Source organism: Pinus tabuliformis, chromosome Q (assembly GCF_031772625.1).
Source record: "Pinus tabuliformis cultivar Carrire ecotype Pingquan chromosome Q, CPIR1, whole genome shotgun sequence".
NCBI classification, from domain to species: Eukaryota; Viridiplantae; Streptophyta; class Pinopsida; order Pinales; family Pinaceae; genus Pinus; species Pinus tabuliformis.
This window is the reverse complement of record NC_142296.1, coordinates 1,247,821,276-1,247,893,364: the sequence shown is the minus strand read 5'-3', so window position 1 is coordinate 1,247,893,364 and position 72,089 is coordinate 1,247,821,276. Positions and strand designations below refer to the sequence as shown.

Below are 72,089 nucleotides of genomic sequence, written 5' to 3'. Positions count from 1 at the left end.
TTCTTTAGGAAAGTCCCCATTTGAAACCTGTTTGGATATTTTCTACCTTCACCTTTGAACATTACATATGGGAAGTAAGGAGGAGTGAGGGAAGATCTTATAGGAGACACTTTGAGGGATGAAAACTTTATAGAGAAGATCAGGAAGATTCATCTACAGGTACAAGATACACAGCAAAAGTCGTAGGAGAAATAAAATTACAGGCATGATCAACATAAGACGGGTAAATCATTCAAGGTGGTAATTCAAGTATGGTTATAGTTGAATAAGGAGACGCCATAGGGTCCTAGTAAGGAAATCAACGCTCAGATGTATGGTCCCTTTGAGATACTGGAAAAGGTGTGTGAAAATACGTATTGACTCATTTTACGACCATATATACGCATTTACTTCGTTGTGAATGTAGAGAATTTGAAACTCTATGAGCCATCCGTGCTAGATTAGGAAGAGGCACAAGTCTTACCTTCTATGGAGGTGTTGTAGCAGCTACAACCATCCTCCAAAATTTTTCCTTAGCTTCATTTTGTAGCCTCCCTACCAACCATCCTTAGTAGCATGTCTTGCATTGTCCAAGTACATATGCCTCAGTTGAGTTTTAGTGGCTTACTAACCTCTTCTTGCCAACTTTTTGGTCTCGCTCCCGCAAGCTGAAATTATGGAGCTTGGTCATTTTCTGGTTGTTATGTTCACCTGGAAATTTGTGCAATTATGGAAGGGAATGATCCTTCCTCTCCAAAACTACGCAATCCATCTAAGATGCCTACTACTCTCTAGATATAAGTAGAACAGATAGGTAACCTTCCCTCTAGAAACTGTGCATAGTAGCCCATCACTAGGCTTTCTCCAACAAATTACAGAATTCTGACTAACGACTAAGGCTGCAGTCCAAAAATTGTGCAAAGCCTCAGGGATAGCCAAACTTTCTTAGCCTAGAAATTGTGTAAAAGTCACTCCAAGACTTGCAGGTCATTGCATGTGCTCCTAGGTTGACCAGTTCCCCCCAGAACTAAGAAATTTTGATTTGCATGCATGGGATGCTTTTCCCATAAGAGCAAAAAGAAAAAAATAAAAAACCTCCCTAGATTTTAGGGATCCAGTTTTAGTAGGTGGAGGCTACATGAAAAATCATTTTTAGAAACCTCTTGCCAAGTGTTGCTTTTTCCTAGATTTGTGGCATGCGCGTCAATAAACCTTGATCTTATCAAAACTATTTATTCAATGCTTTAGAGCTAATTCCTCACATCAATCTTGGAGCTCTGGCATCCCACATTACACCTAGGAGAATTCAGCACACTCATCTTAGCTTTTTTGGTTAAGTCCACTTCTCATGTCTTTTGTTGCTTTTTTTTCGCTTTTTGTATTTTGGTTTGTGTGAGTGTTGTTGTCTTGGTTTTGTTGAATTCTTGTTGTCATTTTAATGCATGTTAGCTTGTAGAAGCATTGCTTCAAGTTTTTCATTGCATCTCACTATTTTCGCGTGCATGACATTGTTTCCGCACTAACAGTCGATGTTGTGGTGACCCGCTCCACACACATACTTGTTTTCCCATTTTCTGAATCCTACACTCACTGTTTGCATGCATGATCATTTCACTCTTGTCTGCACTTAGCTTCGCCATATATTCAACCTTTTCATGTTTTTAGTCACCCGTTGGTGGGTCTGGTATACCGTGGCTCAGAACTTGCCTTGCTCGGCTTGCACTGCGCATTTGTGAGAGTGAAGGCTCTTCCATCCTCCTAGAATAGGTGAAAATATGGCCCAACATTGGCCTCTAGGCTTTCTCTGCACAATTATGAGAGGTAGTGCTCTAATAGCACCCAGAATTCCACAAATCCATTTTCTGGGTTGCAGGCATTGCTGACTGAAACTGCGCATTGCCCAGTTTTAGTCCTTAGCAGGCTAGGCTAGACTGTGAACTACACAGTTTTAGTAGTCAGTCATCTTGGTGATAGTTTGTGCTGTTCTTTGCACAATTTTGGTAGTCATTCTCCTAGCCTCTCGGAGAAAATTGCGCAATCTTTATAGTCAATCACCCAGGTGTGTTGCATGACAATCCTCAAGTTGTTTTGGTTTTTGACTGACATTGTGCTTGCCATGACTGTTTCTTTGTCTCCAAGTATCACAGGTGTTCATCCGTATCTTAGCAATAAAGGTATAATGGCCTCCAAGAGAGCAGGGTCAAAGGACACGTTGAGAGTGCAACTAGAGATGTAATTGAGGAAGTGTCTATGAGCTTTCCTATCTATGAAGACACCAAGTGTTCATAGACAAGGAGATCAAGATGAAATGCCATGACATCAATGACACCTTTTCAGGCACATTTGAGGAGAACATGAAAGACCGCAGGGTCTATGTCAGCATACAAAAGTTTGACTTGTACCGGATTGCACGCAGGTATCTCGCATTTCCATGTGCAGACATGATCCACTGGATTGTCTTGCATACTGATCCAAAGACAATGGTTTTGAACAGTGAGAGTGGAACACAAGTTTATAACTTTGGGTTGAAGAAATTTCAAGAGATGTAGCACTTGCCCTAGCCAGTGATCAAGATGGATACACCCTTCACCAAACCCAACAACAGTACAAAATCAAGATACATATTGAAGAGTTGGGTGAAAGAGCCATCCAATTTTAGGATGACACCCAACCAAGTGTACAAGACAAGGATATTACGGAAGTCATATCATCTCTTGGTCATCTTTGCATGTCGCTTATATTGCCAAGAGAGCATAGAAACCTTCCCACAGAGATGGGTGATTGTGTTGGATCAATTGGCCTGAAATGTTCTCAGATTGAAGGAACAGGTGAAAGAAGCTTGGCATCTACCTAAGGGTCGGCAAGCAAATCTATACATGTCCACTTACATACTTGATGTAGTATTTGCCCGTCAACAATTTCCAGGCTTGGGTTGGGCATGGACACCTTCAGAAATCTCTATGCACACTTATTGCAAGTTCTTCTCTGAATGTAGCTTCTATGGAGTTATCATACAGTTATCAAACAAGTTCATCACCCTAGTATACAAGATGATCTTTAAGCATGATCCACCTTAGATGTCGCAGGGAGTGATGGAGACATTGGTTGACATAGCAGATTGGTATGCCTCACCCCTTGGCACCTTCATCGAGATGTACAACGCCGAGAAGGTTCTGCATGTTTTACCAAATTTTTCCATGGATAGGCTCGTCATGCAAGAAGTATCATATCACATTTTGACAAGGTTGTTAGCAAGACAACAGAGGAAGAAGAAGTCACCTTGACCTGCTCTTCCTTTGCAGATCGAGTTGTATGAGATCTAGAATCTCAAGCATGCTAAGGTCGAGATTGAGGAATTCAAGATATTCATATTTAGCACCAATAGTTTCAATCCGTATGACCCGCATTGCTTAGTGAAGGACCATTGTGCGATAGTGCAACATCCTTGGATCTACGGGGCGTGTCATTGGCCTGAGGAAGACCCATGAAGATACAACTATCACTTATCATGGCTCAATGAATTGGTCAGCATTGTCGTAGAGTGGTTAGGAAAGCATAATTCAGTAGTATCTCAGAGAGAAGCATCGTCTGTAGTAGCAAAGGGTAGTAGACCTACATATGACAATGTCAAGAGGAAGGTTGTTGACAGTGCAGAAGTAGAGAAAAGCTGCAAGTTCAAAGAAGATCCAATTGTGTTGAGACCATCTTTGGATATTGAGGCTAAAAGGCAACAACACAACAAAAGGATCGCACAAAGGCAGAGTGAGAAACAAAAGCTGGAGGAAGCAGAATAGGAGTTACAGGAGTTGAAGAAGTAACTCATGAAGAACACGAGTTGCTCATAAGAGAGAAGGAAGCCCATCAAGGATAGGAACAAAAAGAGGTGCAACATGCACATGTTGATGAAACTATGCCCATAAAGGTTATCGACTCATTTGAGAAGCTGTCACAGAGTAGACAGGGTGAGCAGTCACAGGAGAAAGAATTTTCCCAAGAGATTGAACAAATGTTAGAGTAGATGGACACAGACATGGTTCAGCCAAAGTCAGATCAAGATATTAAACTCATGCCTCAGAACCATGAGGTCACTCCACCATATTCACTAGATCTGTAAGCAGAGCAAGTGCGTAGTGATCAAGGAGACACTGAAATCTTTGAAGACAATTTAAAGGTGGAGATGCACAACATATCTTTCGACGAGTCATAACAAAAAGTTGTGCAGTCACGCAGAGTTCTTACTCTAGATGTTCATGTATCTCCTTTGCAGTTTGAAGAGCGAGTGATCATGTCCGATGCACACAGACATCCATCCGCATTAGCCAATGCAACCATAGAATATGTCGAAGCGACTAACTCGAGTGTTAGATTCTTGATAGATTAGAATGAGCGCATGGTTAAGGAGTTACAAGCGTCCAAGTAGGGAGGAGAGTAGGCTACAACATTCGCTAGAGAAGAGTTGAGGAGAGAGATACTAGATAAATTATTGTCTCTTTAGAAAATCATGCAGAAGTTGTACTTTAGATTCATCACCGTGCATTTATAAGTCAGTTGTCCATCTCAATGGTTTGTAGCAGCGCTGTGCTAGGAGAGCATGCATCTTGTCAGATTTTCATACTGCTGTCAATCATATGCAAATATGGACAATGAGGTAAGAAGGATCACCATTACACTTGTGAAAGATGATGAAGCCAAACGTGGTAGAGTTGAAGGCATGCATCCGGAGTCATATCTAGAACTATGACAAGGTCTCGTAGTTCATCACCAATTTGTAGGCTTCACATGCATGATTGTTCAGAAGAATGGATGTCATTGTGTGCATGCATGCGATCCCATTCATTAGCAAACTTACCGAGACGAAGTTAAAGAACCAAGTCGGATTGGAGGTGGACAAGTACTTTCATTAGCTGATGAGCATAACCACCAATGCAGACTTGCAGATGACCACAGACACTATGCACCAGTATGTTGCTAGTCCCACTGCACTCAAGACTATGATGTACATGTTATCTGACGAGTTGGATGGAGATGGCAAATCAATGTACCCAGATGCAACGAAGGCAAGAGTTCGCTTTCATAAGGATGTCACCAGAGAGTATGTGGACACCATAATAGACTACCAAGCTTGTATCAGTTTGCCACCATCAATCATCGCAAGGATGTCAAAGAGTTAGCCTTACCATAGTTGTCTGAGTCTTGGTGATGTCTTTCATGTCTAACTCAAGCCCATTTTTGTCTCACATGAGTACATGTGTAGATCGTAATGTAAAAATGTTGTAAAAGTGAAAGGCCAAGTGTCAATAGTAAAATGTGATAGTCATGTAGTAGTTGAAGAGTCATCAGGGTAGGTGAAGAGTCATAAAGGGGAATGTCAAGGGTCACCCCACCATTTTCTTTTTGTAAAACCTCATAACTCACTGTATAGTATTTTAGGATCCACGCTTCCTATAGGTATAACTTAGAGAAAGATTGGAGTGTATTGTAACAAGCCTTGGCTTCTTCACAGTGCATAGCTAATACATCTCTTTGGAGGAGCAAGCAGAAGTGACTGTAATGTTCCACTATCAGGGCTAGTGGAAGTCATGGTTGTATGTATGATTGGATATTTCACTCTTTTAATATACCAGATCCAACGTATTTCATGCATATGTTGTTATTGTAGTTTAGATATCCTAGTTACTTTAATGATGTATGTAGTTGTTATTATGTGTGTATGTATGGATTATTTCGTATGTATTTGTATGAATCTTATCAAAGTGTGTTGTTGATATAACCCATCACTTTGGATCATCGGCTATCCTGGTTTCCATCTCGTGATGTCCTCATGCTCGTGTGTTTTGTTTCAAGTTGCGTGCTATCACAAGATTCTAAGGGGCTTACTCACTTCCCCTTCCGTGTGTTAGAGCCTTTCATGCCCCTTCCTTGACTTGCTGCAAGGTCACACCCTTGATATCAACAAGGACATCTTACTTACCTTTGCGCGCAATGGTAGTCAAGGTGATATTGTACTACCCACTGTTCAGACTCCTACACCAAACAATGTGAGGTCTAGCTGGGACTTCTTATTGGGGAGATCCCCTAAGATGTTGGTAGGTCCAACACTTTCAACAGGAGTATTTGGCACTAGATGCTCAAGCAGAGTTAATAGAAGATAAAATTTTGCAAAATAGGTACAGAATTAAAAGACAATGGAAACACTACCATTAGTAGATTGGGTTGAAGGGACAACTTCTAGGCAAAGCCAAATGGTAAACCAGAGAGAAGTTAGAGGAAAAATTTCTTGACCTCATTCAGTAGATTATTTTAGAGACCAAAAGCCTCCCAAAATGGGGATGTGTGATATGGATTGGATCACCATATTTTTTTCATCCATCTTGATGCTTTCAGAGTGGAAAAAGTGGAGGAATCATCTCATGAGACCATTTTTACCAATGTGACTTAGTTTGGCAAAACACGATCTAAAGACTTCACGAAGCATTTTGAGGAAACAAATGGTGTTTTTTAGGATACAAATTTTCCTCTTTAGTGATGCACCTCTTCATGCCATTATACACACAAAGACATTTCCAATACCAGAAGAATCACGTCAATCAGAGTCTGTATACGAAAGTTATGTTGCTTCAGAAATTGAACTTCTTGTTTCCACGACCATAACTTGAGAGGATGTCATGCAAACCCCTATTATTCATGAAAAATGGTACAGAAACATGAATATTATGTAGAAGACTCTAGAAGTGTCTATATTGTAACTATTGTTGAGAGTTGAGGTAGTCAAACCTAACCACTAGTAGGCTATCACGCTATGTTATAACTAAACCACTAGGAGGAAAAAGGAATTCCATTATATCAAGTGCATTTTTTCCATAGATGAGAAAAATATCCAAGAGAGATGGGAGGTAGATCACATAGAAAGGATTTGTGCACCGTAGCAACCCTCATACCATAAGCCATAGTTATTTGTGCTTGTAGTTGTATTTTCATTCAAAGAAAGAGAACGGAGCAAGCTCACCTTCCAGCTGAGTTTTTCTCTTGAAAGGATTTCCCAGAGCATATCTCTTGTCAAATGTGTGTGTGAGATTTTATTTTGTTGTTCTATATTTTTCTGCATAATTTTAATACACATGCATGCACTATTAACAGTAAATATATAGATCTAGGAATCTAATAAAACTGTAATAGTGTAGAATTTCATATTTTAAATATAATATTATCATATTTGTTGTGATGAGATATCCAATGGAATATCCACAACAATTTATAGATCAATTTGAAATTAATGGGTTAGCAATTGAACAAAAAATAGTGTTGTCACATAAAAAACAATGCCTAGAACATGGAATAATTCAACACATAAGAAAAAAATGGGTAGAAATAATAAATAACACTAACATGTAAAAAGTAACATTGACATATTACAAGATGAATGTGCATTTAAAATTCAATTTAGTTCAGACAATCAAATAATAACCATATATTCTAAATGGAGTTCTAAGTTCAAACTTAATAATTTAAGAGAAAACTTATGTTTCAATCTTCTATGAGGTATAAGGGTTGTGCTTTATTCAAATTCATGCAAAATTCATACATGGGCTCTTTTGTTTTTTTGGATCATATAATAAGCTCCATATCATAGTCAAGATGAATCGGTTCTCTTTACTGAATGTCATGAAGGCTTTCAAAGTAAATAAAAACTTCAATTTATTCTTACATCGAAATAGCTCCATTTGACATCTATGGCACCAAACAAGCTATCTATCTATTTTTTTGTAGTACCAATTTAGATGTTCTTTCTCACATTCTCCTATTCTATGGGACAATGAAAATGAGCCAACAATCTAATCAAGTAAAATTGATTTTGCATGTAGTTTTTCTTGTATCAATTTATATGGCTCAACTCATATTTCTCAACAAATATTTCTACCCTAACAAGGGTTTGAATTTTCTTTAACTTTCTAGAATTTTTAGTGTAGTAAATCCTTAATGCAACATCCTTGATTTATGTACCAAACAACCACAGTGATCCATATTCATTAATCCTCTTCAATTTAAATAGTTTCTCCAATTTAGGTTGTATTTTGAATGTCAATGTCTTTGACTTATGTCATTAATGTTTCATTTCTACTAGATTTTATAGCTTAAACATTGAAGCAACTTGTAAAAATATAATTATTCATATTTTTACAAAATCATACATAGAAACATCCATTGTAACTTTTAATTTCATGAATATAATAGATGATCTAATAACTTCCCTCTTCTTAATCATGTTTGAAAACCCCATAAATCATAAATCTACTCCTCATGTAATGCATTTAGTTCATCATACTAGTACACAATTTTAGTGAATCGTTTCCTTATACAAATCTATATCTTTCATCAAGTATTAAGAAAATAAATTGCTTTTATCAATAAAATGTCAATTTGTATATCAAATATATTAAACTTTATTTGCTAAAGGTTTAACGGGTCGGCCAAAAAAAAAAATTTCATGTGATTCTTAAATTCTCATGTGATTTTTACCGAAAGACTTTGTTTAATTCATTATGGATCACAAAAGCTTGAACACAGAAACCCACACTTATTCTTGTTAAAAAAAATTGATATTATTTATATTTTCATATTTGAATTCGATACATAAATAAACTGTTCTAATATCTTTATTAATTAATTTATTTTAGTATCAACATTATAAAAAGATATATATATATATATATATATATATATATATATATATATATATATATATATAATATTTTAGTATATATATATATATATACTAAAATAAAATATTTCAATGTAAAAGAGAAAAAGTAATTGAAAGTAAAAATTACAATCATCTCTTTCAAAGGCATCTTAGGACATCCAAACATATGACAAGAATATACTAGTGTTTATGCATGAAAATTGGGTGATTAAAATACCTGCTTGACATAAAGGAGTGGAGTTAGAAACTACTTTTTCTTGAGTGTTACATAGTAGCTGAGTGAAGTTCGAAATTACCTTTTCTTGAGTGTTATATAGTAGCTAATCCTTGTTGCTTAGTTGAAATATAGTTAAATTAAACTAAAATATTGAATTCAAGCTAATATTAATACTTAGAATGCGGTCAAATTTGTTTTTACTATTGGTAAACTGAGATATTTTGTTAATTGTGATCATACATTGTTTTGCAACTTTAACCATTTTTGTTGCTAATTTCATTTATTGAAATATGGATTTATGCACATTTACTCTTGTCCACCATTATATTTTATTAATATAATATTTTTTAATGAAATGAAATCTAAATTAATAAATATATAAATAAATAAATAAGTGTATGAATAAAAGTGTACATATAAAATTAATTCAAATATAAAATAATAAATTGTATATAAATAAATAAGTGTATCTGAACTCATTAAAAAAAGTGTATATATATCTTTGGCGTATAGATGAAATATATTTTTGAATGTATAAATGGATGCAAAACCCTAAAACACTCCCATGACACTTGAATTATGTAGATTAAACAATTTTAACTCAAGTTTTTAAAAATATTTGTAGGATTTTGATTAAAATTAACCAGAAAAATGGTCGTGAAAAATGTCATTTTGTCAATAAATTAGACTACACCTATATCTTTTATATTTTAATAATAAATTAAGATGAATAAATAAATACACGGAATATATATATTATAAATTAAAATTAAATATTTCTTTCCATAGTAAAATTAGAAGTTAGACTACACCTATATCTTTTATATTTTAATAATAAATTAAGATGAATAAATAAATACATGGAATATATATATTATAAATTAAAATTAAATATTTCTTTCCATAGTAAAATTAGTGAGATAAAAGGTTGAATACAACATTTTATCTTTGCTGGACCAAGATATATAATTTGGAAAGCCCAAGTACTTATGTTAAGAATTGGGTGAATAATTTTAACTAAGTCGTAAACCCATAGTGTAACCACAATCACATACATAAATAATTAAAATATGTAAACATAATATAAAACATAGTTATAAACTTGAAGATTGGTGGGATGGAACGCAGAAAGTAGCAATGCAGAAGCAGAGGTAAAACATGACCAATGGTTGAATCTAGTACGTAGAATGTACATTATCTCGTCTTTAGAAGAAGTTGTTAGTTCAGATCATACATAACACACAAAAAAATTATCCTCAGAGACTTAGACGACAATAGCAAAGAATAATTTCAGAGAGAGACAAATGGAGAAACAACAAGATTACTGAATCAAAAACAACGGAATAGATAAAACAATCATTGGAGAACAGAAATCACTTTGCATTACGTAACAGGTCTGGACCTTGGCTTGCTTTTCTTGGCCAAAGAAATTACAAATTTATAGAGGTTGAAGAAGGATTTAGAATCCTGCATGTGATTTAGATGGAGATCTAGAAACTAATGGTAGTGTAGAAGGATCTAGAATCCTGCATGAATTTGGCTTCACACTTAACATTCTCCCACTTGAAGCCAAATAAGAGTCATGAATCGAATCACACCGAGTCATACCATGCCTCTACATAACTCATGTTTATTTCGTGGTAGAATCTTATTGAGCATATCAGCAGGGTTCCTATCTGTATGGATCTTTTCCAAGGATAATTGTTCTTTCTCCAACACATGTCAGATCCAATGGTGCCTTCAGTCAATGTGCTTGGTTTTTTAATCAAATGTTAGGTTTTTCACCAAGTGAATGGCACTCTAACTATCACAATATAACACATACTTGTCCTGATGTATTCCTATATCTCCTAGGAATTATTGCATCCACAACATCTCTTTACAGGATTTTGTTGCAGCTATGTACTCTACTTTTGTTGTAGAGAGGGCTACTATTCTTGGTATCCTTGACACCCAATATACTGCTGCACCTACAAATGTATACAAATAACTTGTTGTTGACTTTTTGGCGTCCATATCTCCAGCCATATCTACATATGTAAATTCTTCAAGCACAGTCTCATCATGACCAAAACATAAACAATAATGACTAGTACCCTATACCTCAAAATCCATTTTACTGCTTGCTAATGTTTTTTGCCTGGATTGGTAAGGAACCTACTCACTACTCCCACTGAATATGCAATATCTAGTCATGTGCATAGCATGGCATACATCAAATTGCCAACTTCTGAAGCATAACGAATATTGCTCATCTCTTTTTTCTCCCTGTAATCACTAGGACATAATTCAGTACTCAGCTTGAAGTGGGCTGCAAGGGGTGTACCAACTGGCTTGGAATCCTTCATATTAAACATGTCAAGCACCTTCTTGATATATTTTTCTTGTGATAGCCACAACCTTTTGTTTTTTCTGTCACGCATAATCTACATGCCCAATATCTGTTGTGCTGGTCCCAAATATTCCATTGCAAATTTGCTAGCCAAATATTTCTTCAACCTATTGATCTTATTCTTATCATGCCCAACAATCAACATGTCATCCACATATAACAATAATATGATATACTTTCCTTGATCATACCTCTTGATATAGACACAATGGTCAGCTTCCAACCTCTAAAAACCATGTTCCAACATGAATGAATCAAATTTCTTGTCCCATTGTGAAGGTGCTATTTCAACCCATTGAGACTCTTCCTCAACCTACAAACAAGGCCTTCTTTGCCTTTTTTTATGAAGCCTTCTGGCTGATCCATATAAATTTCTTCCTCCAATTCACCATGAAGGAAAGCAGTTTTTACATCTAACTGTTCACATTCTAAGTCTAAAGCAGCAAGTAGACCAAGAATGGCTCTAATGAATGACATTTTAACAACAAGTGAGAAAATTTCAGTGAAGTCAATACCTTCTTTTTGGGAAAAACCTTTCACCACCAGCCTTGCTTTATGCCTCTCCTTCTTTTTGTCACCTTCATGCTTAATCATGTAAACCCATTTGTTTTGTAGAGCCTTTCTACCTTTTGGGAGCTTTACCAACTCCCAAGTTTTATTTCCAACAAAGAGTTCATTTCTTCTTCCATTTCTTTCTTCCATTCTTCACTGTGCTCGACTTTACAGGCTTCTTGAAAACAATTAGGCTCACCTTCATCAATCAACAAAATATATTTTGAAGGAGGATACCTTTGTAAAGGCTTATGAGGCCTAGAAGATCTGCGAACCAACTGCAGCGGTGCATTATCAGGATGAATCTCCTGTAAAGGTTCCTACAAGATTCCTTCTTCTTGTTGTTCATAATTTTCCACTTGTTGTTCTTCATGCTCCTGAAATTTGTTGTTCATTTTCTTGTATTGGTGGTATGTTTTCCTGCTGCTCATCAAACCTATCAATAACCTTCTTGACCTCCAACTCACCTAGAGTCCTCTTGAACATTTCTGACTCATTAAATATAACATCCTTGCTTCTAATAATTTTATGTTTGACTGGATCCCATAGACGATAACCAAAACCTTCATCTGCATAGCCCAAAAAAATGCATTTCATAGATTTATCATCTATCTTAGTTCTATTTTCTTTGGGAATATGTACGAATGCTTCACATCCAAAGATTTTCAAGTGAGAATAATTCAAATTCTTACTTTTCCAAACTTCTTCAGGGATATCGCCATCCAAGGCTGTAGTTGGAGATCTATTTATGAGGTAGTAAGTGGTCTTGACTGATTCAACCCAAAAAAAATTCTCCAAACCGGAATTGGACAACATACTTTTCATCTTTTTCATAATGGTGCGATTCATCCTTTCTGTGACACCATTCTGTTGAGGAGTACCAGGCATAGTCTTCTCATGCTTTATGAAAGACCTATTACAATATTCTTTAAATGCATTTGGGCAATATTCTCCACAATTATTTGTTCTTAAATAGTTGAGAAATTTGTTAGTTGCTCTTTCAACGACAACATGAAATTTTTGAAATATTCCAAACACTTCAATTTTAGTTTTCATAGGATATGCCCAAACCTTCCTAGATGCATCATCTTTAAATGTTACAAAATATGATGTTCCTCCTAATGATTTTATGTTAACAGGCCCAAATACATGTGAGTGTACCAATTCTAACACAATTTTATTTTTGTCATGGCCACCTATAAGGAATGAAACCCTTCTTTGTCTACCATATATATAATGCTCACAAAGATCAATATTGTAGGATTTCAAACATGGCAATAAATTTTCACCAAAAAGGATTTTTAAGCCCTTCTCGCTCACGTGACCCAAACGCTTATGCCACAGATCTGCTGAATTTCCTTATTTTGTGACAACAACCAAATCTGATTTTCCTATCAGTGTCTTCAATGTGTATAATGTTCCTATCTTGGGTCCTTTGGCCACGACCAATGCTCCTTTGCTAATTTTTCAGCCTCCTTTTCCAAAGCTTGTGGAATAGCCTTCATCATCCAGTCGTCCCATAGATATTAAACTCATGTGCATTTCTAGTACATGCTTGACATGTTTCAACAATATATCTTATCCATATTTCATCTTGATCTGGACATCTCCCACTTCAACAATATTGCAAAAATGATTATTCCCCAAATGCACTCTACCATAATCACCGGGATTATATGAAACAAAACTATCTTTGCATGGGGTTACATGCTGAGATTTCCCAGAGTCAAGGATCCAATCAAATATACTACTAGATGTATATACACATGCATCCTCTACTGAAACATTAAACAACACGTCACCATTTGTTTCTATAGTAGTAGTCTCACCTTCATTTGTGTTGGATGACTTGTGATTTGTATTAGATGGTCTCTGATCCTTTTGTCCTTTCTTCCAAAATTGACATTCTTTCTTCATGTGCCCGGGTTTGCCACAATGAAAGCAGATGATCCTTCCTTTCCTTGATTTTGATTGGCCTCTCGATCTTGATTGCCCTTGAGGGCCTCGATCCATTCTCCTACCACGATCAGCTAGAGCTAGAGCTTCTCCTCCCTGGTTTTCCGCAATTGACTTGCGTCGCAGTTCCTCATTCATTAAACTGCTACTGACATCATCAAACTTCAGGGTCCCTACAGTGGTTCAAGTGCTCATAGCTAAAATTAAATTTTCCCAGCTGTCTGGCATAGAACGCATTGGCAAAATAGCTCTAATTTCATCATCTAAAATGATTTTAACAGAGGCAAGATAATTAGTAATAATATTAAATGCATTCAAGTGCTCAGCAATTGAAGCACCCTCCTTCATTTTGAGATTATAAAGATTCTTCATCAGGAACACTTTGTTTTATGCCGTGTTCTTCTCATATAGATCATGGAGCTTCTTCCGTCATCCTTTAGCCATATTTTCTCCGGACACATTGAAATACACATTCTTTGCTAGATATTGGCGGATTGTTGCAATCACCTTTCTATCTAGCGTATTCCATTCTTCATTTGTCATCGATGAGGGTTTCTTTGTTGTGCCCTCAATCGACAAATACTGATTCTTCAAAATCAATATATTCTCCATCTTTTATTTCCATAGGGCAAAATTAGCCCCGCTCAGCTTCTCATATCTGTAACTGTTGTCTCCATTTTCAATATATTGATGCCCAAAAACAAAAACTCCACTTAAAAATAAAACTTTAATTATTACTCTTTAAAATTTAGTAATAATGACCTTCCTCCTTTTAAAATACCCTTTTCAAAATTCCTCCTCCTTTTTAAAATATACTTTTCAAAATTCCAACATATAATTATATAAATATAAAAAACATATATAAAGTTTTACCCTTTTCACATTTTGCACATACATATGTTGGTTTGTATACGTGCAAGCTTGATGAAAAAAAAAAATTACGAACTCCACGTAAAGCACTTACGCACTCCACGTTTTAGGCTTCATGGCACGTTTCACCATATGCCCATGGCATTTTTATTCCTTTCAACAACTGCCTTAACGTTCCTCAACTAGTTCCTCAGCTATTTCCTGAATAGATCCTTTTTCTGGACTCTCTTCCTTGCAGCGATTTCCGATTTCTTGGACAGATCCTTCAACAACTTTAGAGGTAACAGCCAACATTTTAACAAACACTGCCAGAGTAAGGCGATGGCACTAAGTGGCTTGCACGGTGGATATTCAAACTTGGCTCCGATCCCAGTTGTTAGTTCAGAGCATACATAACTCACAACAGATTTATACTCAAAGACTTAGATGATAATAGCAAAGAATAATTTTAGAGACAGAAAAATTGAGAAACAACAAGATTACTCAATCAGAAATAGCGAAGTAGATAAAACAATCACTGGAGAACAGAAATCACTTTGCATTACCTAACAGGCTTGGACCTCGGCTTTCTTTCCTTGGCTAGAGAAATTACAAATTTATAGTTGCTGAAGAAGGATCTAGAATCTTGCATGTGATTTAGATGGAGATCTAGAAACTAATGGCGGTGTATAAAGATCTAGAATCATATATGAATTTGGCTTCACACTTAACAACAGTTTGTATACGTGAGGCCAGTAAATGCGAGTTGGAAAAACAAGGCACATGGGCATTGATACTTGCTTACATTAAGTACTTAGTATTCCTTACTTTATTTGTCATTTCATATATCACTGAACAAGGATGGCACTGCAAATATGCCTCGGTAGGTTGAATGGAGTTGTGCATGCTCCAAAAGCCAGCTCCAATGAAATATAACATAAATTCAATGATATTCACGCCTGCTCATAGTATAAAAAAATGGGAGGGCTAGTCCCTTTAGAAGCTTGATTAGGCCCAGAGTACAATATTTACATTATATACAACTGTCAATCACATCAATCACATTTTTTATAGAAGCAAGATAGTACAAATATCTGTTGTGGAGCAGCGGAGCAAGCATTAGCAACATATAGCTACAGTAGCAGCCGTTAACGTGCAGCGAGGCGAATAGAACCTGGGTGAGGAGGTGGCAAGCCGTCCATCCTGACCGCGGGGTATAAGCCCAGGTGCATCTGCTCATAGTATGTCTTCATAGAGGTTTTTAATGACGTATTGGGTAAAAATATTTACAAATAATAAACAACCAATTATACGATAAATAAATGAAAATAAATTATTTGAAAAAATAGAAAAATTATTTTTTTGAGTTATCTTTACAAATTTGTAAAATATTTCACCAAGTTCCCTGAATTAATAGATGGTGAGTGTCTCAGCCATTGCGTAATACCTCCGTGACAGCAGGGATAATAACATTAATGATTATAAATACAAGTTAACGCTTTCTCGAAGAAAGTGTTTAAGTTTATTGTATCGGTTGGCGTTTTAAATATTGAAAAGTTGAATAAAATTAAATATTTGTTATAATTTAATTTTTTAAATATTAATATCTAATTTTTAAATAGTTAAGAATATGTATTTTTAAGATATTATAAAATATATATTTTTATAAATTTTAATAATTAAATCATTTTAAAATTACATTATTTATTTTATTAATAAAAAACCTTTTATTAGTTTAATGTTGTAATTTTATATTAATTTTAAAATTAAATTATAAATATTGCTCATTGAAATATCGAATAACATTTTGTGTTTGGATTATGTTTTATAATTGTTTGCTTAGCTAAGAGTTCATCTTCTTATGTAAAGAAATAGTAATTATTTGTTTAGCTAAGGGTTCGTCTTCTTATGTAAAGAAAGAGGGTAATAATGTAAGACTCAAAGGCATCTCACATGAGTGAAATCTTGCTCCCTTAAAGACCACTTGTAGGGAATTATAAGTGGTGTGGTTTTTCCTAAATACACATAATGAATCAACCTACATGAAAGAATAGTAGTCAATAATAACTATATCCACTATCATTTTTTTTTGTTTAACAGAAATGAGTGTTTTGATTATATAAAAAATATGCCCCTCGGAGCAACAAGTATATTAGGAGTTAGATTGCTTTTTCCTCACAAAATTCTAACAAGGTTAAAAACTAACCTCCTCCCATTAAGAATAAGGGGGGAAGAAGTCTAAAACTAAGTCTTCAAATGACTTTTCTTAGTGCTTGATTGGAGCAGGAATATATTCTAACAAATTGCAAGCACAAGAAAATGCAAAAACATAAAATTTCTATAAATTTTTGGAAGATAGCCCACTGTTGGGCACAGGGGGCACAAAGGCAAGCTCAAGACCAAATTATTTCTTCTATGATGTTTCCTACTTATTATTATTTGTGGAGATTTTTTTTTATTTTTTTTTTAAGCACACGTGAGTAAGATTGCTTCGAGCAACCTTACTAGCTTCTTTGTCCTTCAATGCAGGAGTAATTGTGGAGAAAAATTTTCAACCACAGGGGTTTCCTTTGGAGAGTCCTCATCTAGGCCATCTTTATCTTTCAAAGTAGGTGAGAACTTTGAAATAGGAGAAGGGACTTGATCTTGTGTTGACTAATCTAGTTGGACCTCAAGAATCTTTCCTTTTGCCTCAAGGAGATTAGGACTTCAAAACTATTGTTAAAAAGGGTTGATGCGAAGATTCATCCTTAGATGAGTGTTGCTTCTTATATTTTTTTTTACTAGAATGATTTTTTGATTATTTTCTTCTTGTGCTTCTTTAAGAGGAGGTGATGAAATTGGAGAGGTAAAAGCTTTTTCATAAATTTTAGCAAAGTGTCCATATACATGACACCAATAACACTTAAAAATAAATTATTCATAATCTAGAGCTTGGAGGCAAAACTAATCATCGAAATTTAGTGGAATCACATCAAAGAAGCCTTTTGTGAAATCCATTTCCACACAGCTGGCATATGAAAGATTCTTCCCATGTGCCATGTGATAAAAATGGCAATGTTTGTATTAATAAAATAAAACCCACTGGTCAGCTCTATGAAAGAGAGTCTGAACCAGGAGGGTCTAGCTATGCAGAACACTCTACATTGTTCATGCACATTACACATTAAATAGAAAACATGGTTTTAGGGAAGTTAGAATAGCATTCTAAGAAATAAAAACTAATTCCTATCCTGAGGTTACGTGAACCAACTCAACCTATTCAAGGATATTCTCCATGATCTTCAACACTGCCCCTTAATGGAGAATGGGTTCACAAATATGCCTAACAACTCCCTAAACATTTGAAACTTAACTTTTCCAAGAGGCTTAGTGAAAATGTCTGCAACATTATCACATGAATTACAATATTCCAAATGGATTTCTTTAGATTACACTTTCTCCCTGACAAAGTGGAATTGTGAGTCAATATGTTTAGTGTTTTTGTGAAACACCGGATTATTGGCAAGTTTGATTGAACTCTGATTGTCACATTTGATTGTTGTTGTGTCTTTCTATTCTTCCCCAACATCCCGGAGAAGTCTTCGGAACCAAACTGCCTCACACATTGCTACACACATGGCTTGATACTCTTCTTCTGCTGAGGACAAGGAGACTCTATTCTGCTTCTTGCTGCCCCATGTGATCACCCTAGATCCAAGGATGAATGCATAAATTGTTATATATCTACGATCATCTACTTTTCTAGCCTAATCTGAATCTGCAAATCCTACCAATCTAAGATCAGAAGAGTCAATGTAAATAATACTGTAATCTACATTACCTTGTAGATACCTCAAAACACTTTTCCCTGCATTCCAATGACTTTCAAGTGGCTTAGACATAAATTGACTTAGCACACTCACTGCATAAGCCAAATCAGGTCTAGTGGTGGTTAGATAGATTAGACTCCCAACCAGTGATCTGTAAAGTGTTGCATCTACCGCTTTTGAGCCATCCTCACACTGCGATTTGATGTTCAGCTGCAATGGTACCGGTGTAGGCTTACACTGATCCATCCTAAACTTAACAGGCCTTTGACATACTTTGCTTGGGACAAAAATGTTTGACCTGAATCTCTCTAGATCTCAAGACCTAAACAGTATCTGAGTTCACCGAGGTGCTTCATCTCAAACACCTATGACATCTGTTGCTTGATTTCATTGGTTAGATATGTAGCATCACCTGTAATTATCAAATCATATACATATAATGAAATCAACACTACACACCCTTGTTCATTTTTCATGGCGTAAAGATTAGGGTCATTTTTACTTCTATTATAGCCAGCTTGTAGAAAAAATGAATCAATCTTCTCATACCAAGACCTGGGAGCTTTTTTTAGTCCATAAAGTGTTTTGTTCAATCTACAGACTAAATGATGTTTTCCTTTCTGGAAAAGCCCTTCCGGTTGCTCTAGATAAACCTCTTCTTTTAGTTCTCCATTCAAAAATGCAGACTTTACATCTAGTTGGTGCATCATCCAATGTTTCTTAGTAGCTAAAGTGATTAAAATTCTGATAATATTCAATTTAGCTACAGGGGCAAAGGTTTCTTCATAGTCTATCCCTTCTTTTTGTGAGTACCCCTTTGCTATCAACCTAGCATTTAGTTTTTCTATAGTTCCGTCTGCATTAACCTTCGGTTTATATAACCATTTACAACCTATGGTATATTTTCCTCTATGAAGTTCAACCAATTCCCAAATGTTATTTCTGATTATTGAATCATATTCCTGTTCCATAGCTGTTTTCCATTCACTACATTCATTTTCTTCTTTACAACTAGATGGTTCAACCACATTCATCATACTAGTTATAAAAGCATTTTCCCTATATCTTGCAGGCATTTGAGCTTTCCTACTTCATCTCTTGAGTGCTGGTGCTGGGGTGGTGGCTTCAAACCTTATTTGACCATCATTTATTTCTTCCTGCTATTGTTGCTATTGTTGTCGTTGATGTTGCTGCTATTGTTGCTACTGTTCATCCTTTGCCTTTGTCTGTTGCTGGCCCTGATTGTTCTTTGCTTCTTCTTGCACAAAGTATGGAATGTCCCATTCCTCATAATGCTCATCATGTTCTTCATGATCATGCTCATGGAATTTAACATCTCTACTAACAAAGATCTTGTGAGTAGAGGGATTAAATAATCTGTATCCTTTATATGACGAACAATACCCTATAAAAGTAAATTTGATGGCTTTTGAATCTAATTTCCTTTTATCTTCCTTTAGAATGTTGGAAAATGCTTTAGATCCAAATATTCTTAAGTGTTTTACTGCAGGCTTATATTCATATAATTCTTCAAAAGGAATTTTAGACTCAAGGCATTTTGTAGGACTCCAATTTTTCAAATAAACTGCAGTATTCACTGCTTCAACCCAAAAACCATTCAAAAGATTCTTACCTTTCACCATACTTCTAGAACATTCCACTAGTGTTTTGTTCTTTCTTTTTATTACTCCATTCTGCTGTGGAGTATGGGGTAGTATGAACTGCTGCAAAATTCCATGATCTTTACAATACCTGATAAGCTCATCCTTCCTGTATTCTTCCCCTCAATCAGAACGGAGAATTTTTATCTATTTCCCTGTTTGTCTTTCAATAATATTTTTAAACTGCTTAAAGTATTCGAATGTATGACTCTTCTTACTTAAGAAATACACCCAAGAAAACTTCATACAATCATCAATAAATAATAGAAAATATAGTGCACCTCCTAATGATTTTGTCTGCATGGGTCTACAAAGATCTGTGTGCGCTAATTCAAGTATATCCCTCTGTTTCTTTTCTACTCAAATAGGGAATTCTTCTCTATGCATTTTTCCTAATGTACAGGCATCACAATCATTATGTACTTGCTTTAGCATATGAAGATCTCTTACCATTTCCTCCTTTTGTAGTAATAGCAAACCATTGTAGTTGATATGGCCAAATCTATGATGTCAAAGCTCTTCTGTAGTCAGGCTCGTTGTTGTCAATGTTCGAATTGGTGCAGGTCTCACATCCAACTTGTACAGTCCTCCTGTTCAGATTCCTGTAGCAATTGTCTTCATGCCATCTAGCAGATATTTAATATAACAGTTAGATTTAAAGAATTCAACTTTCAGATCTTGATCTGTAATCATGGATACAGAAATCAAGTTCTTTGTTATACCAGGCACATACATAACATTATAAATTTGTTTGATATTACCATTAGGTAGAATGACAGAAACTTTCCCACATCCTTTGATTTGATGACTTTTTTCATCACCTAGGTAAATCTGGGTGCCTTCGTTGATTTCTTTAATATCTTTGAGCCAGTGCTTATTCCCTGTCATGTGTGTTGACACTCCTGAATCTATATACTAGATCTCTGCATCAACATTTTCATCACGATCTACCATGAACAATCAGAAGTTCTGCACCTGATCACCATTCGCTAGATGACCTGCGTGTCTTTTCTGCTTCTGTTGTTCTTTAGGATATTTCTTTTTCCTACACTCCCTGGCAATATGACCCAGTTTTCTGCAATAAAAACATTTAGTTTCAGAGTAGTTTCTATTCAGATGCATACCTTGTGTCTGATTCGGTCTTTTGTGTGAGTTTGCTTCGTTTTGCTGTTGTGGACTTCCTTTCCCTTTCAAGAAGTTTTTCTCCGCCATCAATGCAAGATCGACACTTTGGGGCTCCATAGCTGATCTTCTTTCTTCTTCCTACATCATTATTCTTGTTAGCTCTTCAAATTTTGAGATATTCTCTCTAGAATTTATCCCAGTGATGAACATTTGGTAATCATCAGTGACACCATTCATTGTACTGGTTACAAGAGCTGTATCATTAACTGTATTACCAATGTCTGCTAATTTTTTCTTCAGATCCTTGATCCTTGCTATGAATGAAGCAATTGTTTCATCGTCCTCCATCTTCAATGATACGACCTTACTCTTCAAAAATAGAAGACGATTTGTATTCTTGATATCATACAAATCCTTCAGAATTCCCGAGATCTTGTTAGTTGTCTTACACTCTCTGATGTGTGGTATGATGCAGTGTTTCACTGACATCTTCAACAGTGTCCTTGCTCTACCTTCTCGCTTCTTCCAATTTGGGATCGATGTTGATCTAGCGCGGGCCTCAGCTCGTCCCCATTCGCGATCATCCAATCACTTTGCACTTCTATCAGAGTCTGCATCTTGAATTTCCAATTTGCATAATTGGAACCATAGAGCTTGTTATGCTCATTCAAGCATGCTTCAAACATATTCTTATTCATCTTGGCGATTTAAAAAAAATTCGACAGGTAAAAGATGTCAAATTTACCCCAGATTTGTGACAAAGACAAATCATTGTTCTTCACAGCACACCCGCAGATCACCGTGGCTTCCTTCACAGCCTCCACACAACCTTCTATTGTCAGCTATAGCCTTGTTCTTGGCTTCCCCACATAGCTTCTCTGACAGCTGCAGCCTTGTTCTTGGCTTCCCCACGCAGCTTCTCTGATTTACACGATAGTCGCAGATATGTCTGTCTTTTCTGCGACATCGTCGCATCTGTACATGAAATACCTGCGATTGAAAAGGTAAAAATGTGCGTGAAGGAGCTACAGTGCGCTCGTCGTAGAGGTACACTCACAATCAGCGATGATTTCAGATCCGTCGCAGTTATCCTCCTCACAACTACGATGATCCCGGTTCAAAGAACCACCCACCAACCAGCGTACAGGTTCCTTAGTCCTGATGCTCTGATACCATGATAAAAATGGCAATGTTTGTACTAATAAAATAAAACCCACTAGTCAGCTCTACGAAAGAGAGTCTGAACTAGGGGAGTCTAGCTCTATAGAACGCTCTACATTATTCATGCACATTACACATTAAACGGAAACTATGGTTTTAGGGAAGTTAGAACAGCATCCTAGGAAATAGAAACTAATTCCTATCGTGAGGTCATGTGAACGAACTCAACCTATTCTAGGATATTCTCCATTATCTTCAACACGATGAAAGATCCTTAAAAATTCCTTTGCACCAGCAAAGAAGAGGGAGAAATGACAATCTTATCGACACAGGTGCAGATGAAATTGAAGATTAAATTTCGTAAACCAATGAGTGAAAAATAGACCTATGGTATCCATGAAATAAGAATTTGACTTAGACTTATAAACATCGTCTCTATCTATATATTTTCAAAAAAACAATATACCCATTTGTATAAGAAATAGATAATGTACCTATTTCTATAATAACTATAAGAAATAAATAATGTGCCTATTTCTATAATAACAAATATGAGAAAGTTTCATGGTTTGTCCAATTAATAAAAACCCAATCTAAATGCCTAAGAGCTTTAACTTAACGCTGAATAATTCTTGGTTATTTGTATTTGTAATTATTTAAAATATATTTTGAATTGTATATATACCTTGAGGGCTATAAATATTTATAGAAATACTGAAATTGTGGAACAAATTTGTGATTTCATGATTTTTTTATTAAATTATAAAAAATTGAACCAAAAAATATATTTAAAAAAGCTCCAGACAAATGACTACAGCGATTCAGAAATGCATTGTCCAGGAAATTGCCCGAAACTCCCACTAAATGCTGTCGAAAATGATTTGACGAAGAAATTGCCAACAACTTTTATCACATGGTTTTTTTGTTTAATCACAATGCACCTGTATCTTCTCGGTGGCAATATTCAATAAATGCTTCTTTGTTTTTGTTTAAGGATTGTCTATTGAGGTAGAGGAATTGCGTTAATAGTGGTTGGAATTTAAGTAAAAAATTTCAAAAAAATTCTTGTGAATGCAGTGTTTGAATCATATTTTTGATGGAGGAAATGGATTCACCAACATCAAAAACCTTGAGAACACCTAAAATTTTGAATTTTAACAACTATAACTTAGATTTACAAAAATACTTGCCAGATTTTCTCTAAGTATAACCAAAATGTCCATAACCTTCCGGGCAGTTCCTCCGCTAGTTAGACTACGGCAATGACAGTGCACCGGTAGCTGCTCGGTGACAATATTCAATAATGCATTGACCCGGAAATTGCTCCAAACTGCCGCTAAATGCTTCATTTCCGATCAATGACCGTCATACATGATGGTGGCAAGATTCCAAATGCGTCATATTTGCTTCTCCGTAGCTTTCACCCATCCACCCATCAATGCGTGACAAGAATTTCAGTGCTGTTCTGTTTTCAATAAATTGGCCGAGTTTCGAGAATCATAAAGGCGTAGCTAGTAGGTACTCTGAAATTGTTAAATCATACAGGCGACGGGAACGACAAATTATAATATTGAGGTTGAGCGCGTATTCCCAAGCTCTGTAAGACTGCAACACATCTTCAATCTTTACTTCTTTGTAATGGCCGCCTCCTCAACATCCCCCTCTGGTGGCGAGAACAACAACTATGTGTTTGATGTTTTCATCAATCACAGGGGCCCCGATGTCAAGAAAACGTTGGCCACCGATCTCTACCATCGCCTTTGCACACATGACTTGCGAGTGTTTTTAGACCAGCAGGAATTGCGCGAGGGAGAGAATATAACCCCTCAAATTGAAAGCGCCATTAGAACAGCCACTGTGCACATAGCAATTTTTTCTCCAAATTATGCGTATTCAAAATGGTGCCTGGATGAGCTTGTACTGATGGTGGACTCTATGTCAAAGTATAAGTCCACCATCATCCCGGTCTTCTACGGTGTCAAGCCTGCAGAGCTACGGTGGATGCAGGGCGGAAAGGGAGTCTACGCTCAATCCCTATGCGAACATCAACAGGAAAAAAATGTTGATGGTCAACCAAGATACGAGTCAGACAACCTTGAAAAATGGAGGAATGCTTTGTCTATAGTTGCAGAAATAAAAGGTTTTGCCGGAGAGAGATATAACAGGTGAGAAGACCAGCCCTGCATGTAAATCTTAGATGTTAATTCGTTGAATTGATAGATAGATGGCACCATGTGTAGACATGTCTGCAGGGTGAAAGATGCTGACTTATAGCCCCATTCATTATTGGTTTGCATTTCATTTTGAAAAGGGAATGAAAATAGTGAAGATGATTTTCCCTTGTGTGGTAGCCATAAGCACTCTTATCTTGAACCCTGGGTCTTTCCCCTAGTGCACATCCTCGATGGACACAACATCCCGGGAATATTTCGGCTGTGTTAATCGTGGTAGAAATTACGTAATCGCTGGTAGATATTATGCTCACTAGCTACAACTTTTTGTAATTTTTTACTGTGTTCTATTGCTGCAAAACTACTATACTTTTCTGTAACTCCCTCAGACAAATATGATTGTATAACAGAAAAACAAATAATCCTGATAGAAGTAGATATTATGCTCACTAGCTACAACTTTTTGTAATTTTTGGCTTTGCTTTATTTCTGCAAAACTACTATTAGTGGACTTTTCTGTAACTCCGACAAATATGATTGTATAACAGAAAAACAAATAATCCTCGTAGAAATTATGTAATCGCTCGTAGATATTATGCTCACTAGGTACAACTTTCTGTAATTTTCGACTGTGCTCTATTGTTGCAAAACTATTATTAGTGGACTTTTCTGTAACTCCCTCAGACAAATATGATTGTATAACAGAAAAACAAAAATGAGAGGACAGGGAAAAAATGGAAGACTGTAAGAGTGTAGAATGTAAAAAAAGCTCTGAGAATGTACTCTTTTTTTTTATAACACTCCTGTAATAAAATCAATAAAATCTCTTTTCCATTGGAAAAATAATTAACAAATAAACAGATATTCTAGAACAAGACACCAAAAAATAGAGCAAAAGCAAATTAATTTCATAAAATTGTCAGTTATATTATGCAACACTGAAAGCCAAAAATGCGTAATTTTTGGAGTGTTCTAAAGCATGCCAAGCTGGGGAATTAAATGTTGTTAAAACTTCTGATGCATGCAGATGACTATGTATATAAGCAACTTTATTTGTTTCTAAATAGGGTTAATGATAAAGATAAAACAAAATCAAGGTTGAAGATTACTCAACTCTTCATAAATTCTGCTTTGCTTTTCTGTTTGAGAAAGTTATTTATTGTATTATTTTTTGAGATCTGCCCTTGTACTTGTTTTTGATATCTTTGGTTCTGACATTGTGCTTTAAAAGTGACTCTGCCTTGCTATACCACTGTTCATGTTTGGTTTCTTTCACTGTTTTAGTGTGAAGACAGGTGTCAACGTTCTCCTGGAAGATGTCGTCGAAGGAGTGCTGAAAAATGTTAAAAGAAGGTTGTATGTGTCAGAATATCCAAAAGGCTTGGAGGAAAAAATAAGAGACTTTGAAACCAAAATCTCATTGCAGCAGGAGGACCGGAAGGGTAGAGCTATAGGAATTGTGGGTCTTGGTGGCGTTGGCAAAACCACTCTAGCAAAAGAGTTCTTTAACAGTCGGAGATCAAATTACAAACAATCTTGTTTTTTATTTGACATAAGAGAAAATTCTCTAATTACCTTGCAGAGTCGCCTTCTGAAGGACTTAATTCAATTGAATGTGCAAATTTGCAATACTGATGAAGGCAAAGTAAAGCTACGAAGGTATTTCCCATCTTCTGATTCTCTCATTATTTTAGATGATGTAGACCATATTCAGGACTTGGAGGCATTACTTTTACTAGTGAAGGATGTCCTCAAAAGCAGTAGCTTAATTTTAGTGACATCTCGTAATGAGGATGTTCTCACAAGCTCAGACATCCTAGAGTCGTCGATTTACATGCAAACAGGCCTCGATCCACAGCACTCCCGAGAGCTCTTTTGTTCGCATGCATTCGGCCAGCCTCATCCTGCTGTAGGATTTGACAGTGGTTGATATATTTTTGGATTCCTGCATTGGGTTACCATTATCTATTAAAGTGCTTGGCTCACTTCTTCATGGGAAAAATGATTTAAATCATTGGGAAGCACAATTTCACAAAATCTCCAACATACTTCCTAATGATATACAAGGCAGGCTAAAAATTAGCTACGACGATCTTGATGAAGAGGAGAAGAAGATATTCTTAAGACATTATCTGTTTCTTCAAGGGAGAAGACAGAGATAGAGTGATTAGTGTTGGAAGAATCACCGCACCTCTATAGAATCCATAATTTCCACCCTGGGGATCTTAGTTACTGTTTGTTACGTTTACCAACACCTGCGGGTTTTGGTGTAACGGCAAACCTCCACATGGTATTAGAGCTTGGACCCAGGTTCGATTCCCCTGAGTTACATTTGAGGGGTGGTGTTGGAAGAATCACCGCACCTCTATAGAATCTGTAATTTCCACCCTGGGGATCCTAGTTACTGTTTGTTACGTTTACCAACACCTGCGGGTTTTGGTGTAACGGCAAACCTCCACAACTAGAATATGGAATGGATCTCGCTGGGAAGGATCGCTGGTATTTGGAAGTTGAAAAAGAGATCCTTGGTGGAAGTGGACAGTGAAAACTGTTTGAGAATGCATGGCCACATTAGAGACTTGGGCAGATATCTGGCGGAGAAGGAACCAACTCAACTCACAACATTTTTCGTAAGATTTCCGGCCTTTTGACCTACTTCCAAATTGTGTCTGACTAGTTTTCAATTCTTAAAATTTTGCAAGAATGAATCTTGTATCTAACAGCTCCTTAGTCAACAATTCATGTGCGTGGAATTAGCGTCGTTGACGGAAATGAGTTTCAACAATCTGTTGAAAACCTTGTGGATCCTGTTCGCACTCTTTTATTGAAAAATATGAGCAGGTTGCAGTTGCTTAAGGTTGAAGGTTGTTTTGTTGAATGCATATTCAATGTTTGCTAGCAGTTACCAGAACTAATATATCTCCACTGGTGGAACTGTCCGAGCATTTCCTTACCTTCCTCTATACCAAAAAAGAATTTAAGAGTTTTACATATAAAGGGGAACATTTTGAAAACACTCTGGCAACACAAAACTTAGGTATTCTTCTTAAATTTTTCCAGACCTATTTTTTGTTGTTTTTTTTTTTTTCAATTTGTAAAAATTGGTTGCATTTAAGAAAGGTCTTCCTATACCACAGTGCCTGTGACATTTACAGTGTGAGGCGCACTTTAATAATGTATGACAACATTGCAGGCACCTATGCAGCTGAGGGAATTGTGTAGTGAGGCTCCTCTTTCAAGTGTTCCAAAGTCCATTGAAAAACTGAAGCACCTCGAAAAAATTGTCCTGTCAAATAATGTTCTTGAAACTTTGCCAATTGAATTATTTGATACGGAACCATTGAAACACGTTGAGTTTAACAGGTGTGAAAAATTGAAGTTGCTGCCAGATCCAGTTCGGAACTTGAAGGGTCTCCAAAGTCTGATCTTGCAAAGGTGCTACAGTTTGCAAAGGCTCCCGAATTCTATTGTGAACCTCATGGACCTCGAAAGTCTTGACTTGAGCAACTGCAGGGCTTTGCAAGGGCTCCCAAACTTAGTTGGCAATTTGGTAGGCCTCCGAAGTCTTGACTTGCACTGGTGCATCGCTGTGCAGACCCTTCCGGACTCTGTTAAAAATCTGGCAGGCCTCGAAAGTCTTAACTTGCGCTGGTGCTCTACTCTGCAAATGTTGCTGGACTTGGTTGGGAACCTGACAGGCCTCCAAAGTCTTGACTTGACAGGGTGCTCCGCTCTGCAGAGACTTCTGGACTCGGTTGGTAAACTGGCCGACCTCCAAAATCTTTACTTGAACTTGTGCTCTGCTTTGCAGATGCTCCCAGACTCAGGGGGAAACCTGGCGGGCCTCCGAAGTTTTAACTTGGTCGCGTGCTCCGCTCTACAGATGCTCCCGAATTCGATTGGAAACTTGGTAGGCCTCCAAAATCTTGACTTGGCTGCATGCTCTACTCTGCAAATGCTCCCAGTCTAGATTGGGAAACTGGCGTGCCTCCAAAGTCTTGACTTGCCAAGGTACTCCACTCTAGAGACACTCCCCGCCTCGATTGGAAACCTGCCGGGCCTACAAAATCTTGATTTGAACGCGTCCTCCACTTTGGAAATGTTCCCAGACTTTATTGGGAACCTGGCCAGCCTCCAAATTCTTGACTTGGTGGCGTGCTCTATTCTTCAGACGCTCTCAGACTCGATTGGGAACCTCGCGGCCCTCCCAAGTCTGGACTTGCCACGTGCTTTGCTCTGCAGACACTCCCGTACTCGCTTGGAAACCTGGCGGGCCTCCAAAGTCTTCACTTGACCAGATGTTCCACTCTACAAACACTCCCAGACTCGATTGGGAACCTGGAAGGCCTTCAAAGTCTTGATTTGGGCATGTGCTCTGCTCTGTTGATGCTCCCGAACTCGATTGGGATGCTCCCGACACTCCAAAGTCTTGACTTGAACGGGTGCTTTGCTCTGTCGACCCTCCCCTACTCAATTGGGAAACTGACAGACCTCCAAAAGCATAACTTGCATTGGTGCTCCGCTCTGCAGATGCTCCTCGACTCGGTGGGGAACCTGACAGGGCTCGAAAGCCTTAACTTGCACTGATGCTCTGCTCTGCAGAATCTCCTCATCTCAGTTGGGAAACTGTTGGTCCTCCAAGGTATTGGCTTGCGTTTGTGCTCCGCTCTGCAAGCACTCCCTGAATCGGTTGGAAACCTTACTAGCCTTGGAAGGCTCAACTTGAGAGGGTGCTCCACTCTTCAAATGCTCCCAAACTCCATTGGGAACCTGTTGGGCCTTCAAATTCTTATCCTATCCAAGTGCTTTGCCCTGCAGATGCTCCCAGAGTCAGTTGGAAACCTAGCAGGCCTCAGAAGTCTTGTCTTGTCTGAATGCTCCAATCTGCGGAGGCTCCCAGACTTGTTGGAAGTACTACACACCTACATGCGGACTCTTAGTTAGAGCATGGGACTACATGCAAGATTCCTTTTGCATGATTTACTCCTTGATTTTCTCCTTCTTTAATTCTGCAACTGGTTAGTTCTTCTGCATGATTTACTCCCTGATTTGCTCCTTCTTTAACTCTACGACTGGTTAGTTCTTCCGCATTATTTACTCCCTGATTTGCTCCTCCTTTCACTCCGCAACTGGCTAGTTCTCTCTGGAACTTCTTGTAGGTGTTGAGTTTTCTCATTGATCACCACTATGGTGCATTACCTTGGGATCTTCACCTAGTAATGCTATATCATGAGCATTGTAACCTATTTTTTAATGTATCATTCTTTTGTTCTTTTGATTTTCTTTTAGTGTTTTTGCTCTGCAAAGCTGTGTGTTCAACCTTCAGTAGCTAGATTCATCTGTGCAGGTTTTCTAACACATTTACATGGTATCAGAGCCCATAGGTTGCTAGATAAAAGACGCACCAGTACTTTATTTTGCAGGTATTACAGCTTGGAGATCGAAGATCGACAGAAAAATGGAGTTCCCCAAAGCATCGATCCTAACATTGTACAACTATCACAAATGGAAGGACCAAATGGCTCGATACCTTCGTCAAAAATGGTTCTACAGGATTACCATGACTACGGAAGTGGAACCCACTTTAGCCATAGAGAAATCCAAGTACTTCAACTGTATGGATGAGGCCCGCGGATCCATATGCATGTGCATCTCTCCAGAGTTGTAGTTTCATCTATCTGCCTCCAATACTCCTAATGAGATTTGGAAAAAGGTTGAAGAACTCTACGGGAAACAGGATGAGATGAAAGGACATCTACTCAAAGTGGAGCTGCTGTCATTGGATCCACAGAACTATGACAAAGTTCAAGACTTCTTCACCAAATATAATGACTATTACTGCAACACAAGGGTTGTGGAATTGACAAATCCAAGGAGGAGAGTCGCCAAGTTCTCTCTATTATGTCAAAGCTCAGACTAGAATACTCCATCTTTGTGTCTACATTTCATTCAGTAAGGCTCCCAATAGGTAAATCATACACTATGCCTTCTCTCAAAGAGCTCATGGAGTCCCTTACTTTTGAGCAAGATAAACTCATTGGCATGGGAAAATCAAACCTCCAAAAGTGCATGCACTTGTTGTGCATGATGGAAGCCACAATAAAAATCATAGATCTGATTCAAATCTGAAAAATCAGTAGCAAAAAGATAAGGGAAAAGCGCATCCCCATCCAAAGAAGGAAGGGTACACCAAGCCCTTCAATGACTCTTCCAGTTCGAAAAATGACAAAGGGAAGAAAGGAAACAGGTGTACCCACTGTCAAAGAGGATTCCATCCATAATCCTCTTGCATGAAGAAACAAATTGACCAAATGGCAGAACTCCTTCAGAAGCACAACCTTGGGGACCACATCTCTCAAGGCGCCAAGAAGAAAACTGAGGATTCGCCACACGGGAAAGGTAACAATTTTCATGCTTCAGTTTCCATTAATTCTTCCCCTGATGCATGGATTATAGATTCTGGTGCATCACATCATATGGCTTCTGCAAAAGAAGTCTATTCCTCTCTGGATGCATGTAAAGGACCTCCAATCCTCATGGAAGATGACTCAACTATTGAGGTCACGGGAAAAGGTAGAGTCGAACTTTTACACGAAAGTTTTGAATATGTGCTTCATGTTCCAAAACTTTCGGTAAACCTACTTTTAGTTTATCAGATCACTCATTCTGGCACCGGAAAGAGAGTGGAATTCACTCCAGATGCAGTGAACATATATGACCTACATAGCAGCTCCAAAATTGCAACCGGTGAGGTAAACAATGGAGCCAGACTGTATACATTTTCTGAATTTATTGAATCTGAATCCTCCTTATTGCTTACACATGCTGATGATAGTAGTAGGCTTTGGCACGAGAGGTTTGATCACTTAAATTATAGGTATATGCAGCAGCTAAGCAAGCATGAGATGGTGGAAGGCTTGCCAAATATCAGTTTCTCCAAAGGAGTTTGTGAAGTGTGTGTCCTTGGCAAACATCCTAGAGAAAAGTTTGACACTGGCAAGACTCACAGAGCATTCTCTCCTCTAGATCTGATCCATAGTGATCTCATGGGTCCTTTTCCTCATCCTTCCATCAGCAAAGCAAGGTATGTGCTTACATTTATTGATGATTTCCCACAGTATACTTGGGTGTATGTTCTCAAGAAGAAATCTGAAGTTTTTGTGCACTTTGAAGATTTCAAAGCACTAGTTGAGACACAGTTAGAGAGAAAGATCAAAGCCCTCCATACAGAAAATGGGGGGGGAATATGTTAGCACAGCGCTTAAGAACCTTTACCTTCAGTCCGGGATACAGTTGCAGTACACAGTTGCAGTGCACAGTTCCATACACTCCGTACCAGAACGAAGTTGCTGAGAGAAAGAATCGATCTCTCAAAGAGATGACTTCCTGCATGTTGCATGCTAAGTCACTGTCTCATAAGCTATGGGTTGAAGCACTTAATTGTCATAACTACATCCAGAACAGATCTCCTCATAGGTCTTTCAAGGATCAGACCCCCTTTGAGGCTTGGAGCGGCACTAAACTAGAAGTCACCCACTTCCGTGTTTTCGGTTCCCGAGCATGGGCCAGGATCCCCTCTAAAAAGAGAAAGGCTCTTGATCCATAGAGCATTGAGTGCAACTTTGTTGGATATATTTCCTCTACGGACAAGCTCATCATTGAGCAAAGTGTCAAATTTGAGGAAAGTCTCTCGCATGCACCTCAATTTCCGCATGCGGACACCTTTTATCTACCTCATGTCCGAGATGATGACTCGATACAGTCAGATGCAGATACAGAGCATGCAGATGTTGTGGTAGAGCATGTAGATGCAGAGACAGAGTCTTCAGATATAAATCTAGTGCATGCATATGATGATCCACATCCAAGCCCAGATCGGGGTTCTAGCAGTGAATCAAATTCCCCTATAATAAATTAGAGAACAAGGAGTTTAAGTGAGATATATGCACAAGACCACCCAGCTACTATAAATGGTCTTCTGGAGGATAATTCTGATCTGTAGAGGACTAGCTCAGAGTTTATTAAGCCTCCTCTTGTCCTCAATGCCACTGAACCATTGCCATCCTGGCATTTTCATTTGGTTCACTCTTCTGATCCACAGTCTTATGTTGAGGATGCTGGGCATCCATCTTGGGAGTCTGCCATGGAGGAGGAGTATAACTCCCTCCTCGAGAACCAGACCTGGGATCTGGTCCCCCTTCCTTCAGGAAGGAAACTTTTCCGACGCAAATGGGTCTACAGTACCAAGAGTGCTGCAGATGGGAAAATCACCAAACGGAAAGCAAGGCTAGTAGCTAAAGGCTTCCAACAAGTGCATGGCATTGATTATGACGAGACCTTTGTTCCAGTAGCAAAGATGGATTCCATACACCTTACACTTGTCGTTGCAGCTGCCCAGGGATGGGAAGTAGATCAGATGCATGTGAAGAATGCCTTTCTTCACATAGACCTATCATTCAGGATTCATCTTTGGTTTACAAATTGAAGAAATCTCTCTACAGCCTTAAGCAGGCACCAAGAGCTTGGTATGCGAAGATGGATTCTTTTCTCTTATACCAAAACTTTGAAAGATGTAAGTTTGATCCGAATGTTTACATGCTCAGGACACATGATTCTCTTCTTATCTTAGTTTTGTATGTGGATGATCTCCTAATCACCGATAGCTCGGCTTCAGCCATTGCTATAGTCAAGAGGGCCTTGCATGATAGGTTCATGATGATGGACATGGGTCCATTACACTTCTTTCTTAGTCTTGAGATCAGTCAGGATGCCACAGGCATCAAACTCTCTCAGGCTAAGTATGCACGGGATCTCCTTGAGAGATTTCGCATGATTGACTGCAAGCCAGCACTGACTCCTTTTCTATCTGGGGTCCACCTTGAGGATGGAGGTGCCACTCCATTAGTTGATAGCACTCTCTACCGACAGCTAGTGGGGAGCTTATTGTACGTCACCCACTTCAGACCAGATCTCTCATATGCAGTAGGGGTAGTTTCCAGATACATGCAGGAGCTGCATGAGCTACACTGGAATTCTACCAAGTGCATCCTCCGATATGTGCAGGGCACCATCACCTTCGAGATTCACTATGCTGTAGGCACTACATTGAATCTCCTTGGCTTCATAGATTCTGATTGGGCGGGAGACAACATTGATCGCAAGTCCACCTCCAGATATTCACTCAATCTAGGATCTGGCCCTATCTGTTGGTCAAGCAAGAAGCAGGCTGCTATTGCGCTCTCTTCAGCTGAGGTCGAGTACAGAGGAGTAGTCAACATCACCATTCAGGCTCTGTGGCTACAACACTTCCTCAGTATGTTGGGCGTCCAGTTCCACCAGCCCATTGTCATCTGGTGTGACAACCAGAGCACTCTCAAATTTTGCAGGGATCCAGTATAGCGGCAGTGGACGAAGCACATAGAGATCCACATGCACTACATCAGAGACTTAGTACATGATCAGGTCATTGATTTGTAGTTTTGTCCTTTAGCAGAATAGACTGTAGACATCTTCACCAAGACATTCACTGAGCAAAAGTTTCGCTCTCTGTGCGATCCTCTTGGAGTGAAGGACACAGTTGCTTAGCAACTGTCTTTTCTTCCTCTTTTCTTTTGATTACATTGTATTTTGAAGGTGGGTTTTTCCCACGATGTTTTCCCTCTTTCCTCAATTTTAATACAAGTTGCACTATATTTTGGGTGACCTTTGGCCTTAGTTGCCAGGGCCCATTTTCTATTTTTCCCCATAGTGGTGTTCAGGGGGGCTGATGGAAGTACTACACACCTACATGCGGACTCTTAGTTAGAGCATGGGACTACATGCAAGATTCCTTCTGCATGATTTACTCATTGATTTGCTCCTTCTTTAATTCTGCAACTGGTTAGTTCTTCTGCATGATTTACTCCCTGATTTGCTACTTCTTTAACTACGCAACTGGTTAGTTCTTCTGCATGATTTTCTCCCTGATTTGCTCCTTCTTTCACTCTGCAACTGGCTAGTTCTCTCTGGAACTTGTTGTAGGTGTTGAGTCTTCTCATTGATCACCACAATGGTGCATTACCTTGGGATCTTCACCCAGTAATGCTATATCATGACAATTGTACCCTATTTTCTAATGTGTCATTCTTTTGTTCTTTTGATTTTCTTTTAGTGTTTTTGCTCTGCAAAGCTGTGTGTTCGACCTTTACTAGCTAGATTCATGTGTGCAAGTTTTCTAACACATTTACAAGGCTCGATTGGGAACTTATTGAGCCTTCAAACTCTTCACTTGGCGAGTTGTTCCAATCTACTAATGCCCACTGTTGAGCATTTGAATTCGTTAGAAGTCTTCAGCTATGAAGTCTGGGGAGAAGGTGTTGAAGACAATGCCAGTGAAGCAAGAGAGTAGGAAAATATGACCATAGTGGTCCGGTGGCAATAGTGTGCACTGCACACAGGGATGTGTCATTAACCTTAATCATAACATCTGCATTTTATTTCAGTTACTACACTATTGAATGCTACATTTGGCAAGAGAACCAGCGATGTTGTAATGATTGAGTATACCTTCTGAGGGAGAGAATAGTTCCCGTAAAACTTGGGACTATGATTTGATTTTACACATCTACCCAACAATGGGGTTATTTTGATACATGGCAGGGTTTCAAACAAATGAAACTATTTTTTGAGGATGATAATATTTGGGTATATTATGTATTTCTAAAGAAATTTATTAAGGAAACATTATATATTTGGAGGCTTCAAACGTTTTTTTTACTACAAGGGGTTATTAATGTAAATTCATTTAATATCAAAAACAGACTTAATACAAAAGTTACTAATGTTACATACACACTTAATTAATAAAAAAAAATATTAAAGGCTCTTAACAGCTTAGAAGGAGAAATTAAATTGTTTTTTGGAAGCATAAAAAAATATTTTTTTAGATACAAAATTAAAATAAAGTTTCTATTTTACATGTTTGATTTTTTTAATATTTTTTTTTAATTATTACTATATACTTAATTAATAGAAAAACAACTATTTAAATATTATATAAGAACAATTGAATTTGATTATATTAAAAAATTTATAAAAAAATATATTTATTTTAGGTTTGGAAGGGATTTAGTTATCTCTTCAAATCTTAAGTGTAACATTTTGGCTCTGAACTCTTTTGATATTTCTATGGCTAAGGCCAACAGAGGGAGTGACACTCACTTTGATGTAGAAATTATGATGTAGATTTGCAATTGCTCATGAAGTTTTAATCAAAATCATAAGACACAAACCTACTCTATCTCACACATGTGGATAACATTTTTCCTGGGGAAAACAATCTGCGAAAAAACCCTCATGTCTCCTTGCATTAATATGATGAATAAAGATGTATTACAATTGCTTTGCTCAACTAGTCACAACCTGCAAGTGCATAACCTATGTCTCTACTCTCTGAGAAACTCTGACCCAGACATAGTCAAATTTTGTCTTTGGTTGAGCTCTTATTTATTTGCGTTGTTCGTTGAGAAATTAGGCCCCTATTATTTAGGAAATTCTCCAAAATGATTGTGCAATTCCTTATGTTGATCATGAGACTGCATGTAATACACGTACACTCAAGAATAATCTACAATTGATGTTACATTGCCTTGGAATCTCTACCAAGCATGGGGAACTCGAATTCTCTGAATGCACTAGCTATTTTGGTTTGATTGATCAGTTAAACGGATGATCACTAAGTTTGACTGAATTCTCGCTGCTTAATTGACCTTCCACTAATTCCCCAATAATTGGAACTAGTTTAACTGAAAATAACTTGGGATAACTGACTTTTATTGCTACAAATTAGTAATCACACATACTTAACTGAACTCTAACACCTCAAACTCGAATTTAATGAGTAAACTCGGTGACACAAGCCATGTCACACAAGTTAACTACATCCAAGTTGTCTGCTTCTGTGGAAATTCAAATTTTATCAATTTAATTAAGGCAAAATCAAATTGAGAATTTATTGTTGCATTTTTCAACATCTTATAGTAGGATTGTTGTAGGTGGTAATAATTTAAGACAATCCTTAGCAACTAATCTCACCTCTTCTCGCTCCATCCCTAATGGAGATTAGCTCAATCTCTAGCATCCGGTTACCCAACCAAGGAAACAACAACATGACAACTACATACCGAAAATGACAATGGATCCTAATTTTGAGGTTCACTCAAGCCGCATTGGAAAATATATATAATATATGTGAGATCATGTGCTCATCAGGAAATTTCTGGTATTAGGCCCATAGAAAAATTGCTTTCTCACTGGGTCCAAATCAAGTGGAAACCCGTAGCCTAAATCTAACTAGAACTTAGAGTCAAGGGTTTCTTCACTATTTTATTCACAATCTTCAAGGATTGAACATGGGCCATTGAGAATAGCCCATATTGTTTCAATTTAGTAGGGTTATATTTTTGTTTTTGGACAAAACACTTTGTGTTGGACAAGGAAGACTTCACGATGAATATAGTTTAGATCTAGACGTATTCACTGCCATGTGAGTTATGGGACGCAGAAACCCTCACCAATATTGGAAACCTTCTCGACTACTTTTTCAAAGTTTCTGAAGAGACCAAGCTAGCTAGGTATACCTCTTATGCTCACATTTTTATTTATATGAATATTTTCTAACCACTCCTAAAATGAATCGAAAATTATGACCAAGACAAACTCTAGAAACTAACTCTTAATTATGAGTATAGCCCCTTTTGTTGTTCTAGATGCCTTGAATATGGCCATCTCTATCACAACTTCCCTTTGTTGGCCACTTCTACAAACCCTAACAATATGCCTCTTGCTTATGATGATTCCAAATTCACTAAATTAGAAAATAAGAGTGATAACCCTAAAGTTCTCCCTTGCAAACTCTTAGCTTTGAGGCAAAATTAGCTATATCTAATCATTTCAATTTTATTTCTTGTCTTGAACGCTCTGATCCCCCTTTTCCCAATTAACTGCCACAAATTGTCATGCAATACTCCTGCCTCCCACCCTCATCCTCCAACCAACCCCCCTCCTCGCTTTGACCCCCCATTGTTCCCGTCGGTCAACCGTTCCCTCTCCTCCATGTTGCCCCCCTCCTCCTTTGTTCCACCACCTCTCTCGCTAATGATTCTATCCACAATGATGGATGGGTTAGATTAGGCCTTCGACCAATGTGAAGACGTGGTCCTTGATTCACTCAGCATGTCAAAATTGACTAAATAATGAAAGGGTAAGTATCCCTTCACTTTAACGAAACATCGAGTCGACTTGATGAGTTGTGTGCACCTGACCGGTTATCATGCAACCTCACAATCAAACCTTGAAGTATTCTTTTTTGGTTCACTTGGAGTATGTTGTAGCCACTAAAACACCCCCTAAAATTTGTAGCATGTATAGCTAAATTTTGGTCCCTTGGATTTCCAAGGCTTTAATGCTTATTCTCATTGTTGGACTTGGTCAAAATCCTTAAAAACCTAACTATCATCAAATTTTATAATTTCGTATATTTTCACAAAGCACATTGTCCATGTGTGCTTTCCTTTCTTCATCCTCATTCTCATTTTTGTATGCATTATGGTTTTTGGAGTATAAGGCCCAAACATTACAAAGTTTGAGCTAAAGGAGTTCTGGAAGCAAATCTCTTGTCAAAGCTTTCACTCTAGTTTCAGTTGTAGTTTGTAGATACAATCCACTTATAATCTAGTCCTTCAAGCCACAAGCACTTCACTCAATGATCCTCTAATATATCATGTGTGCCCATGGCATACTAAGAAATACCCCTAATTTATCTACATATTGGAAAATACCTCTAAAACTCACATTATTTAAACCCCTATCACTACAAACCCAATACACCTTCCCATTTTAGAAAACCCATATTTCACTAGATATTGTAGGTATCCATTTTTTCATTAATATTTTTTACACCCTTTTATATTTTTTCATTAACTTGGAGCTCCATTTTTTGTACCTTCGAATATAAAAACCCTTTACCCCCCATTATATGCTTAGTATATTATGTCATTTTTTCCTCAATATATATCCCCCGATATGAATGCACAGGGTAGGGTATTTCTCCCCCATTGAAGCCCTCATGCTTCAGGCCTTCTAAACAAATGAGGCATTCACTAGTGAAAGGAGAAGAAGGTTCAGAAACATTACAACAAAAGAAAGAGGTTTTTGGAGTTCTTCAAAATAAATTGGGACAATTATGAACACCATATCTCTTATCAGGGCCATGCATGAAGCTGATGATAAGGAAATAATTTTCCCAAGCATGTACAAAAATACTGAAATTGTACATGAAATGCAAGACTCTTGCCTCCCCCCTTCATCCTCCAACCAACCCCCTTCCTTTGTTGAACCCCCACTGCTGCCGTCGGTCAATCCTTCCATCTCCTCCATTTCCCCCCCCCCCCCCTCCTCCTTTGTTCCACCACCTCTCTCGCTAATGATTTTATCAATGGGTCAGATCAGGCCTTCGACCAATGTGAGGACATGGTCTTTGATTCACTCAACATGTCAAAAATGCCTTAAGCATGGAAGGGTAAATCCACCTTCACTTTAATGAAACATCGATTCCACTTGATGAGTTGTGTGTATGTCACAAGTCATCATGCAGCCTCACAATCAAACCTTGAAGTATCTTCAACACCCCCAAAAATTTGTAGCATGTACACATGAATTTTGGTGCCCTTGTTTTTCAAGGTTTTAATGGTTATTCTCATGGTTGGACTTGGTCAAAATCCTTAAAAACCTAACTATCATCAAAGTTTATAGTTGATTATATTTTCACAAAACACATTGTCTATGCATGCTTGCCTTTCTTCATCCTCATTCTCATTTTTGGATGCATTATGGTGTCTGGCGTATAAGGCCCAAACATTAAAAAGTTTGAGCTAAAGGAGTTCTAGGAGAAAATATCTTATCAAAGCTTTCACTCTAGTTTCAGTTGTAGTTTGTAGATACATTCCACTAATAAACTAGTCCTTCAAGCCACAAGCACTTCACTCAATGATCCTCTAATATATCATGTGTGTCCATGGGATACTAAGAAATACCCCTAATTTAACTACACATTGGAAAATGCCTCTAAAAATAACATTATTTAACCCCCTACCAATACAAACCCAATACACCTTCCCAATTTAAAAAACCCCTACTTTCACTAGATATTGTAGGTATCCATTTTTTCATCAACATTTTTTACACCATTTTATATTTTGTCATTAACTTTGAGCTCCATTTTTTGTATCTTCCAATATAAAAACCCTTTACCCCCTATTATATGCTTAATATATTATTTCATTTTTTCCTCAATATATATCTCCCAGTATGAATGCACATCGTAGGTTATTTCTCCCCCACTGAAGCCCCTGTGCTTCAAGCCTTCTAAACAAATGAAGCATCCACTAGTGGAAGGAGAAGAAGGTTCAAAAACATTACAAAAAAAGAAAGAGGTTTTTGAATCTCCTCAAAATAAATTGGGACAATCATGAACACCAGTATGAAGATGATGATAAGAAAATATTTTTCCCAAGCATTTGCAAAATGCATATGGTAATTGTTATCCTGCTCATGTGGAACCAACTTTGTCATTTATCCTACAAAGTACTAGTGCTGCAACATTGAATAAGAATTGTGCTTCATGACTGAAAACATTAGAGCTATTTGTGATGTTGTTAATTCAAGAAAATAAATGATTCTAGTGCTTTTTATTTTGGATAGAAAGGAATTGGCTTTAAATAATTATGTTGGTGATTGATTCATCAAAAATTCATTCAAATGGCTTTCTTATAAAATTTAATATTGCTAAGGGAGAACTTGGCTTCATTTTGCCAACCCTTGTATCTCCTCTATGCAATATTGAATTGTTTAGCAGAGAGCTAGCTATTAAAAGTGAGAAGCTAGAGGGTCATGTTTAGAATATGTGCATAGTTTTTCCATTTAAAAGCTTAATCATGGAAGGAACATGAATGAGGCATTTTGGGCATAGATCATATATCATATCTTTTAGATTCATTAGTTGTAGCATATTCCTTCCAAAAAGACACCTTAATCTTGCATGATTAGATGGAGATGCTTAGGAAAAATATTGTTTCTTCTACTTGCACCCAAAGAATGACTTTGAGACATGTGGACCAAGAAGTCTGGAAGGAAACATTGTGTAATTTTTGGAACATTACCTAGATACAAGTAGAGGTAGCCACTAGTACCCTTTGGGATAGACTTGCTAACATTTAATGGAATGACCTAGGGTTTGGAATCAACAAAAGAAAATTGATGGTATGCATGTCATGAAATGTCGCCAACATGGAGTATTCTCTAGAGGAGACCTTTTCTCGTTTGGAAATATTGAACTAAGCCCATCAGTTGTTGCCTTGAATTATGGATAGAGTTCATTTTAAGGATTAAAAGCATATAGGAGAGCTTATGGACAAATTTTTCTCTTTTGCCTTGAAAAATATGTATTGCAACTCAAAATGGGTGCAAAGCACATGTGTATGAGAACCATGTCAGTAGAATAATTTTTGGAGGTTGTAAAACAAAAAGTTTTGGCCAATTGGTGCTAGATACCACCCTTTGGAAAGGTCTCTCTTTATATACACCTACTACTTCTTTGTAATGGAGTAGTTTTAGGACTTGCTCCAGCTCTAAAGGTTATTTTTCTTATATATGTTACCCCTGTTGGAAACTATTTCAAGGGTGGGTTGGAACCAATTCAGTTGTTGGTTGAATCAAAATACCATCCTACCACTCTAAGTTGCATTGGAAATGCCAAAACTATAGGTAATTATGCACGTGTTAAAAGTACAACGAAGTGCTAAAGTAGAAGGATTTTCTGATGTGTTGTATCTTGATGTGATCAATAAAACGTATCTTGAGGAAATATCCTCATGTACCATATTTGTGGTGAAGGACCAATTTTTTTCTACTCCAACACTGCATGGAACCATACTTCTTGGAATTATAAGGAAAGGTATCATTAAGGTGGCTTGTAGTTGAGGTTATAAGGTCGATGAGTGCTTAGTATCTATGGATGAGTTGATGGATGCTGATGAGGTCTTCTGCATAGGCACGATAGTGGTTGTTTCTCTTGTGAGAAGTATGACATATCTAGATAGAAGAGTGAATTATGGAATTGGATCTCCAAAAGAAGTTTCACAAGAAATGTGTTCAACTCTTACAAATATTCAGATGGGTTTGGCATATGATAACATGGAATGGACAATCGAGGTAGAGTAGCTAGTTAACAAAGAGAAGAAGTGACTTGTGATTAATCAAAAAGAGCAAGAGGAACTTGTGACTGACTGTGTACTAGAAAAGACACTTGAAATGAATCGTGTACTAGGAACACAAATAGTGACTCAACATAAATTAAGGTGGTCAATTATGTATGATCACAAACCATACGCTGACCCAGTAGCAATTTGCTTCATAAAAATAATAGTCCTCAAATATTTGAAAATATCGTTGCCACTCTAGCTAAATAATTTGCATTGTAGTGTAGGGGAAATATGGAAGAGTAATGAAACAATTCACATTCTCATGCAATGGATTAACCCTCCATGATTTCATTTTTTTTAAATGTTGTTACCTTACTATGTAAATAATGGAAGGAACTAGATATTTCAAAGGTTGTAGAAGCTCTGGAACTTAGGGAAAATCAACACTACATGTAACATGGAGGAGCCCATGGCATGTCTTCAAGAGAAATCTATCCTGATTGCTAGAGAGCAAGAAATTGATTGACGTATTCAGTTTGATATTGATGAGTTTGATTCTACTCCTAAATGTAAAAAGTTACATCATTTCTAGATGAATGTTTCCCTTCTGAATGTAGAAATATAGTGATAAAATTGCAACTTCTCAAGAAATTAAACTAAAATCAAGAGACAAAATTCTATTCTACTAATCCGCGGAAAGTAATTCACAATTTAGAACAACATGTGTAAACATGAATCATCAAAACTCAGGTACAGAAATGTTTCTAGGGTAAAGAAACTTCTAAAAAACCTTTAAGATTATTTGCATTAATCAAGTGACTTGAGAAATAATTACAATTCTTATCTCTCACTCTGAGGAAAAACTGTAGGAGTAAATTGTTTCTCACTTTGCATGTACTCAGATTGCCCGCACTCGTACCTCCTACACTCGTGCTACTTGCACTCATGCTTCCGGCACATGTGATTCTTGCACTCGTGCTGCTCGCATTATATCTTATTTCCTTGTGCAATTCCTGATTAAATAAGCTCTTATTCTTTAAGAATTTCCTCCAATTGATTGCAAAATTCCTAAGTATTGATCACCTAACCAATGATCTAAATTGTACACTCAATCTAGTATATAATTAAATGTACACTCCCTTGGAATCTCTACCACAACTAAGGAATTTAAATTCCTTGCATGGACTAGCTATTTTGGGTTGATTAATCAGTTAATTGGATGATCATTGAGTTATATTGTTGTCCCACTACACAACTGACCTCCAACTAGTTCTATCAACAGTTGGAACTAGTTTAACTGAAAAAAAAAAACTAGAAATAACTGAGCTTGATTGCTACAAATTAGCAATCACACATGCTTAATTGAACTCCAATCCCTCTAACTCGAATTTACTAAGATAATTGAGTTACAATAGACATGTCACCTATTTAGCCACCTCTAAGTTGTCTGCTAATGTGGAAATTAAATTTTTCTTAATTTGACCAAGGCAAAGTCAAATTGAGCCTTTCTTCCTACACTTCTCAACACTCCCTCTTAGCAAGAAAAGGATTTTTAGCACCACTATCTTGCACATGTCGAATATATGGTAGCATTACCTCTCATGTTTTTTGTTGCACTTCAATAACTACAACTCAAAAGCATCTAAAAAACTGAATCAATTGTGTCTGCAACTATGTACTGGTAAAATTGTAATTCTTTTGCCTCTGTTATTAAGCCTCCTACTCTATTTTCAACACTCCTCTGCACTCTTTAGTATCTTACTGAGACTTATCCTCCTAATACTGAATAATATGGGCCCCATGTAGCAAGGTAATGATCCATGTGATCGACATTGCAATGGACCCTGCCCAAATTTCTATAATTATGGGAATAAGGACCTATATCACTCCTCCTCCCTCCTAGAGGTATAGATGCAATTTATCCATCTACCCACTTGTCTCAAACTCTCCTTATTCTAATGGTCTCTAACTAGTCCTCATCATCATCATCCTGTTGGTCATCCCAACTATCAACTGGCTGAGGCTACGTCTTGAGAGTTTTATCTTGCTCCCTCTCAAACACCACATCTCTAATACCTACCTTGCTCCTCAAGGATGCACATTCTCCCACCTCGAGTTTATACAAGTTTTTGAATCGAACACCTATATTGTTATCTACCCAGTAGTTATGTGTCTGAGAAAGGCTTTACCTTTGTTGAAGTTCACATCATAGCCATGGTCTTCCAAAACTACTACAGAGGTGAGGTTCCTCTTTAGGCCTAGCAAAAACATGACATCTTTGAGGTGAAGATTAGATCCTGACTCCCTCTTAAAGGTTATTGTACCAATCACTATAACAGTGTACCTTCTGTCATCCCCAAGCACAATATGCTCGTGGATATCTTTATCCTCTAGGTCACTGAACAACTCTCTACACCCTGTCATGTGGAAAAAGGAACCTAAGTCCAAGTACCACACACTCCCCATTACAGTGTAGGCCATGCATGGGATAGAGGTGAAGTTTAGCTTAAACTGTGAAGCTAATGCTTCACCTGTTGCTCCTCCTGTAGGCTCCCTCTTGTTGGACTTTTTGTGTGGACACTTTGCAACTTACTGGGCCTTGAATTCATGACAATTGAAGAATTTTTATTTTGGGCAAGTCTTTCTTCTTTCCCCCTTGGCTACAGTCTAGTTTGGTTTGAGATTTTTTTTGTTTTCCCTTATTTTCCTTTCCAACCAACACAAAATTTTCTTCATTCTCTCCCTTGGCTGATGTTCCATCTCTGGTATTCCCCCTGATCTCTTCTTGTACCAAATCAAACCACACAAATTCCCAATTCGGTAATGTATCCCTCCCGTTCATTGAGTCTCGATAGCTACACTATCTTTTGGGAAGGTCTAGAAGAGCTAGGCTCACCAAGTCATCTTTTGCAACATTCACACCAACCTGTCCAAGCTCATCTTGAGTTTGTGTAAGTCTGGTGAGATACTACAGAATCGTGTCCTTATTCTGCATCTTGATACTTTGAAGTTTGTCATTGGGGGCCAGTTTTCTATGATCACTTCTATTCTCAAACAGCTCTGTTAGTTCCTTCCACATTGTGAAAGGATTTTATTTCCCATGGATATTTTAGACAATGTGGTCTCACACTCCCTCCATGATTATTCGCCTTGCCTTAGCTACATATTTCTTCCATTGGGCTAGGTTCCAGACATCAACTGATTCTAGTTTTGGAATGTTTGTCTTGACATATTCTAGTAATCAGTTTTCATCAAGAATTATCTGCATGAGATCCTTTCATGCAATGAAATTCAAGATGCCTTCCAAGGCATAGCCTAATCTCAATCCATTGAAGATGATCTTCCCAACTCTGAAGAGGTCATGCTATATTGAATCTGCAAATTCGAAACTCCTGAGGAACAACTTCAAAATTCCTATTCTAATGTGAATCTAGGTCTGATACCATGTAGAAATATGGTGATGGAATTGCAACTTCTCATGAACCTAAACTAAAATCAGGAGACACTTTTCTACTCTACTACTCTATAGAAAGTAATTCACAATTTAGAACAACATGTGTAAACATGAATCATCAAATACACAGGTACACAGCTGTTTCTAGGCGAAAGAAATTGCTAAAGAACTCTTAAGATCATTTGCATTAATCAAGTAAATTGAGAAACAATTACAATTGTGATCTCTCGCTTCGAGGAAAAATTGCAAGAATAAACTTGTTCTCACTCTTCCTGCACTCGTACTGCCCACACTCACGATGGCTACACTCGTGCTTCCTGCACTTGCACTTCTTGCACTTGCACCTCTTGTATTCGCTCTAATTTCCTTGTGTATTTCCCTAGGAAATAGGCTCCTATTGTTTAGGAATTTCCTCCAAATTAATTGCAAAATTCCCATGGATTAATCACATAACCAATACTCTAAATTGTACACTCAATCTAGTATATAATTACTTGTACACTGCCTTGGAGGCTCCACCACAGCTAGGGAATTTGAATTCTTTGCATGCACTAGATATTTGGGTTGATTGATCTCTTAATTGGATGATAACTAAGTTAGATTGTTGTCCCATTGAACAACTGACCTCCAACTAGTTCTATCAACACTTGGAACTAGTTTAACTAAAACAACTAGAAATAACTGACCTTGATTGATACAAATTAGAAATCAGACATATTTAACTGAACTCCAAGCCCTCTACAACAAATTTACTGATCTAACTAAGTGACAAGATACATGCCACCTCAGTTAACTTCCTCCAAGTTGTCTGCTGATGTGAAAATTCGAAGTTTTCTCAATTTGACCAAGGCAAAGTCAAGTTGAGCCCTTCTTGCTACACTTCGCAACACTCCCTCTTAGCAAGAAAAGGGATCTTCAACCACCCCTATCTTGCACCTAAGGAATATATTGTAGCACTACCTCTCATTGTTGTTGTTTCATTACAACAACTACGACTAAGAAGCATCCAAAAAAATTGAATCAACTGTGTCTACAGTTGTCTATTGGGAAAATTGTGTTGTTGTTGACTCTAATGTTGAGCCTCCTGCTCTATTGTCAACACTCCTTTGCACTCCTCGGTATCTAAATAACACTAAATCTTTTCCTACTGAATACTTGTGGCCCTTGTAGCAAGGTACTGATCCATGAGAAGGACACCTCAATAGACCCTGCCCAGATTTCTCCAATTCTGGGACTAAGGATCTACATCACTCCACCTCCCTCCTTGAGGTATAGGTACAATTTCCCCCTCTACCCACATGGCTCAAACTCTCCTTCTATTGAAGGTCTCTAACTGGTCCTGATCATCATCATCCTGCTAGTCAACCCAACGACCAACTGGCTGAGGCTACATCTTGAGGTCTCTATCTCGCTCCCTCTCAAATACCACATTTATAATCCCCACCTTACTCCTCAATGTTGTACATTCTCCTAGCTTAAGTTTATAGATGTTATTGACTCGAACACCTATATTCTTCACCTACTCGGTAAGCATGTGTCTCAGAAAGGCTTTACCTTTGTTGAAGATCAAATCATAACCACAGTCTTCCAAAACTGCTACAAAGATGAGGTTCTTCTTTAGGCCTAGCACAAACATGACATATTTGAGGCAAGGAGCGGATCATCAATCCCTCTTAAATGTTTTTGAAGTCATGATAATTAAATCATTTTATTTTGGACAAGTTTTTCTTCTTGCCTCCTTGGATCGATTTTGGTTTGATATGAGATTGCTTCCCTTTTCCCTTCTTTCCCTTTCCAACCAATGCAAAATTTTCTTCATCCTCTCCCCTGAATGAAGTTCCATCTTTAATATTTCTCCCAATCTCTTCTTGTACCAAATTAAACCTTAAGTGTTCCCATTTCCATAGTTTCTCCCTCCCGTTCACTCAATCGTGATAGCTATGTGAACTTTTGGGAATGCTTAGAAGAACTAGGCTCACCAGTTCATCTTCTACAACATTCACACCAACCCCTCTAATATCATCCCTAGATTTTGTAAATTTGGTGAGACACTACAGAATAATTTCATTCTTTTTCATCTTGATATTTCAATGTTTGTCTTCGAGGCTAGTTTTTTATGGTCACTACTACTATTCTCGAATAACTCTAGCTGTTCCTTCGACATTGTGAAAGGATTTTATTTCCCATGGATATTTTACACAATGTGGTCTCACATTGTCAGCTTAAAGGGTCGTGACCGAGGTTCAAAGTTAGTTACGCCAAACAACAAAACCCTAAACTGTTGGCCCTTTCAACAACAACCTGTGTAGCGCAGGCTGCAGTCACACCCGAAGCAATATTGGGGGATGATAAAGCCAAGTTTCTGCATCTAGAGATCAGTGTGATGGAGTTTTGTGGTTCCTAGGGTTCATTCCGGTCTTCGCGAAACCTAACACTTAAAATATATATAATTTTAGTAACTCGCAGAAACAAAATCTAAATCTCCGCAAAGAGCTTTAAACATTTATAACATCAGTTAAATGAGCTAATATACTACTTTCACCCATCAATTAAACATTCATTCATATAAATTCATATAACAGAGTGAAAATATAGAAACTACATAAGTAAATACAGATGTACATATACATAATTATAGCTTCTAAAAAATGTTTATTGATATAATATTTCCGTTACAGACTCTTCTTCGCTATGCACTAGGCTGCAGCGGCATGCACACTCGGCCTGTGGAATTACCAAGGTCTCCACGCACTCAGCAATGGGAACCTTCCCCTTCACCTAAGTATAGGAAACAAACTTCATTTCCTTAGCTTACTTCCCATACAATGGTATTCTATTCCCATTCCTTTCTAGACTCGCTATGACTCCTCTATATGTAGCCTTCTCTTTATAATACCATGGTCTGCGGACCATGGGTGGGTCACAAATTTCCCTATATTCTAAAAAAGTAAGGAGACTAAAGCCCCTTTTGACTCCTATGACCTTTGCACTTCGCTCCCACAAAACCTGAAGACTTTACAAGTATACAAAAATTAATTGCAAAATTTTACCCCAAGGGACCTTGTCTGAATAGGACCCCAAGACAATTTCGTGACTCATCCTCGAGTCACTCTGTTGGCGCCTTGATCCTCACATGAAAATCACTAAACTCAATCTTTGAAACCTATAGGTCTGTTGTTCCCTGCGCAGCAGCTTGTTGCACCTCCTCGACCAACTTTTCAGTATTTGGGCCTCCAATGGCAAGACCCATGGTCCTTTGAGTGTGTTGTATCCCTTTGAGCTTACTTTGTACAGACAGAATGAACCAGATGGCTTCATCTGTCCATGGCTACGTCCTCTAAGAGATGATCGTTTCCTTGCAGCGCAGCTCATCGATATTGCTCTGAATTAACTTTCCTTCCTACAGTCTGGCGAACCTTTGCACTGGTGCTAAGGTTTGCATTGTTAACTCGATTTCATCGAATTTCCTTTGCTTATCCCTAATGTCAGCTCCAATATTTTGAAGAGTTAGTTCCTCCTACAACGAGGTCCATAACTCCATGGCTTGCTCGAACAACTCATTGTAGCCATTGAATACATCTTGCAAGGGGTCCATGCCTTCTTTGATAGTCGTTTCGCGCTTCTCTCAAACTTTGGGAGGAGTAGTGGGCTGAAAATTTAATTGTAGCTTGGATATCTGCAGCTGCATCTCGAACTAAACTCGGTCAATTTCATCATTCGACTCCTTCACTGCATCAGCTAGTTTCTGAATCTTTTCCGTTGAGGCCGCTTATGTTGGGATCTTGAGCTATGGAAGCTCACTACAGGCCTGCGCAATGGCTGCTTCCAACTGTTGGCTCCGCGCTATGGTCTCCTCTTTTTCTTTAAGTTCCTGTGCCTTCTCATCGAAAATATATTAGTTGTTTGTCTTGAATTCATTGATTATCAACAGTGCACACTTCTCTCGAATCCTCAATTCATCAAACACCCCTTAGTGTAGTTCATGCAGGGTCTGGATGGGGACCGTCGTGAGATTTAAGCCCCGGTTCTTCATCTACATCAGTTGGTCCCTTTCTTCTTCTATCTCGATGTGCAAAGATCCTTCTGGAAGTTAAATGGTGGAGAGATCCAAAGTCATCTCTATGTTTGGAACTGACCTGCTCACTTGAATCAGGCTCACTTGCTTCTCCCTAACTTGTCTCATGTTCGCTTATAACATAAATGTTTTGACTTGCAACTTGTGCGGGTCTTGCTGAAACTTTCACATCACCTGCTGGTACTATTCCCCAAAGTGGCCCTAGAGATTTGTGGTCATGTCATAGACCACATCTCCTATCTCATCTGAGTCCCCTTCAGTGAGGACTAAAGGGGTCCCACTATCTGATCCATTGGACTTTTGTTTCTTAAACGACCTAGTTGAGGTCTGCTTCTTCCTTTTCTTGAGCACGAAGGGGGATTCTAACTCCTCACCCTCTTCATCATCTTCCTCTCTTTCTTCCTCCTCCAATATTTTCTCCATTTCTTCCACCTCGACGTTAATTGTAGCCTGCGACATCATCTCCTATGCTACTTTTTCTTTGGATGCCTCTTCTTTCTCTAGTGCAACAACTTCCTTCTTCTACATAGCTTTTTCCCAAGCGGAAACCTTCTTTGCTTCCTTTTTCTTCTTTGTTGTTATGGTTTGCGCAGTCGATCCCTCAGCGGCCTTACTGGTACCTGTGCCAACATCTGAAGGGGTGAGGTAGTCACTTGACCACTTGCTAACGAGCCCTGCTATATCCTCCTTGACCGCTAAGCAAGGCAACTTATGCCATATCCTCATGGCATCCTTCTTCGCGCGAATATACAGATTGTTTAAATCTCCTTTAAAGTCATCTATGGTTTCATACTATGTGTGTAATGTGGATGATAGCCTCGGAATCTGGCTAATCACTGTCCTCAGTTTCATCTCCAAGAGAGCCCAAAAGATATTCATCTCTGTGATGCATGCGGTGTCCTTGGTAGCCCAGAGTGAAGCGAACTTCGCTACCTCCGGGAGGTTTGAGTCATGTGAAGGAAACTAACTGTCCTCAGGTATCCTCCAGGACACCAGTGTTATCGGTAGCAAGAACTAGGCACAATGGAATGCCTTGCCCTCATCTTGGGCCTCCCTACAATTCTCCAGAAACTCCTTCCATAAATACTAAGCCCAGTTATACTAGACTCCTTTGGCGCAATGCGTACTAAGCCAAAGAGATAAATGGTGTTGATACTTCATCTGTGCAACACTATCACATTATCTTTCTTGCTAATATCCACGTGACAAACTACACTACGGGTTCTGAGATAGAGTGGATGGAGTATCCTCGCGACTTCTTTATTAGACCAAAATCGCTCTTCATTTGGTCCACGAGCTTCTTTTCCTACGTTTTCCTCCAAAAACCTCAACATGGTACACTCCTTGGTATAGAAAAAATGTAATCTGGTGGATCAACATGTCAGTTATGGGGATGGGTTCTCCCAGCCAGAGGCACCCATCATGCACTAGTGTTAGCAATTTGCACACACAAATGGTGTTTATGTTGGTGTGACTGAAGTGTGTCACCCATAGCATATTCAGGAGCCCCGCATCCCCAACACTAGCAAGCCATTTCATTGGCTCCAACCATGTGACCTCTGACTCTTCATAATAGACCTTGGATAGGTATTTTTAAAATCCAACTCAAGGAACTTCTCATGGTCCCCTAAGTCCGAATCCTTCATCTTTAGTGTCAGTATTTGGGCCAGAAACTCCCCCTCAAACATCACTTTCTTTGGCCATAGTGGCGTGGACAACATTACCTTCACGTCATCTGGATCTTTCTATAATTTAGCCATGGCCTTTCACGGCAGAATATATTTTGGTAGCCGAGTCATCAACTCACCCTCAGCATTAATTTCTTCTGTACCTCTGTGCAGTTCTTCATCATCGTAATCCATTGGCTTTGTTGGCTATTGTGATCCATCTATCTTCCCCTTATGGTGGATTTCCATGGGGTTTTTTGTAGTGACTGCCTCACTAGGACCTGCTCAGGTTTCTTTTGCTTCTTGTCTCCCACCTTGAAAGCAAAAGGCTTAGGTCTAGGAGACCTAGGCACCGTAGCTGGAAATCCTGTAAGGACAGATGAGGCTGCCTTTGTCTCAGGGGGAGTTGCAGTCATTCTTTCAAGAAAACTCTTACATAAATAATCAGGCACGTCTGCCAACCCCACTCGTGAAAGGAGTTCCTCCCAATCTAGATTAGACACACAGTTCTATACTTGGCAGAAAGGAAGGTGAAAAATCTTAAGGCAAACTCTCAGGAAGAAAAGTGTTCAAATGCAAAGCAGCATGCCATATTTATAGATGAATTTGAATAAAAATCCAACCGTTTCCTCCAATTCCCAGTCATTAATGTATCTTTGGCGTAATATTTCCAAAGCTATTCTCATAAATGTGTTTTCCTCACTCTTTTCAATGACAATTTCACCATCCAATCATCTACGGTGCTTCTAACGACCACTTTTCTGCCAGGCTGCGTGGCACGCAATCTTGTGGTGCAGCTCCTTCAGCGTAGCTCCCATGGGCACCACACTTCAATTCGTTGCACAACCTCCTTACTTCGGCCTTCCAACTTTTGGGTAGTGTAGTTTATAGTCTCGTACTTCCTTGTAGCTACTTGGAGTACTAAGACTATTCCACAATCATATAGTCATTGCGCAGGGGCATGATCACCTCTATACAACTTCAATCTACTGCCATTGACCTCTCGCAAGAATAATTCCCCAGTCAGCTTCACCAGCTAAACTACGCCACCATCTATAATTTCCTTAACAACATAGGGTCCTAGGCAATGCATTTGACATTTTCCAGGGAACTTTGTAAACTTACTGTCATATAGCAATACCAAATCTTCATTCTTGAAGGTACGTTTTTTGATATGATGATCATGCCATGCCTTTTCACGATCCTTCTGCACCTATTGATGAAAGCCTGCCAAGAAGCGATCTTCTTCCATTTCTTTGACTTGCACAAGTCACTCCTCCATAGTGTCATGATTAAACATCTCTGTAACTACTACAATCTGCAAACTTGTCACAATGTACTCCATGAGCATTACAACCTCCTACCCATATACCAATCTGAACGTGGTTTGGCTTGTTAACTTCATACAAGTAGTCTTGTACACCCAAAGGATTGTTGGTATGCACACATCCCAGTCACTCCGCTTCATGTTACAAATCTTTGTTAAGGCACTCTCTAGAATTTTATTGAAGGCTTCCACCATGCCATTCGCTTAAGGGTGACAAGGCATACTCTTCTGATGATATGCCTGGAATTCCTCAAGCAGCGCAAAAATTGTATCATTTAATAAGTGTGTACCCCTATCAGTCATTAAAATTTCAGGGCAGCCAAACCGAAACAAGATATACTCAAAGATAAACTTTGTGGTTGTAGCTATGCTACAATATTTTACAGGTTGTGCCTCCTCCCATTTGGTCAAGTATTCAGTCATTGTAATAATGTATATAGCCCTCATCTTTTTCCCTTGTGGTTATATTGGACCCATAAAGACTATCGCCCACTTACCAAGAAACTGCAACGTCACTTGCGAATTCAGGGAAATTCATCTCTTCTTAATGGTCTTCTTGTCCTTTGACAAACATAGTACGCCCTGCAATAGGTCTTAGTGTCCTTATGCATAGTAGGCCACCAAAGTCCTGCGCGCAGTATTTTCTACGTACTTTCTCTTCTTACGTAATGTTGTCTCGTTATTCCTCCATGTGATTTCACGAGAATGCTTTCTTTCTCATACTCTGGGACTTATCTGCACAATATTTCATCAGAGCCCATTTTGTATAAGCTTCCAACAATAAAAAAAAAAATTAGCTGCCCCGACCACTAGTTATTTATTTTGTTGCATCGAATATCCTTCTGGAGTTGTACCTATAGACAAAAATTGAATTATATCTACAAAGTGATCATCTTCTGTGATGAAAACAACAAAGAGATTGGGAAATTCTTCCTCTAGACTTGTATGCTCATCACCAGTCTCAATCCATGAGAGGTGATCAAGATTAGCATTCAGTCATCCTCACTTCACAATTACCTCAAAATCGTATTCTTGGAACAACAACAACCACTTGCAAATCTCCCCCCCAACACAGGCTTGTTGACCAATTATTTCAGAGCATAATGGTCCTTAGACATCTTGAAGTGCACCCCCAACAGATAGTGCCAAAATTTTTGTAGCGCATAAACCATCGCTAGTCCTTCATGCTCTGTGGTCGAATAGTTCTTTTCTGCCTTCGATAACTTCCCACTCACAAATTCTGTTGGGTGGTCAATATCTCCTTTTCCTGGTGGTGTCAGTACCACACCTAGTACAATACAAGATGCATCTACATGAACATGAAACTGCTTCTTCCAATCAAGGAACACTAATATGGGTGCGGTGACCATTTTCTCCTTCAAAACATCAAAACTTTTATGATAATCCTCGTCCCAACAAAATTTCACATCCTTTTTCAACAATTTTTCCATTGGCATAGTTATTTGTGCATACACTTTGATGAACTTCTTGTAATACACGGTATGGCCCAACGTTGCGCGCAACTAGATAACATTTGTCGGGCCTCCAAATTAAAATGACTACTATCTTGGCAGGGTCTACCATCAATCCCTTCTTGCAAACACATGACCCAAGAGTATATCCCATAATGTACACATAATATGCACTTCTTTAGGTTAAGGGCCATCTGATGTCTTCGACAAGCATTTAGCATGAGGTGCAAACCAGTGACATGGCGCTTTACCATTCCAAACATTGTCCAGTCATCAAAGTAGACCTCCAAAAATTCATGTATAAGTTCCTTGAACACCACAATTACTACTTGTAAAATATTGTGGGTGGATTCTTCAGTCCAAAAGGAATCACTATGTATTGAAAACAACCCCACTCAGTCACAAAGGTGGTCTTACTTTGATCCTCCAGTGCGATCTTGATATGATTGTACTTTGAGAACCCATCTGTGAACGAGTAGGCTTCCTGCCCTCCAACATTCTCCAGTACCTTGTCTGTAAATGGCGTAGGGAATGGATCATGGATGCATGCATCATTCAACTTCCTCAAGTCTACGCATATCCGAATTTCATCCTACTACTTATTTTCTTGAACCACCATGGGACTCACCTAGTCTGACTCCTCCATAGGTTCAATGATCCCAACTTCCAGCATCTTATCCAACTCCTTGCACACCTTTTCTTTATACTTGGGATTTAATCGGTAGGGGTGTTGCTTTACTGGCTTCGCATCTGGCTTCAAAGTGATCTTCATGATGCCCATATCTCCTACTATCCCTTTTAAATCAGATAATTTGGTGGGAAACAAGTCCTGATATTCATGCAAAAACTCCACAACTTTATCAATTGTATCTTCTTCCCAATAGTCGCCTACCTTCGCAAACTTTGGTTGTGCTTCTAATCCGATATTCATGTGCTTGGTCTTTAAAGGCTTTGATATATCAGGGATTTCCGCCTTAGGTCCCTCGACTTCACGTTGTCCTTCAGACTCAGGAATGTTGATGTTTATGGGATGTTCTTCACCCTCTTCCACGGTCACATTATAACATTCAAGCACATGACACAGCTGCGTACTCCAATCTGGCTATACTCACTCAACTGACTCTTTAGGCATCTTGAATACCATGACTTTGATCTCTTGGAGTGCCTCATCTATACACTCAAACCCATCTTCAAAGTTGAAAGTTAACATAAAGCTCTCCTTCATGATATCCCATTTTGATGTCCCGTGTCACAACTCAGTTTCCAAATACCATTTCATTGGGACAGTGTCCAAAGTATGACAAAATATGTGAGCCCACTCCGGCTTCGATTCTTCTCCCCATGCTTTCATCCATTGCGCAAAATTCATCCATGGATCGTCCTTCCCTGTGTATTTCTCCATCAAGCGGGTATTGGTGTACACAAACCTCAACTTCATCATGTCTCAGTACTCCTTCCAATCGGCTAAGTTGTCCTTATGCATACCTCACCAACGGGTAAGCATAGTTCGTAAAGCAATATCTAGAGCTTAGAACTGACGTTCCTCTAGTACATCCCTTTCAAACTCATCCAAAAACAAATTAACATCTTCTAAACCATCATAATAAGGAAAATTTTGTACCTCACTGGATATGCATTGAAGTGACTTTGTAAGCCTATTACAACGTAGTGATGATACTTCATGTAGTCGTTTATGCTAATGCTAAAGCTCCTCATTAGAATATGATGTGGAGGAACTATCCCTTTCCAACGCGATCCATCCATCAATAGTGGGGTTTATCCAGTCCTCATCGTGTGCAATGATCTTATATATCAGATCAAGATCGTCTTCTTCTTCATAATCGCGGACTGGTTCAGTATATCATGCACCTTCAGTCGGATCCAATGGAACAATAACCCTGAGCTCCTTCCTTTCGAACATCATTCTGGCATTTTGAGATTAATGGTCACATCCATATCAAAGGCCCAATCGATGCCAGGTAGTGCAAGGTAAGGGTTGTTGTCATCGACTATCTCAATCACTTCAAAATTAGCAAGAGTGCTTTCTCCTTCAATATCTACCTTACTCCATATAGGCACCCCATAGGAATGATACTTTGTTGGTTCTCCATTCATATCTAGATAGGATGCCACTGCAGCACAGGTATCCCCATTATCTCCGATGTTTCCTATGGAAAAACGTTCGCATCAGATCCCAGATCAATAATTACCTGATCCATTTTGTACTCTCCAATTTGCACAGTCAATCTCATCTTGCAACCGGTTCACTTCTTTCTTTTGCCCACTTTTCCTACTGTGTGTTGTTCTTGCAGAGCTTTATTTTTACCCGTACAATTATCTATTAGTTTCTGTAGCCCCTCTACCTCCTTCCTAGCCCTTAGAAGCCTCATGAAAGTCTTCAAAAATGTTGCTAACAAACGAAGGGTCTACGTAGTGTGCATTATCACTTCCTACAAACTTTCCCTAACTTCCTGATGTACAAGCTTCCTCGAAGCTCTTCTTTGCTTCCATAGAGATTTCCTTTGCTTTGGTTAAATCGTGTTGAAATATGGCAACAAGAATATTCTAATTTAATTTTTCGTTGAATTAAATTGTGAATTAAAATCGAATTTAGTCTTAATAACTACTTGGAAATAATTAATTAATTAATTTTAAATTAATTAGTTGGAGAAATTCAAGTTAGAAGTCTTTCTGAAGTCATGTAAGAGTTATCCCTTAAATTAAGGAGATAATATTGAGTTATATTTGAGTTGTAATTAGTTAACTCAGTTTACCGAGTTAAGTCTAGTTAAGTTAGTTCCAAACTGTTTGAGGAACTAATAGAGAGTTAACAATGAGTTGATGCATGCATGCACTCAACTAGTGCTACTCCATTTAACTGAATATTACCTCATCATAAACTCATGCATGTCTATTCTGAGAAAGACGTAGTTGAGATTAAAGTTAAGGACAGTGTACTATCAATTGCATGTGTTTTCTCATGGAGAAAACTCGTGCATGTAGTGAAGGATTTAATCCTTGAATACTGCGCAAGTTTGGAGGAGGATCATCCACTTGGTAGAAGAGTTTTCCACTTGGTAACAGGAGAATCATCCACAAGGAACAGAGCAATGAAATAGGAGATTGGAGGGTAGAGAGGAAGGCTGGAGAGCAACCAAGATTTCCTGTGAGCATCTGTGAGGATTGTACTGAGAGTTGGCTAGCTGTGAGAGCTAAGGTTTTGTATAATTCCTATGTATTTCCACCATGTATGATAATACAATAGTGTGGGGTTTTTAGCTAAGGCTTTCCCCAAATATTTTTCATGTCTATTGTGCCATTTATTCTTCTTCTTCTAGTTATATTGTTCAACTCCATCTTTAAGCTTCCACAAATTGATAGTAGAATTGGGTTATAGTATTCTACTTTGATTTATATTGCATTATCGGTTTAACCTACATCAGATTTTCTACATGGTATCACAGCCAAGTTTATATAAAATTTTCTACATGGTATCAGAGGTGGATTTTTAGAAATTTTCTACATGGTATCAGAGCTGTGAACAGTATACTGAGAAGAGAATTCAAAGTTTGAAGTTCGGGGTTGCAGGTGCAAATTCAATTCATATCATACTTCAAGGTTGGCCAATGGCGTTCTATGGCTTGAGACTCGAGTATTCCTTGGAAGGTAGCTCGAATTACATTGCATGGAAAGATAGAATGGAGGATGTATTAGAAGACAATGGCTTGAAGGAATTCATTGATCAAGAAATCCCAAAGCCAGCTACAACTAATGCACAAGAGTTGGCTGAGTGGAAGAAGTGTGTGGCGAAGGTGAGACAGATCATCCTTGAGGGAGTTCAAGACCATATTGTCTTGAGACTCCATGGGAAGAATACTCCATTTTCAATGTGTAAGACATTGAAGGACCTCTACTAGAACAGTAGTGACCAGAGGAAATTGGTGCTCAAGGATAAACTTCGAAGAATCAAGATGGAGATGGGCGATACTATTTCCACATATATGAACAAGCTCACCACTTGCCGAGATGAGCTTGGCAGTGTGGGAATAACTACTGCCAATGATGATTTGGTGAGCCTCACTCTCCTTGGCCTTCCAAAGAGTTGGAGTAGCTACCAGGACTCTGTGAATGGAAGGGAGAAACTGCCAGATTGGGAACAACTATGGTCTGATCTTATGCATAATGAGATCGGGAGAAGCACATGAGATGGTTCTTCATCCAAGAATGATGATGAAGAAAATCTGGCCTTAGCATGTAAGGCAAGGAAAGGGAAGGGGAAGGCTTCCCATTTCAAATCGAATTCTTCTCATGGAGGGAAGAAGGGTGACATATCTAAAGTAATATGCTTTAATTGTCACAAGATGGGACATTATGCTACTAATTTCCCATCGAAGAAGTCTAAGAAGGGATCCTCGGAAGGATCGAAAGGTGAGGCATTAGCCTCTCAGTTCGAAATGGAATTTACCCTTATTGCATGCATGGTGTCATCAATGATGGGTTGTGTCTGGTATCTTGATATTGGAGCCTCATTCCACATGTCTGGTGATACAAATTTATTCAGTCCCTTAGAGGAGAAAGACCTGAAGATGCACATAGAGATGGGTGATGATGGAAGGTATAGTGTTTCAGGAGTAGGCACGGTTTCTTTTTAGAGGGAGCGTGGAGCTCCTATCACCTTGATAGATGTGAAGTATGTGCCTATACTGAAGAAGAGCTTGGTATTGGTCACGATGTTGGAAGAAAAAGGCTATGATGTTGTCTTCAGTAAAGGAAAGGCATTCCTAAGATACGTAGCCATGGGTCAGACCAAGAGGATAGGGATTCGGGTGAAGAATCTCTATAAACTAGAGGTAGATTATTGCGCATCATTGATTATGAAAGTAGAATTGGTGCAAAGCCAAGACATTAGCGAGTTGTGGCATAGGCGGTTGGGCCATTTACATCATGGATCTTTGAAGCTAATGCAACAGATATCTACGGGACTTCCCAAACGTAAACTTGAGCAAATTAACACATGCAAAGGTTTTACCTTGGGAAAGTACACGAGGTCTTCCTTTCATGATCAAGACGGTCGAGCAAAGGCTATCTTAGAGTGAGTTCATACTAGTTTGTGTGGACCATTCTCGATGGTATCCACAGTGAAGAAAAGGTATTACGTGATTTTCATTTATGACTATTCTCGTAAATGCTGGATTTAATTCATGTAGAAGAAGGACCAAACCTTCACAAAGTTTTTTGAGTTCAAAGATTTGGTCAAGAAAGAGTCAGGGAAGAAGATCAAGGCCTTGAGAAGTGACAACGGCGGAGAATATGTCTCTCAAGAGTTTAAGGAATTCTATGCAGTGGAAGGAATTAAACGAGAGTTAATGGCACCTCATAACCCACAACAAAATAGGGTAGCCGAGAGGAGGAACAGAATATTGTAGGGGCAACACGGGAAATGTTGCATTACCAAGGCCTACCACTTCACTTGTGGGCTGAGGCACGCAACACAATGGTCTATTTGTAGAATATAAGCCTGCATCGCATACTTGGGATGAAGACGCTAGAGGAAGCTTTCTCCGGTAAGAGACCAGATGTGGGTCACTTCAAGATCTTTGGCTCATCGGTATATTTCCATGTGACAAAGGATGCATGGAAGAAGCTTGAGTCGACAACAACGTTGGCGATACTTGTGGGGTATGCTGGTAAACCTCACAACTATTAGGTGTACTTGCCTACCAGTCGGAGGATAGTGGTTCGTAGAGATCTCAAGTTTGATTAGCAGCAGGCCATGCGAGTTTCCCTTGAGAGGGATCTCCAACTACAGGCTATGGAGGAATGCTTGGTTCCTAAGGAGGAGGAGCCTCAGACTGATGTGAAGCAGCCGCATGTAGAGTTTCCACGAGTGGAGACATCCACTCAAGCAGAGTCTTCTAAAGATGGATGGAAGCACACAAAATAAGCTGACAAATTGTCGGAGCACCATCTTCTCAGCGTAGATAGAGGAGGTCACCTGAGAGGTACACTGGATACACGACTCTTACTGGGGAATGTGGTGACACTGAGCCATCTTACTTTGTGGAAGCAGTGTAGTAGCCGATTTGGGTTGATGCTATGGTGGAGGAGTATGACTCCATAGTTCGTAACGGTGTTTGTGACGTGGTTCTGAGACCGAAGAACAAGTCAGTTGTGAGTTCCTGTTGGCTTTACAAGGTAAAGAAAGTTTCCGATGTTAGTGTGGAGAAGCATAAGGCAATATTTGTAGCTCGTGACTTTTCACAGGTCGAGAGGATCATGTTGCTGCAGTATATTTCAATAGAGGAGAAATATGCTGACATTTTGACAAAACCATTGTCAAAGTGTAAATTCGAGTTCCATAGAGACAGGATCAGGGTGGAAAATAATACCTTTCTTGTTGAGAGGGAGTGTTGAAATATGGCAACAAGAATATTCCAATTTAATTTTTCCTTGAATTAAATTGTGAATTAAAATCGAATTTCGTCTTAACATCTACTTGGAAATAATTAATTAATTTATTTTAAATTAATTAGTTGGAGAAATTCAAGTTAGAAGTATTTTTAAAGTCATGCAAGAGTTATCCCTTAAATTAAGGAGATAAGATTGAGTTATATTTGAGTTGTAATTAGTTAACTCAGTTTACTGAGTTAAGTCCAGTTAAATTCGTTCCAAACTGTTTGTGGAACTATTAGAGATTTAATAGTCAATTGATGCATGCATGCACTCAACTAGTGCTACTCTAGTTAATTGAAGATTCCCTCATCAGAAACTCATGCATGTCTATTTTGAGAAAGACCCAGTTGAGATTAAAGTCAAGGACAATGTACTACCAGTTGCATGTGTTTTCTCATGGAGAAAATGCATGCATGCAGTCAAGGATTTAATCCTTGAATATTGCGCAGTTTTGGAGGAGGATCGTCCACTTGCTAGAAGAGTGTTCCACTTGGTAACATGAGAATCATCCACAAGGAACATCGCAAGGAAATAAGAGCTTGGAGGGGAGAGAGGAAGGCTGGAGAGCAGCCAAGATTTCCTGTGAACATCTGTGAGGATTGTAGTAAGAGCTGGCTAGCTATGAGAGCTAAGGCTTTGTATAATTCCTACGTATTTCCACCATGTATGATAATACAATAGTGTGGGGTTTTTAGTTGAGGCTTTCCCCAAAGTATTTTCATGTGTATTGTGCCATTTATTCTTCTTCTTTTGGTTATGCTATTTAGCTCAATCTTTAAGCTTCTGAAAATTGATAGGAGAAGTAGGTTATAATATTCTGCTGTGATTTATATTGCATTATCGGTTTAACCTACATCAAATTTTCTACAAATCGAACCCAACTTATTTTTTAGCAGCCTTGCGTACCCATCCATCAACTTTTTGTTGCTTCCCCTTGTCTTCTTTAGTAGCGATACCGCTTCATGTAACGATATTAACACTAGGTTCATCTTAGCGAGGTTCTGATCGCATCATTTGGATATTTTGCGTAGGTGGTCGGGTCTTAGTCTTATTTTCTTGCATCTTCGCTATAAGTACTGGGCAATCTTTTATGGTGTGGTCAAACTACCTCCAATACTGACAAGAGAGGTGTGTTTGATTTTGACAATCATGTGTGAAATGACCTACTTCCCCATAGTTGTAGCAGATAATATGTCCACGACCCCTTCCAGTTTCTCCTCCTTGCCCTCTTCCTCAACCTTGAAGTCCTCCACATGCCGCAAGTGTGCCTTGATCTTAAGACCAATTTTCTACCTACAACCTATATGTAGGGATCCACTCCATCATTAGTTCATAACTTTGATAGTTGCACTCATCGTGACGTACAGATTCACTGAAAGTGAAAAACAATTATTGCGCAGACTGTATGCAGAAGATTCCAATTATCCGTGGCATGCTTCCCATAAATTGGACAAGTAGCACACCACAATGGTACTCTTACACTTATCCTAGCGGTATTTTTTGGCTTTGAGGAGATAGGGCCTCCCTCCTATAAGATAATTCTAATATATCAGGCAATGGTCCTTATCATGACCATGGTCATTGTATTTCAAGCACCAAACTTCTGTGCGCACCACTAGATGGACTTATTTTCCCTATTTGAGGCTTTGTAACTCCATATGTAAGTTGGACAACTGTGATTGAATCTGTTGCACCCCCATATTTGTATCTTGTATGGGTGAAGCCTCCAACCTCATGGAAATCTCCATGGCTTCAACTTGCATTCCTATTTTGTGTTGAGATAGTGGCAATCTTAGATGAGGCAATAGTGAAGCAATGTACTAGTGTCTGTGATGATCCTCCGTGATACTCATATTAGCTTGTTGAATCAGATACTTCCGTCATTGATCAAAGTCCCATGCAATCTCATTTAGCATCTGTTGGATCTCTTTAAACTTTGTCACTGACTAGGCTTGCGATTTAGGCTTCTTAAAATCATTGTTCAACACTTGTTGTTTTTCTAGCATAGTCGCATTGGGTTTACCCGAACAAAACTTGATATACCATCTCAACACTATGTCCTGTAGCGTTGTAACCAACTGCACTTTATTCATGTCATCATCTATAGTCTGTTGTGCCTTCCATACAACATCTACTACAAACTAGAATTGTTTGGGGTTTTCAGTCCCCAAACCCTTAAATAGAGGCATCTTCATCACATTCGCCATGATGAATGATGGAGGTGGAGGTGGAGGCAGAGGTGTAGGTGTGTCAGGTGGAGGTGGAGGTGAAGGTGGAGTGGATGGATGTGGTGTCATTTCGATACCCTGATCCATAGTCTGCAACAAACCTCACAACGTCTTTAGAATACTGCTTTCATCGTCACTATTAGATGATCCCAACATCGGACTATACTTAGCACTTGAATCTAGGTTCATTTTGAATGCTCTTCCACTTCACGTATTCCCAAACATCAATTCAAAGACATAACATGCTTTTCACACAATAACATTTTAATCCAGGTCTTCAAGGATTTCAAGTACTTAGCTCTTGGCCCCTTGAAAAACATGCACTTCGCTTCGCTATAAATGGTGGAAATACCAATCAAAAACTCGGTAATGAATCCTCCAAGAATACTATCCACCCAGTAATCGACAACCCACGTGATTTTGTTTTTCGAAGCCTCTAAGCACTTCACCACTTCTTGGGTCCACACAATAGGGCCACCAAGCTTCCACAGACCCTGACTATCCACCAATTCAGACAATCGCTCTTGTAATTCACATGGAAAAGTGTAGAAGAATATCTCATGTTTGTGTGTGAATAGGTATCTATTCAGCCACACTTCCTTTGACAATTGTAGATTCCTATTTTCCTGGGTTGCAAACACGTGCAGTTTCGGATCTATCCACTTTTCAATCTCTTTCTTAGTGGGAAACCACTTATAACACATCCCTTAGATAGATCCATGTCCTGGAAATGGAACCATTTGTTGGCTAAAGGGGTCCTGACCTAGGTTCAGAGTTAATTGTGCCAACCAACAAAATCCTAAACTGTTGGCCCTTTCAACAACAACCTACGTAGTGCAGGTTGCAGTCTCACCCGAAACAATATTGGGGGGTGACAGAACTAGGTTTCTACATCCAGAGGTTAGTGTGATGGGCTTCTATGGTTCCTAGGGCTTATTCCAGCCTTCGTGAACCCTAACCCTTAAAATATAGATAATTGTAGTAACTCGCAGAATCAAAATCTAACCCTTTGTGAAGAGCTTTAAACATTCATAACATCAATTAAATGAGTTGATCTACTACTTTCATGCATCAATTAAACGTTCATTCATCTAAATTCAGATAACAGAGCGAAAATATAGAAACTGCATAAGTAAATACATATGCACATATACACAATTATAGCTTCAAAAATAGTCTATATTGATATAATCTTTCTGTTAAAGACTCTTCTTCCCTACACACTCAGCTACAGGGGCCCATGGTCAGCCTGCGGACTTACTAAGGTATCCGCGCACTCAGCAGCAGGAGCCTTCCCCTTCGCCTAAGTACAGGAAAGAAACTTCTCTACCTTAGCTTACTTTCCCATACAATGATCTTCTATTCCCATTCCTTTCTAGAATTGCTATGAATACTCTATGTATAGCCTTCTCTTTTATAATATCATGGTTCGTGGACCATGGGCGGGTCACAAACATCCTTATCTTCTAACAAACTAAGTTTACTAAAGCCCCTTTGATTCCTATGACCTTCATGCTCCGCTCACTTAAAATGCGGAGACTTTACAAGTAAAATTAATTACATAATTTTACCCCAGGGTACCCTGTCCCAACACACACTCCCTCCAAGATTATTCTGCATTCCTTGGATACAACTTTCTTCCACTGGGCTAGATTTTGGACATCATTTGATCTTGGTTTTGGAATGTATATCTTGACATATTCTAGAAATCCATTGTCATAGAGAACTACCTCCATGAGATCCTTCTATGCAATGAAATTCGAGTTGCATTCCAGGGCATAGTCTAATATCAATCCGTTGTAGGTCATCTTCCCAATTCTGAAGAGATCATGCTACAATGAAGCTACAAATTCAAACCTCCTCTGGGAAAAATTTGAAATTCTTGTTCTAATGTAAATCAAGCTTTGATACCATGTAGAAATATGGTGATAGATTGAAACTTATCAAGAATTGAAACTAAAATCAAGAGACATAATTCTACTCTATTGCTTTGTGGAAAGTAATTCACAATTTATAACAATATGCGCAAACATGCATCATCAAATACAGAAGTATACAAATGATTCTAGAGGAAATCAACTGCTAAAAAGCTCTTAAGCTCACTTTCCTTAATCAAGTGAATTTAGAAACAATTAAAATTGTGATCTCTCGCTCTGAGGAAAAACTGCAAGAGTAAACTTGTTCTCACTCTTCATGCACTCGCGCTTCCCACACTTATGCTACCTGCACTCATGTTTCCTTAATTCACATTGCTTGCACTCATTCTAGTTTCACTTGCGTTGCTCGCACTCATTCTTATTTCCTTGCACAATTACTAAGGAAATAATCTCCTATTCTTTAGGAATTTCCTCCAAACTGATTGTGTGATTCCCAAGGATTGTTCACCAAACCAACACTCTAAATTGTACACTCAATCTAGTATGTAATTAATTGTACACTACCTTGGAATCTCCACCACAACTGAGTAATTCGAATTCCTTGAATGCACTAGATATTTTGGGTTGATTTCTTATTTAATTGGATTATCACTGAGTTAGACTATTCTCTCATTACACAATTGACCTCCAACTAGTTCTATCAACAGTTCGAACTAGTTAACTAAAAACAACTAGAAATAACTAACCTTTATTGCTACAAATTAACAATCACACATGCTTAACTAAAATCCAAACCCTCTAACTCAAATTTACTGAAGTAACTGAGTGACAAGATCCATGTCACCCTAGTTAACTGCCTCCAAGTTGTCTATTGATGTGGAAATTCAATTTTTCTCAATTTGACCAAGGCAAAGTCAAATTGAGCCTTTCTTGCGACGCTTATCAACACTCCTTTTTAGAAAGAAATGGATTTTAAACCAAACATATTGTGCACCCGTGAAATGTATTGTAGCACTACCTATCATTGTTGTTGTTTTACTGCAACAACTACAACTGAGAAGCATAAAAAAAATTGTCATCTGTGTCTGCAACTGACTACTAGGAAAACTGTGTTGATACTGACTTTTCTACTGAGCCTCCTACTATATTGTCAACGCTCCTCTACACTCGTTAATATCCAACTAACACTAATCCTCATGCTACTAAACATTGTGGACCCCTATAACAAGGTAATGATCCATGTGAAGGACACCTCAATGGACCCTGCCCAAATTTCTACAATTTTGAGACTAGGGATCCACATCACTCTATCTCACTCCTGGAGGTATAGCTTCAATTTATCCCTCTGCCCACTTGGTTGGAACACACTTTCTACTGAATGTATCTAACTAGTACTCACCATCATCATCCTCTTGGTCATCCCAACTACCAAATGGATGAAGCCACATCTTGAGAGCTCTATCTTGCTCCCTCTCAACCACCACGTATTTAATCCCTTCCTTTTTCCTCAAGGCTACACATTCTCCCACCTCAAGTTTATATAGGTTCTTGACTCAAACACCTATATACTTCACCTACCTAGTAGGTATGTGCCTCAAAAAGGCTTTACCTTTATTGATGATCACTTCATAACCATGATCTTCTAAAACTGCTACAGAGGTAAGGTTTTTCTTTACACCTAAAACAAACATGACATATTTGAGGTGAAAATGGTATCATAACTCCCTATTAAAGGTTATTGTGCCAATCCCAGTAGAATTGTACATTCTCTCATCCCCAATCTCAATATGCATATGGAGATCTTTCTCCTTCCAGTCAATGAAAAAATCTCTACACCTTTTCATGTGGAATAGGGCACCTGAGTCCAAGTACCACACACTCCCCATCATAGTGTTGGCCATGCATGTGATAAGGTTTAAGTATAGTTCAAACTTTGAAGCCAATGCTTCACTTGTTTCTCCTCCTATAGGATCCTTGCTATAATTTTTGTGTGTACATTTTGTATCATAGTGCCCAAATTCATGAAAATTGAAGCATTTTATTTTGGAGAAGTCTTTCTTCATGCCCCCTTGGTTAGATTCTAGTTTGGTTTGATATTTATTCCCTTTTCCCTTCTTTCCCTTTCCAACCAATGCAAAATTTTCTTCATCCTCTCCCTTTGATGAAATTCCATTTCTGGTATTCTGCTTGATCTCTTCTTCTACCAGGTCGGACCATAAGTGTTCCCAACTCAGTAATTTCTCTCTCTCGTTCATTGAGTCCTGATAGCTATGCTAGCTTTTTGGAAGGCCTAGTAGAGTTAGGCTCACTAGGTCATCTTATGAAACATTCGCTCCAACTCCTCCAAGGTCATCCCGAGCTTGTGTAAATATGGTGAGATACTGCGGAATAATGTCATTCTTTTGCATGTTGATATTTCGAATTTTGTCTCCGAGGGCCAATTTTCTATGATCACTTCTATTCTTGAACAAATCTATAATTTATTTCTACATTGGAAAGGATTTTATTTCCCATAGAGATTTGAGACAATGTGGTCTTGTACTCACTCCAAGATTATTCTCCTTGCCTTGGCTACATCTTTCTTCCATTGGGCTAGGTTCTGGGAATCAACTGATCCTAGTTTTGGAATTTCTATCTTGACATATTCTAGCATTCTGATGTTATCAAGCACTACCTCCATGAAATCCTTGCATGCAATGAAATTCGAGCTACCTTCGAAGTCATAATCTAATCTCAATTTGTTGAAGGTCATATTCCCAACTTTGAAGAGATCCTAGTACATTGAAGCTGCAAATTCAAACCTCTTGAGGAACAACTTCAAAATTCATGTTATAATGTGAATCTAGGTCTGATGCCATGTATAAATATGGTGATAGAATTGCAACTTCTCTAGAAATTAAACTAAAATCAAGAGACACAATTCTACCCTACTCCTCTGCAAAAAGTAATTCACAATTTAGAACAACATGCGAAAACATGCATCATCAAATACACATGTATATAGATGTTTCAAGGGGAAAGAAACTTCTAACAACCCCTTAAGCTCATTTGCATTAATAAATTGAATTGAGAAACAACTACAATTGCGATCTCTCGCTCTAAGGACAAATAGTAAGAGTAAATTTGTTCTCACTCTACCTGCACTCGTGCTGTCCGCACTCACGCCCCTTGCACTTGTGTTTACTGCACTCATGCTACCTGCACTCATGTTTCCCACAATCCTACTTCCTACACTCATGCTACTCACACTATATCCTAATTCCTTGCACAATTTCTGAGGAAATAGGCTCCTGTTGTTTATGAATTTGATCCAAATTCATTGTGCAATTCCCAAGGATTGACACCTAACCAATACTCTAAAGTGTACACTCAATCTAGAATATAATTAATTGTACATTGCCTTGGAATATCCACCATAGCTAAGGAATTATAATTCCTTGCATGAAATATCTATTTTGGTCTAATTGATCAATTAATTAGATGATCACTGAGTTAGATTGTTGTCCAACTACATAATTGATCTCCAACTAGGTCTATCAACAATTGGAACTAGTTTAACTAAAAACAACTTGAAATAACTATCCTTCATTGCTGCAAACTAGTAATCACACATGCTTAACTAAAATCCAAGCCCTCTACTCGAATTTACTGAGCTAACTAAGTGACAAGAGGCATGTTAACTCAGTTAACTACCTAAAAGTTGTCAGTTGATGTGGAAATTCAAATTTTCTCAATTTCACCAAGGCAAAGTCAAATTGAGCCTTTCTTGCTACACTTCTCAACACTGAAAATGTGCAGCAAATTGTGAAAAGGAACTCGTCATCATATGGAAACAAAAATCACCTTCTGTCAAGGATACATAGGCAACAACATTTAATACTAGAACATACTTATAACCTGGAAGTTATACTTAAGAATGATGTAGCATTTAGAACTTTTTTAGTTAAGTATGGGGTCTACCCTGTCTTATGGGACGATGTTAACAAGTATGAAAATTTTGTCGACTATAGAACCTGTTCTCTTGAGGAATGGATAATGAAGATGATATTTCAATACATGATGTTATTGGGATGGTTAGACAAGGTTTTATTATGTAATATTACTTACAACAGTGGAAGCATTGACACTTTCCTATATTGAGAATCATGACAGGAAGGTTTATTATATGTAGAGATCTATTTAAAGGTGTTAAAAGGGATTTTTCAACAACATTCTATTTTCAAAGGCATGAAACTTAGTTCTGGTGAGCTTTTATTCATTTTATTGGTAGATACCAATTCTACCCTAAAGAAGAAGGACCCCAATGAACAAGGCACACTCAAGAATAAAGTTTAGGTTGGTTATCAGAGATGTTCTAGGCATGCTTTGAGTACATTTCAGGTTTGATATTTTGACCAAGAAAATAATTCCAATATGACAATTCTTTCCAAGCTTGCCAAGTAATCCAATGTGATTTTGTTAGCCTACTTAGAATTGGCATATCAGAGGCTTATGTGAGCTTCAGATGTATAAGGTAGTTTATGGAATTGGTCGGGCAAGAACCAATTCTATTGGGAGGCACCACAAAATAGAACATCTTATATGGAAACCTAATGAAATTAAAACTAAGATAATAGAGGTTTCCAAGGCTGCTCATGCTCACACCTTCATATCGTATTTAAGGGTTTAATATGAAACATAATTAGGGGAGAGAAGAGTGCATATGCCTAGAGGTAAAAAATAATGAATAACCATTTCCAAAGATTTGATAAGGGATTAACCAATCATCCCGCTTTATGAGACAACAAGTGTATTTTCATTGTGGCTCATTAGGGAATTTTGAGGTCTAAAATGGGCCTCCTAAGAAAAATGTACAACCAAAATAAAATTTATAAGAACCAATAGGATTCAAGATGATGAGTCAACCATGGGAGGTGATTCACCACTTTTGGAGTAAAAAGTCAAAAAGGTTAAAAAATAACAAAATAATAAAACTACTTTTTCAACTTGTATTTTGAACTTATATCCCTAAGGTTTTACTCAAATTTCGAGGGGAGTTATTCGTTGGATGAAAAATTTAATTCCTGATCCAAAGAGTAACCATGTTGCATAATTTTGATAGACCCTGCTACACGAAAAATTAGGAACACATGAAAAAATCTGATAGCAATATGCCTTAGAAGTATTGGAATATCCCAAAAATATACATTATCTGCTTCTTGCACTCAACTTGTTTCTTTGTTGTTCAGGAATCAAATCATAACATTAAGAACCAAAAGCTTTGAAATGTTGAATAGAAGGAAGACGATTATACCACATCTCATATGGAGTTCTATTGTTGAGGACATAAGGACAATGGTTCATAATATAAGCAGCAAAAAGCATTGCTTCTCCCCAAAACATCAAATTTACACTCTTAAAGAACATCATTGATCTAACCATATTTAGTGATGTTTTGTTCATTCGTTCCACAACACCATTTTGTTGTGGATTATAAGTGATTTTTGTTTGATTTATGATTCCATTCTCTTGCAAAGAAATTTGAAAAGCATGTGAAGTATACTCGCCACCATTATCAGTTCTTAGAGTGCCTATATTAGGTTGAGTTTCATTTGTAATCAAGAGATGAAATTTCTTAAACACATAAAAAACTTATGACTTTTATTTTAGAAAATAAACCCAACACATCTTCAAATAATCATCAATAAATGTCAGCATATATTTATGACTGTTATCAGTTTCAACAGGCACAGGTCCACATAAATTTGAATGTATGAGACCTAGTTTTCTTGAAGCTATAGAAGTAGAACTATGAAAAGGTTATTTACTGTGCTTCCCCAAAATACTAGCATTATATGGAGTAAGTTTTCTTGGAGTTTTTGGAAGCCCTTAATTCCCTATTTTCTCATAATTCTTATATTGTCATAATTGACATGACAAAAATGAGCATGCCATAATAAACTTGAAGACAAAGTATCTTTTTCTACATCAAATGAGTAGTATTCAATGCAATGGATGATATACGTTTTAATTTTAAGAGTTTGTCTTCTTCCACACCAGTCATTACAATCACATTAGCAGTTGTTCTTTGAACCTCCAATTTACCATCAAATATGTTTATTGAATGTCCTTGTTGTCTAATATGTATAAGAGATGATAAATTACTTTGAAATTGTGAGATGTAAAGAGCATCATTTATAATATTATTTGAAAGTCTTGGCATATTTAATTGAAAATATATGATCCTTGATGGTTTAATTTGTGATTTATCAGTGAAAATAGGCTACTCTATCAATTTTATCACTGAATTGTTCAAACAAATCTCTACTAAAGGTCATATGACAAGAGGCACCTATGTCTAAGATCCAACTGTCATGCAATAAAGAAAATGAAGTACTAAATACATCAGTATTATTGAAATTACAATGTGAAACAACATAATGTGCATTCTCAAATGATTTTCCTTTATTTCGAGGTGGTTGCCCTTTTTTTCATTCATTTGTTCTCTCCTTTCACTGACTTTCTCCCAAGGAATTCTATAATTAGTAGCAGTATTTCCAATTTTTCCACATCTAAAACATTTGATAGTTGGTTTATCACTAAAATTCCTTTGTTGTCTATCATTTTGTTGCATGTCTCCCTGATTATTCCCCCCCCCCCCCCCCCCCCCCCCCCCCCACCTCTATAATTCCTCCTACCCCAACCTCTGTGACCTTTATTATTTCTAGTTTCTTCTCGATATTTTTGATCTTTTTGAGCAAGACATAAAGTTTCAGCATTAGAATTGGGTAGGGGTTCTTTCTTGCCAAAATCCTTCTCTCTTTCTATAATTTTTCCTACTAATTTGTCAAAGTCTAACTCTTTTAACTATCCACTAGCTTGGAGAGATTCCAAGTAATGTGAATAACTAGGGTAAAGAGATTTTATAAAGGTAGTAAGTTGTAAATCAACCTTAACACCAGTAGATTCAGTTTCATGATTGATAGCTTTAATTTCAGAATCCAGTTTCAAAGGATCATTATCTTTCATCATCAGGTTAAACAACTTCAATAGTAATTGAATAATCTACAATTCCAAATGTCAATCATAAAGTTATTTTAATTTTTCTAATGCTTTATATGATGATGGCGAGGGTGCAGGCGTTAGAGACAATCTCCCTAATCTGCCAGCAAGCTCTTCAATGTCTTGATCAACTTCCCCTTCTTTGATCTGGGTGCATCAGTCATTAAACTGATATTTCATTTCTTTAGAATAATACTCCACTATCAGGCTTTATTAACAAACCATAGCTTTTCAGGAGTTCTTAAAAGAACTATCCAAATGGGTGGACTTACGCAACACAATATATATATGCCACGTTATGGTTTCCATTTTCTCCTTGACATGATGCGAGATCGCATCGCTATGGGTATAGGTGGGACCTTACCACGTACAAAGCTCGAATATATATCGCACCGGCTATAGTCATAGGTGAGACTTTATCATGGACAAAGGCTCGTATATATATATCGCACCAGTGATAGTCATATATCTCCGCCCTCTGTGCTAGTTTCGGGCTGATATATATATAAGTCGCATCGCCCAAACCATGATCTTCTTTCCTCCGGAACCGATACACTTATATGCAGCGTTTAATATGTCGACAGTTCCGCTATTCGGTGGTCGATTCAATCAACACTTCCCCGCCTCCAAAACGATGGACTCAGTGATATGGATATATTGCAGTTTATATTAATTCGGCTCT

The 72,089-nt window shown here is 38.0% G+C and overlaps 1 protein-coding gene and 1 pseudogene across 1 annotated transcript; both read left to right on the top strand.

The window, feature by feature from the left end:
- Window positions 1-24,043: 24,043 nt before the first annotated feature.
- LOC149224339 (disease resistance protein Roq1-like) lies at window positions 24,044-26,506 on the top strand. The gene is made up of 2 exons (XM_089388157.1): window positions 24,044-24,570; window positions 25,861-26,506. The coding sequence occupies exons 1-2, from the start codon at window positions 24,044-24,046 to the stop codon at window positions 26,504-26,506; spliced, it is 1,173 nt and encodes a 390-aa protein (XP_089244283.1).
- A 14,214-nt stretch (window positions 26,507-40,720) lies between these two features.
- LOC149224338 (branched-chain-amino-acid aminotransferase 3, chloroplastic pseudogene) lies at window positions 40,721-41,832 on the top strand (annotated as a pseudogene).
- Window positions 41,833-72,089: the final 30,257 nt, after the last annotated feature.

Coding starts and splice junctions, on each gene's coding strand:
- LOC149224339 (XM_089388157.1), top strand. CDS start 24,044: ATGGCCGCCTCCTCAACATCCCCCTCTGGTGGCGAGAACAACAACTAT. Junction 24,571..25,860: donor GCCGGAGAGAGATATAACAG/GTGAGAAGACCA, acceptor TCACTGTTTTAG/TGTGAAGACAGGTGTCAACG.